Source organism: Elaeis guineensis, chromosome 11 (genome assembly GCF_000442705.2).
Source record: "Elaeis guineensis isolate ETL-2024a chromosome 11, EG11, whole genome shotgun sequence".
Classification (NCBI taxonomy): Eukaryota; Viridiplantae; Streptophyta; class Magnoliopsida; order Arecales; family Arecaceae; genus Elaeis; species Elaeis guineensis.
The window spans coordinates 117,117,905-117,189,993 of NC_026003.2; the positions used below are offsets into that span (position 1 = coordinate 117,117,905).

Genomic DNA, 72,089 nt, shown 5'->3' on the forward strand with positions numbered 1-72,089 from the left:
AAAATCTATATACAACCATATTTTAATCGATGTCAGTTTTGGACACTCCCACTGACCCTTATGAAAATTCATAATTCTTCTTTTTTGATGTGGTCCAACTCCAAGATTATTACAGATTTTGTGATCTCTTATCACAAGAAGTAAAATCCATAGGCTATATTCCATGCAGAAATCATCAAAAGATCTCTACTCAGGAAAGCTATTTCACATCCCTTTCTTGGAGTCGATGTCTCACATCGTCTTGTTGTAGGCTTTGGAATCATCTCTGTGCTCCCATCTCTCATGAGAAATGACTTTCTCTACATCCTCTGTTAAGCATATCCGAGTATCTTTCGAGAGGATTGAAGATCCTACTATGTATACGAGGTGAAGGAGGAATATATATCTACTGGCTCATCATGATAAATAGGTTCTTAAGGTCTCAAGGCTCGCTGTTCTTCAGAGACATTCTCTTTGAGCTTAACTTTCCTCCCACTGATTCAACTTAGTTAAATAATTTTTTAAAAAGATAGCATATCGGGTCACAATCACATTGTGATCCTATCAGAAAGTAATATCTCAAACTCTTTTAGGATGAGCTTTATAGATTTATCCTCTAACATATCCACCTACTGTCTTAGACATAGGCTGGACATCCTTGAATCTCAAAATAATTAAGATTCAGTTCTCACCATGTCATATCTCATATGGTGTGATAGGAACAGATTTAGAGAGAATCCAATTTCATAGAATTAAAGCATGTCCCTAAAAAAATATAATACATCAGTGATTTTCATTATGGACCAGACCATATCACATACAGTCCTATAACTCTTCTTATCTCGTAGAGCAGAGATGTACTAAGAGCGGTCCAATATGAAACTATGATATTTTATGAGACAGTCGAGAAATTTTTTTCATTGATATTGCATCCTCGTTCCGATCGAAATATTTTTAGAAATTTTTCCATTTGCTTCTCTACTTACATCTGAATTTTTTGAATCTTTCAAAAAATTTTAGATTTGTATCTCATATACTTATCCATATTATGACTGATCATCGGTAAAGATAACAAAGTAGAGACAACTCCTTAGTTAGCACATCACATGGGCTACACACATCAAATGTGTACAAGAATAAGTATCTCAGTGGTCATTTTTCTCTTATCCCACAAGAGTAGTTTGGTCATATTTTCTCAAAGAGATGATGCATAAACTAGATTTGACTTAATAGTCAATGAGCCCAAGTCCATATTTCTTCAGTTTATTAATCATTTCTTCTTCAATATGACTTAGCCATAGGTTCCACATATATTTTAAGGTTCATCTCAATTCTGGATCTCTCAGATTCAATGACATTCACTGCTTGCTCAATTAAGTTCACAGATGCATCACCAAGCAAATGATAGAGACTGTCTCTAAGAACTAAATCCAAACGATAATCACAAAGGATAGATACCCATAGCCACAGCAGCAACTGTTGTCCCATAGCCAATTTAAGGATTATTCCCTCGGCCCTCCACCTTCCCATTGACTCTATACTAGAGTCTAAAACTCAATCGGGAGAAGAAAAAATCGTAAGAATAGTATTGAGCAATCTTGACATGCCTACTCTAGGCATGTCTTCGTTTCTTTAGGCTCTCCAGATATTTATCTCTGAACTCTTTCAAGATTTCTTTGCTAGCAACACTGTGATCAATTCAGATAAAGTGCAATAATGGTCTTTTATATGGTAGTTCATAACAAACTATCCATATAAACTAATAAGAGATTACAGGATCAAACCCATAAGCAATTCTTTGTGTATGGTCATGTCGAGCCTTTCAGACTCCTTAATATCCTTGATTATTATCAAATAACGATCATAGACTGACTGTCCATCTCGCATCAGATGCGCTATGCGACTCTGATCACCTCACAATACTTATAGATGAATCAATATGTCGTTGACAATGAACATGTACTCATGCATGCATTGGAGTTCATCTAACATGGACTTCAACATATAGCACCTATCTTTATTGACATTATCCATCTACTCATCAAGTATAGCTCATTGATTATGGGTTGGACGAATTGTTGATATTAGAACAACCTGATAGAGAATTTTGCTTAATTTTTTAAAATTAAGAATAATTCTTATATTTGTGAGCCAATCTATGTAATCGATTTCGATTAATCGGTTGATATCTAGGATTCAAGCTAGAGAGTTGGAAGTTGACACAATGAACAGTAAAGAGCAAAGATTCTAATTGAATGATTGTATTTATTTTTATAATTTATTCTAGAAACTTTTAGATACAAAAAGGAGACTCTTACTATTTTATCAGATCTCTCACACTCTTCGAGTGGAGAAACAAAAATTCTAACGTGACAATTGGATTTTTAGTGGGTGCTGCGGTCCCACCGATGCTATGTATCTCATCTAATAGTTATTAATAACATGAATAAATATCGATGTATGGACAACTCTTTGTCCAGATGCTTCTCTAAGCATGTTGCAGCTACTTAGTCTCTAAGTCATGTGGGCTCACTTAACAGTTATTGCCCACACTCTTTAGTTAAGTCAGACCCATCGTTCACAAGCAGGTGCAAAGCCGTCATTGGATTTCTCACCTAACAGTTATTAGGCCCAACCCCATCTTTACCTCGGAGCAACTCTTTGCTAATAAAGTGGTTGCGTGTTCTCGATGCAATTGAACCACTATGATCAGTTGAGAATAATCAATGCCGATAGCACGCCCGCACATCTACAACGGTGGAAGACTTTGGACTTAATATTTGGTAGAAAGATTTGAGTTTAGGTCTCATCTAATCAATCATCACATGACTGATATAATTGGTATGGACTAAATCAAACCATCAAGTAACCATATTTGAGACTCAATCTACCAAATTAGTTAGATAAGTGGAGAATGGTGGGGTCCCTCCGTTGCTTTTCTTAGATACTAATAAATTAGTCAGATCAGCGAATGGAATTAATTAAATAACTATCTTTCAACTACTTATCTTAGACACCAATTGGACAATTGATCCGAATAGGTTGGCTTAGGTGAATCAGACTCGAGCTACAAAGTCAAATTAGGTCCTTAGGTTAATCAATTCTATATATGAGTGTTAATCGATTCGATCAACAATAATTATATGATCTTAAGCTCTATTGACCTCATCCTAATCAACTCTTGACTCAGTTCGATCAACTGATAAAACGATTCAAACCCAATATGATCAAATCAGAAATTCTATATATAATCCAATTACAGGACCTAATTTGATCTACCCATGACCAATCCCTCTTGCATAAATACTAATTTCATATCTTAAATCAAAATTTTTAGATCTAAATTCCTTATATGAAGAGTAAATTTTGATCTCAAAATAATTTTAGATCATGTATACAAATATGTATCATATACATAAATAAGTTCAGGTCATAGAAATAAATTTCAACCCTAAATATATTTTTATATATCATATATATGAATCAAAATAGATCTCGAAACTCTTTTTAGATCTAAATAACAAAATATATATCATATATATGAGAAAAAATTAAATTTAAAAGTCTAATTTAATTAAAAATTTTAACATCATTCTAGGATAATCATTCATTATAACAAGTTATGCCAGGACAACCTTATGTCAGAACGACATCAAAACTTTTTAGATCTGAAATTTTTCTTTACAGATTTTAAATCTAAATCTTAATCTTATACATATGACGTGGCTCTGATATCACTGTTGGAGTTTTATGGTTTCATGCATGCATAATTTTTTAAAATAAGTATGCAACGGAATATAAAAATTTTTTTAAATTAAATCTAATTTAATCTAAGCATGCATAGAACTTACGAATCGCATAGAACTTCTTCTTTTCTACCAAGATTGATAGATTCTATCTAGGTGCATCCTACTCCAAATAGCAAATCTGAACCTATAATAGCCAACATACACAGTAAAAACTCGAATGACTAGGGACCAAGATAACATGCAATTAAACTAAGTAGCCTCACTGCGAATAGTCAACACACTGCATATCAAAAGATCAGTCACATCACTGCAGCATTGAGAAAATCACTGACGAGTGAGTAGATATCCAAGTGATTTCTTATGTTGATCACGCTCAGTGCAAGTTGTTCTCTAACAACCACCTATATACTCTCACTCTAGTGTCTCTATATCACAGACTCGAGACTCATCTGCTCTAAAAGGAGGTGATCCATGCATCGATCTTGAATGGATTGATCACTGTCCTCCGTGATAATCTTTTGATCGAGAGTATTTAGAAATTAACCACTAATGATGTATATCTCAAATTCTTAACACTTTGAGAATATACAAAATCATCTTTGTTAATTTTTAGGACAAATCATGAATACAAATGACATGATTGATTACAAAGATTGCCCATCAAGTACAAAATATGCCTTAGAGAAAGGTATGTGTCAGTCAAGATTGGCTTCTACGACACACATCTAACTAACTTTTACTTGCACTAAGGCCAATCTGCCATATACCTGAGCCCCATCTTTTGAAGACAGGCTTCGATTTTCAGTTGGTTAAGTGTTGGAGTTTTATGATTTCATGCACGCATGATTTTTTAAAATAAATATGTAATAGAATTTAAAATTTTTTTAAATTAAATCTAATTTAATCTAAGCATGCATAAGATCAAAATTTCAAACCATAAACAGGATCATCATATATGAGATAAGATTCAGATACAGAAATCAAATAGAAAAAAATAAATATAAAACATACCTCGGCATGGATCAATCTTCACTGCAAACAGATGAACATGGATGTCTTCTGAAGGTCTCTTGTAGTCGCACAAGTGTCCGACCTCTACGGATATCCACATGAGATTCTGATCTGATCAGAAGCCTTTTGATCTCACCGGGGTGCTAGCTCCCTTACAGAGATCACATCTTGATGGTTGAAAATTTTTTTTTCTCTCAAGACACTCTTAGAGAAGAAGAAGATGTAGGAGGATCTTGATCTCTATGCTAGAGATCATGAGAAGAACTTTTTCTTCTCTTTTCTTCTTAAAATCCATGCACCAAATCTCTACAATATAGATGTAAAAATTTTATCCAATTTTTGAATAAGAAAAAGAGGAGACATCCATATCTAAACATGGATAATAGAGAGAGAAGGAGATGTCCAAACAACCAATAATTGATTGTGTAAGAAAGAAAGGATACATACCTCATGCCAAGGACCCTTTTCATGTCGTGCGCTCCCCTCTTTTTCTCCTTTGTATTCCATGCACAATATCTCTCCTTTTGGGCATCCAAAACTGATCCTCTCTCACCCTTTACACGTCCCAAAGGGTGGTGTTTAAATAGGCATTAGATAGAGATCTAGTTTGGATAGGAGATGAGAGTCCTAACATTTTAGGACTCTTGCAAACATTGGACGCCGACTCCAATCAAGTTTCGCCCATAAATTACATGGTAACAAAGGTGATTTTCTTTCTTTCTTACATGCTAAAAAGTGAGGAAAAGTGGCGTCAAAAATCAGTGGAGAGGTGGCATAAAATCTGATTAGGTGTGGGACATATTTGGCGCATGGAATCCAGGTAGTTTAATTCTCATGGGACTCTTAGATTAGGTGACTGTTTTAAATTAAATAAATTTGTAATCAATCCTAATCATATTAAGGCCAGATTAGATTAAATAGATGGGAAACTAAATCTGATTTGGAGCCCAATCTATTTAGATTTTATGTCACCTAATTGGAGGAGGAATCCTAGTCTTATTGGACTCTATCTTGATGCTTGAGTCAAACTCAATTTAATCCTAATCCAATTAGAATTTGGTGCACCCATGAATATGAGAATTTTTAGTCCAAATAAAAATTTTTATATTTATATTTAGATCCTAGTCTAATTAGAAATTGAGTCAAACCCAAATCTTAATTCAACTGGGACTAATCCTCTAATTTTTTTGGGTTATCTTATAATCCTATTAGGGTTTATCAAATTAAATCCATATCAAATCAAATTAAATCTTATTTAATTAGACTTAATGTAAGTCTCATTGCTCAATCAAATTGAGATAATTAGCAATCCTATTGCTAATTAATCCTCCTATAACTCACTAACTCTTTAACAAGTTACATAATGCAATATTTATATTGGATCAATTATCAATCAAATTGATAATCAAATTCTATTATGATTCATAATCGTAATTCAACCATCTGATCAGTCAAAAATCTTTTTTATGTGTGACTCCAAAGGTTTTATTCTGTCTGATAGTGAGATATATGATGATCTCTATCATAATATCATTGAAACTCTTTTCAATGGGTTGAAACAATTCTAACTCTGCCCACTAAGGATCATTGATCATCAAGATGATACTTGTGAGTCTCACAATCTACCAGTGATATCTAGCAGTATGTAGTGGCAATCCAGCAGAATAAAAGATGATGAATCTCTAAGTGCAGTTAACGTATGATACAGTCCCTCTATCATGAGTCTCGACCAGATGGCAGGTCATGGATGAATCGTCAAACCTCAACATCGGTTATATGATAAATTCAATTGGCTCGAGTCCATATGTGATTCTATAAAAAAAATTTTTCATCAATTACACTGCTATGGCCATAGACTTAAGGACTCAGCCTTTTAAATCACATAGAACTACTCCCTTCTACTAGAGTCGATAGATCCTATCTTGATGCACATCTTACTCCTACAGTGGACCAACTGTCACCAATATCTACTACAAGAACTCATTAAGATCCATGTTGATGTATCAGTCAAACTCCAGCAGCCTCACTACGAGTAGTAGTACCATCTCGGTTAAAGGATCAATCATACAACTGCAGCATCGAGAAAGTTACTAATGAGTGAGTAGATATCCATGTGACTTCTCGCATTGGTCATGCTCCGTGCTAGTTGTTCTCTAACAACCATCTGCACTCTCGCTCCAGTGTCTCTACACCGCGAATTCGAGTTCCATCTGTCCGAAGGAAGTGATCCATGCACTGATCTATCCAGATCAATCACCATCTCCATGATGATCCTTTGATCATGAGCAATTTAGGAATTAACCATTAATGACACATGTCTCAAATTCTCAATTCTTTGAGAATATGTGTTATCATTTTGTTAATCTCTTGGATGATTCATGGATACATAAATATAAATGATAATATAACTGTCCAATAAGTATAAAATCATATCTTAGAGATATGAAATGTGTCAACCAAGATTGACTTCTAGAGCATACATCCAACACTAAGTGACTCGGGCCCACCACATCCGATGTGGAGTTTACTCTCTGTACCTTCATATATTTTTATTGGAGGTAATCGCATATATCTCTGTTCTATGTGCATGAACTTCTGATGAGACCTTGGCTCCTTAGCAAGAGCTATGGATCATTATCTTTGCAGTACAATGTCAAAACATCTAATGGTATGACATTCAGTTTCGCAACTATCGTAAGAATCAGAACGCATCCTGCACATCTATGGTATATTCAGCTTCCATTGATCGATTGCCTAAAATCCTTCCAACATGCCAAACCAATATAACTCAAGAATACATGCTGATATAGATATTCTATCATTAATATCAGTATATCCTCCCATTCTTAGCTCTAACCCTTCTTCAAAGACAAGAAATAATCCCTTAGTGCTACTCAAGTACTTGAAATATTTTCACAGCAATCCAGTGCTCTCAGCCTGGATTCGACTGATATCCGCTCGTAACTTTCACAGCAAGATATACCAAGTCAAGTACATAGCATGGCATATACCCATGCCTAAGAGGATAACGGATCCCTCTTGAAGGTTTCAATACCGAACCCTTTCAGCATCTCTTTTATGTACATATCTGTGAAAATCAAACATCCTTTTAGGATCTATCTCTATAGACTTTTTATTTTCAGAATATTTGATCTAGATCTTTGATAAGAAAATTCTATATATAACCATATCATAACCGATGTCAGTATGAGACCCTCTCACTGACCTTCATGTAACTATATGATTCCTCCTTATTATTTTTGATGAAATCAAATAACAATTCCAACTTCAAGATTTTAGCTTCAATCCATAAATAGATTTTCACAGTATGATCTCTATCACTGGAAGTAAAATTCATATGCCACTGCAAATAGATACCTTTCAAAGATATCCATTTAGTAGGGCTATCTACACATCCATTTCTTAGGATCGATGCACAACATCATCTCATTGCAGGTTTCGGGATCATCCCTATATTTTCAATCTTTCTCGAGAAATATTTTCTCTAAATTTTTTGTAAGAATATCAAGTACCTTTCTAAAGGATGGAAGATCCTACTAGATCTATGAGATGGAGAAGGTACTACATATATTGGCTCATCTTAAATAGCTAGGTTGTACAGATCCTGTGACTCATTGTTCTTTAGAGACTTTCTCTTTGAGTTCATCCTCCTACTATTTTTAAGAAAATAGTATGATTGCTCACAATCAGATTGTGAACCATTGGGAAGAGAAAATGACATCCCAAATTCTTTTTGGATATCTCATAAATGAGCTCTCACAGACCTATCCTCTAACTTGTCCACCATATCATATCTCATATGGTGTGGTGAAACCAACTTTAGAGAGAACCTAATTTAAATTTTAAAAATTAAATTTTATTTCTAAAGAAATAACAGTTAAATTAGTAATATTCATGATGGACTAGACCATATCTCATATAGCACCATTGCTCCTCACAGATACACTAAAGAGAATTTTATCATAAAACTATGCCATTCTGTTTAGATAACCGATAAAATCTCTATTTGGTATTGCATTCTTAATCTGATCGAAGTACCTTTAGAATTTTTTCGATTTATTTTTCTACTTCACATCTGAATTCTTTAAACTTTTTGAAGTCTTTCAGATTATATCTCACATATATACCTATACCATGACTATTCATCGGTAAAGGTGATGAAGCAGTGATAACCTCCTAGCATGGCTCATCAAATGGGCCATGCACATCGTGTATAGGGTAAGTGTCTAGTGGTCCTATCTCTTTGATCTGCAAAGGACAGCTTAATCATTAATCCTCAAAGAGATGATTCACAGACTAGATATGACTTTACAGTCAATAAGCCCAAAGGTCCATTATCTCCAGTCGGCAAATCATTTCTTCTTATACATGACCTAGTCAAAAAAATCATCTGTATACTTCAGATTATTTGATTCTGAATCTCTCAGACCCAATGACATTCACTATTTACTCAAATAAGTTCGCAAATGCATCACCATGCAAATGATAAAAATGGTAATCATCGAGGTTAGGTGTCCACGATCATAGTGCAACTTTTACGCCATTACCGACTCAAAAGAGTCTCTTCACTTTCCTTCAGTCCTCTTCCTTCCTTAGACTCTATATTAAAGTGCATAATATGCACTAGAGTCTAATAAAAAAGAGAAAATCATAAGATCAAATTTGAGCAATTTGACATACCTTCCAAAAGTGTGTCAATATTCTTTAGATTTTTCAGATATGTACCTCTGAACTTTTTAAGGTCCCTTAGTTACCAGCATATTGATCAATTCAGTTAAGGTGCTATAATATTTATTTATATAATAGTTTCATAAACAATCCGTATGAATCAGAGATTGCAGGATCAAATCTATTAGCAATTTCTTATGCATGGTCATGTCGAGCTTTTCAAGTTCTTCAATGTCCTTGATCATCGATCATGGACAAACTATCCATCACGTATCTCATGCACTGCGCAACTCTGATCATTTCATAACTATTGCAGATGAATTAGCATGTCATTGACAGTCTACATGTCCTTATGCATACATTAGATTTCATCAACTATGGAGTCTAATTTATAGTACCTAATCTAATTGTCAATGTCCAACCATTTATCAAGTATAGCTTGTTGACCATGAATTGGACAAACTGATGACATTGGGTTAATCTGATTAAGAACATGATTTAATTTTTAAAAACTAAGAACTATTCTTAGATTTCTAAGTCAGAATATGTAGTTGATTTTGGTTAAGTAGTTAATATCTATGATTCGAGCTAGAGGATTAGAAGCTGACAGAATTGATCATAGAGAGTTAAGATTTAATTAGATGATTGTACTTATAATAATTTGTTCTAGAAACTTTAAAAACAAACAAAGACTCTCACTAATTTTTCGAGTCTCTCACACATCTCAGGTAGAGAAACAAAAATCCTAATGCGATAAGTGATTCTAGTGGGTGCTGCCATCCCATCGATTTACGGCACCTCACCTAATAGTTATTGATGATACGTATACTAATGCGTGGATAACTCTTAATCCAAATGCTTCTCCAAACATATTGCAGCAACTTGATCTCTAAGTCAGATGCTTCTCCAAGCACATTGCAGCAACTTGATCTCTAAGTCCTGTGGCCTCACTTAACAGTTATTGACATATTTCTTAGTTAAATCCGACCCATCATTCACCAACAAGTGTAAAACCGTCATTGGGTCCCTTACTTAATAGTTATTGGGCCCAATCCCATCTTTATTCCGGGGCATCTAATGCCAATAGAGTGATTGTGCCTTTTCGATGCAGCCAAACCACTATAACTAGTCGAGAATGATCAATGTCAGAAAAGGCATCCGCATCTCTACAATGGTGGAAGATCAATAGACTTAATATTTAGTGAGAAGATTTAGATTCAGATCTCTTCTATTTAGTCACATACATCTGATGTAATAACTAATATGATTTGGGTCAGTATATTTAATGTCTGACCAACCTAATCGACATCGGTGAACTCGGATCAATAAGTAACCTAATACAAAACATAATCTCTCAAAATGGCCAGATAAGTAAAGATGAGTGAGGGTCCCCCCTTACTTTTTTTAGACATCAATAAATTGATCAAGTCAGACAATAGAATCAATTAAAGAACCACCATCTAAGACTTGCTTTAGACACCAAATTGGTTGATTAAAATCAATTAGGTTAACCCATAGACCCGAGCTCGAACTACTGAGCCAAATTCGATTTTGACTTAATTAATTCACATCAAATGCGAATCAATTTGACCAACTACAACTAAATTTAATTTTGAACCCCTTTAACCTAATCCCAACCAACTCTTAACTAGGTTTGATCAACTGCTCAAAATCGAAAAAGATTCTAACCTGATCTAATCAATGACCCTAGTTGTAGTTTAGTCTTAAAACCAAATTTGTTCAACCCATACCCAAAGCCCATATTTTATATATTGAAATTTAGATCTTAAATTTATAATTTTAGATCTTATAATTTTAAAATTTAATTCTCAATTAAGTACATTATGTACATGGGTTTAAATTTAGATCTCAAAATAATTTTTAATCTAAATAATTTGTATTGTATCTCATACAATTTTACTGTCTGCAGAATCAAGTCGACTCGTTCTGATACACGAATCAACTTATCACAGTGAGTCGACATAATATTGAGATAAATAAAAATCTATAGACCTAGCCTGCAAAATTGAGTCAGCTCATCAACAAATCAGCTCATCAGCACAATCCAATTAAGAATCAAGTCGACTCCATAGATATATCAGTCATAGTTTTATATTTTCATGCAAACAGATCCTAGGATTTTAGATTTAGGATTTTGCAGAAATTAAATTTTAGATCGTGTGTCAAAATAATATATCACATATAATATTTTAGTGATCTAAAACATATAAAAATATATGCATAATCTGATTAAATTTTAAAATATATAACACATATAATTTTTCGTTCGCTATTCATCTTCATGGGAAATATCACAGCCAGCACCCATACACATCGTAAGAGAGAACCCATCGAATGGATAAGAGAGGAACTTTAATCCCTTCATCTTCTTATGATTGGATGGCTATGGTGATTATCCCAATTCGATTACTAAGCTACTAAGAGATTAATCTAACATATCACATATGTAATCAATTAAAAATCAGATCTAATTATCTTTCACATGTCAAATATATGAATAATAATTTTGAATCTATGCATGTAAGAAAAATTTTAGCAATCATACTAGATCCAAATTAAATTTTAATTAATATATTCAGATCTAAACTAATTTCAAATTTGAATAACTCATGATTTATTTTAGATCTAAAATAATTTTAGATACAAAATAATTCTGTAATCACATTACAATATGTAAAAAATTCAGATCTAATATTGATTGATGTTCTACATCATTCTAGGACAACCGTTCAGCATAACAGGATTATGTCAGGGTAACCTTATTTTAGAATGATGTGGATCATCTAACTAATTTTCAGATCTGATTTCTATAAATTAGATTTTAGATCTGAGAGATTTTCATATTCATATTAGAATCTATGCTCTGATACTACTGTTAGAAAATATTATGATTCCGTACGTGTAGTTTAATTTTTTTTAAAAAAATTATACAGTAAAAATAAATAAATTAAAATATTTTTAATTTAAACACGTATCAGATCTTATCTGAAAATCATAGCTAAGATCTTGATATGAATATGCTACCATGATTTGAAATCTGAAAAGAAAAATAAATGTTAGCAAAATAAAATCAGAGATCAGATCTTTATACCTTTGGATCTGCAGATGTTCAGGATTCTAATCGTAGCCGCGCATGCGTCCGGCCTCTATTGGTATCCACATGGAGATGTTTGATCAGAGCACCAAGATCACCAATGTGCTAGCACCTTACAGATCTCGCTTCTTAACCTTGGATCTATATCTTTTCTTTTAGATCTCGAAGAAAATCGCTGCGTGAACTCTTTCGCGCAGATTCGACGGGATCTGAATCAGATCACCAAGAAGAGAAGAAAAACTTTTCTTCTTCTTTTGTTTTCTCTTTTAGATCTGATCTCTATTAGATCTGGGTGTTGGGATGTAAGGAAGAAAGGAGGAAGGGAGGAGGAGGCATTGAGATGATTTTGTCCTAAAGAAGTTGCCCACTTCTTAATGCCAAAGACTCACGCCCTACATTTAATTTTTATCGCACCAAACCTTCTTATCCCATGCACAACCTCTTCTTAACGGCCTAAAAGATCAAATCTTATTTGATCTTAGGCGTTCAAATCAAAAATAATGGACAAGATTCATTGAGATAAAAGAAGGAAGAAGAAACTTATCTCATGCACTAACCTTGCACACGCCCCATCTTTTCCTATTTTTTGCAGCACAAAAAAATATTCAACACCCCATTCTAATCAGATTAGAATATTTTCTTGATAATATATCTATTCAAATTAAATTTGGATAGTTATCTTAAAGAGAGAGAGTTCCAGAAGGATGGGGCGCCAACTATTGGCGCCCCTCCACTCTTCACACACGCAAGAAACAAAGGGGGTGCATCTTCATGCGCTCCCTCTCTTTCTTTTCATAATATCTAGAGAGAGCATCTCATAAAATCTACACTTTCTGAGTCATGGTTCATCTGATTCAAATTGGATCTCAATCGGATTCAAATCGAGTTCGAATCAAGCTGAAGTCGAAAGACTGTCAAGTCTGATCCAATGAAGCTTGAAATCTAAATCTGATTTGAATAATTGAATCTAATTAATATTAAATTAAATTAAATTAAATTAAATTAAATTAAATTTAAATTAATTAAAATTTAATCTATAATTTAATCAGTCTGAATAAAATTATAATATTTATAATTAAGTCCCTGCGCTAACAATTAACAACTGTCAAAACTGTAACAAGTACAAATTAGCAATTTCTAAAATTCAAACTATCAATCTGATTGATAATTCGAATATGATCTAAGCTATTGATTAGGTCATGCTTCTTTTGTGCGTGACCCCTCAGGTTTTATTCTATCTGGTAGTGAGACATACCGTGATCTCCATCACAGTATCACCAAAACTCTTTTCAATGGGCTAGAACAATTCCAACTCACCTTAACAAGGATCGTTGATCTGAAAATGATCCTAGTGAGTTCTCACGACCCACCAGTGACATCTAGCAGTATGTAGTGGCAATCCAGCAGAACAAAAAAGATGAATCCTTAGATACAGTTATCGTGTGATACAATCTCTTTATCGTAAGTCCCAATTAGACAGAGGTCATGAAGAATTACTCAAATCTCATCATTAGTTATATGCTAGATTGGCTTGACTCAAATTCATCTGTGAATTCCGTGAAAACTCTTTTCTAGTATTTACACTTACTCTGGCCAAAAATTTTCTGAACTCAGTTTTATAAATCGCATAGGACTTCTCTTTTTCTACCAAGATCGATAGATTCTATCTAAGTGCATCCTACTCCAAACAGCAAATCTGAACCTACAATAGCCAACATACACAGTAAGAATCTGAATGGCTAGGGACCAAAATAACGTGCAGTCAAATTAAGTAGCCTCGCTGCGAATAGCCAACATACAGCAGATCAAAGGACTAGTCACACTATTGCAGCATCGAGAAAACTACTAACGAGTGAGTAAGCATCCAGTGGTTTCTCATGTTGGTCATGCTCAATGCAAGTTGTTCTCTAACAACCATCTGTACTCTCATCCTAGTGTCTCTACACCACAGACTCGAAACTTATCTATCCTAAAAGGAGGTGATCCATGCATCAATCTTGAATGGATTGATTACTATCCTCCGTGATGATGCTTCGATCGGGAGTATTTAGAAATTAATCACTAATGATATATGTCTCAAATTCTCAATACCTTGAGAGTACATAAAATCATCTTTATTAATTTTTAGGATAAATCATGGACACAAATGATATGATTGGTTATAAAGACTGTCCATCAAGTACAAAACATATCTTAGAGAAAGATATGTGTCAGTCAAGATTGATTTCTAGGACACACATCTAACACTCTTTGACCAATTTTCTTATATGTGTGACCTATTGGGCTCCACATTTAGCCAGTAATAGATCTAAGTGATCTTGACCTAATTCGATTAGATCCATTCTTAACCAATTAAGGTCCAATTCATACCAATCTGAATTCATCAATTAGAAAACTTTTTAATTAAAGAATGAATTAAAATCATTAATTTATTTAAATCTACAAGTTAAGATTGATGTATAGCAATGTATCATGACTACCAAGAAGATGTAAAATTTGATAAAAATATCAAATATACCCTTCAGTGGTAAGTTATTATGTAATTCAATTATTCGATCATCCTGCATCCTGATATAAGTATAGATTTATGTCAAACTCAAATATATATTATTGTTGATGCCCCATCAATCAGTGATAACTCTAATGAAGTATTAGAAATCTTATCTAATTTTTATATTATGTTGGCCAAAGACTTTTCAAGTTATCTAGAGATGAGAATATATAAGATATCATCTCCTCTTACTATGAGTGATTAATTCTTTGTTAATCTACTTACAATCTTCATGCACACTCCACTATATCCAGAACATCTCGTTCATGACTTAATGCCATGATTGAATATGAACCAAAATATGGATTCATGTGCATAAGATTTCATGATAATCTCAGGTTTAAGGATCACTTGCACAACTCTCACTTAGAGAATCATCTTTTGACATGTATATAAGGTTCCATAAGATGTTCTTTGTCAGCAAGTCAATTTAGTGAATTTATTCCTTAATGAGCATCCATATTTTTGTATAAATGTCCTCATACAAGTGGCTTGTGAGAATAGCCATCCTTTCTATCGAGCATACATAGGATGTACCAGTCTATCCAGAACATTAATCTCCGACTCAATGCTCCCATGATAAAAAATGTTTAAGATTCAGATTTTAGATCTCATAGACATGACCCATTATTCATATCTCCTAAAATTATTATCCTAATCTTTGGGGTTCATCATAATCTTTAATATAGAAAGATGTAACTGAAATGATGAATCATAATACCTCATTTTATTAATATCAGAATAAATATCATTACATGAGTTAGAAGATGACACAGAAAAATTTCATCACATCACCCTCGTGATTGGCTTATAGAGCACTTATTTTTTCAGAATTTAATACTCATGAATCCACCTATGATCATCTGCGTAGGAGTTGCATGATTTGTTATCCAATCCCATTTGGACAAATTTTAGGATATTGAAATACAAAGCAAGTTGGGTAATTGTCCTGGTCCAAATATGTCTCTTGTATATTATAAAAGTTAATAACATTTCAAGTTTAATGTTATGTGTTGAAAATTATAATATATGTTAATTTCAAAACTTTGTAGTGCTTTACAAAGCTAGGCATTAAGTGGGAGGTCTTTTTTTTTTATAGGAGTTAGATAGAAAGCTAACAATATTGTTAATACATGGTTATTACAAAATTATCCTTCTGCAATTGATGCATCATAGTGGTCATTTTTTGGATTGGGTTGAACCAAATGTACGCCCTAACTCTTTAATTAGGTAGGTTGAGAAATTCTTTGTGCACCATGAGTGGTGTAGAAAATCTGATATGGAGCGCATCATTTTATGTAATTAGTCCATGTAGCTTCCGCTTTTCAATATGCATTTAATATCCGCAGTTTTATTTTTTTATTTAAAAATTTTGAATGACAAAAATACTCCTATTCTTTAAAAAAATTATTACATCTTATGTCCATATTATAACATCCTGCATGCAGAAAATCATAATTTTGATGCAAGATATTATATATGCCACAAGATGTCATAATTTTTTTTTAAAGAATAGAAGTATTTTCGTCATTCAAAATTTTTAAACGAAAAAATAAAATTATAGGCATTAAATGTATATTGAAAAATAATTAGACAAAAATATCCCTTCTGTATTATGATATCTTGGGACATATTATGACATCCTACATGCAGAAAATCATAATTTGACGCAGGATGTCATAATATGCACAGGATATCATAATTTTTTAGGTCATATTATGATATCCTGTGTGTAGAAAATCATAATTTGATGCACAATATCATAGTATACCACAGGATATCATTATTTTTTTCAAAGAGCAGGAGTATTTTCGTCATTCAAAATTTACAAATGAAAAAGCAGAACTGTAGATATTAAATGCACGTTGGAAAGCGGTGGCTACGTGGATAAATCACATAAAGTGATGCGCTCTATGTCAGATTTTCTACGCTGCACGCGGTGCACAAAAAATTTTTTCTAGGTAGGTCTACACTTGAGGTTTTATAAAGCTAAGTTGGGCTTGGGCTGGAGGTTGCATAAATTTAGATTAGGCCTATGCTTACAAACCCCAACTTCATCTGAAATAGCATTGTGTTAGGGTGGAGCCAACATGAATTGACTGATATATACATTGGGGTGTTGATAGAGATAGATAACCCACAAACTTAATCAGCATCCACCCCAAATTATGAGGTTTGGGTTTAAAAGATAAACCTGATAAGCTATAAGTTGAGGTTTGAGTCTCAAAATTAGATTCAAAGTGCACTACTACTCTTGTGCATATTTCACAAAATCATGCATCATCAACCATGGACTTCCCACTCAAACCTTGCCTTAAAAGAGAATGGGCAAGCATATCTCCTACCATATTTCTTCTTCTTCTTCTTCTACTTTTGTTTTTCGCTTTCCTACCTTATTTCATGGAAGCTACTGAGTTGTTGGTTCAATGATCTCACGTTACTGCATGTGAGGAAGGATAAGATTAAGGGTTGAGTAGTTAAATTTTCAAAACAAAGAAGAATTCCAAGAAAAGATCTAGAGTTATTAGAGTTCCGAAGAAAAAAAAAAATAGTAGCAGAAATTTAACTTGAATTAGTTTTTCACTTGCATTTTATGTGTTAAATGCTAGCTTATAACAAGTGCTGGTACCAGAGTCCAATAGAAATTTTGCACTATAGATCATAACCTTAAATCGAAAAAAAAAAGAGAAAAAACTATGGATCATAACTTGTAGATTTAGCAAACATGCTTGTTCATCACTATGCAACAAAGTTTCAGTCCATCCGGAGTGTCTGGCATCATGTCAATGGAAGATAAAACAAGTAGTCATTTACAGCAACCTCAACCCAAATCCCACATATCAATAACGCAACATCAGCATTGCAATCTTGGATCCTCAAGTACTGCTAATGCTACATCCAACTCACAGCCACATAGGAAATTACGGAAGAAATTTGGCAATTTTAATCACTACGAAGTCAACTAAGAAGTGTTTCCATGTCTTTTTTCTGACTTATGTAGTAAGTGCACGACATTTAATAGAGGTTGGCCAACCAATCTCCACTGCCTTTGGACCACCTGAAAGAGGAAAAGAAACTTCAGCCTTCTTGGATAAGAGCTTGGGACCAAAAAAAAGAAAGGATCTTCCTTCGACGACATCACGCAATCTACTCCGTTGTTCAAAAGATTCTCCATCCCTACCAACCATAGAAATATGTTGGTTCTGAAAGAGTCACGGAAGGTCACCATGAAATTGGGAGATCTTATCCTCACGATTTGTAATGAGAAAATTTCTTTGCATCCCTTCTTGTACCTCTCCTATACGTAACTCAACTTAAAATTGTTAGTGTTAGACAATAATGTGTATCCTCTAAATCAATTTGGCACATTCTTGGATTTGAACATTCATGGACGCTTCTCAATGGTATGTAATTCCAATCTTTTTAGGTTTAAGGATCAAAAAAATTCCAAAAGAATTCGTTCTAAAGGATTAGGCTGTTCTATGGTTCGAGTTAAAACAAGATAAAATTGTTTTCAAGAGCTATTGATCTAAGATTACTAAATTTTTGGCATTGATGCAAAATTGACATACTACTTGCAATCTTAATCGGTTGTTTGATTAGTCATGACACCCCTCGTTCAGGGGCATTAGCACGTTGTTATTTACTAGTAAAATAAAATATCCCTTTAATACATTGTGACTTGTCCAGTGACCCGTAGCTATCTATAAATCAGAAATTTCCTATTGATTTTATTACATACAGAAGCAAAAGCCTAGAGCTTGTCCTTAACCGAAGATTCCCGATAGAAGCACAGCCGTGATAGGGTGGAGAGCAACGGAAGAGGTTTTGAAGGAGAAAATATATTTTCTATCAAAAAAAAAAATTATATTTTATCCATCACGACTACCACATCATCATGTGATGATTGACCCATAAAAATGAGATGGTATGATTGATGTGATGTACCACCAAATTGATGCAGGGTTGTATGTGCCGAAACCGAAAAGAGATTTTGAAGGTGTTACTGCACTAATATTTTTTTCTTTAAAAATTAACTCATCGCCAATACTTTACCATGGTTTTTTTTGGTAAATAATACTTTGCAATGGTTAGAGCAAGCTATAGCAATAAAGAAAGCCTCCACTGTCTTATTTATCTCTTAATGCAAGCTTTCATCTCTCTATGTTACCGAAAAAGAAAAAGAAAGCCTCAACTATGGATTGGATAAAACATGCCACAATCATGGACCATGATAGAGGATAGAGTGTTGGTTGTCACATTGAATAAGAAAGAGAATCATGCATGAGTCTTGTTTGCTTTTTTGATAGTGATACTTGCGAAAAATAGAAGTAAATAGATCGTCTTGATATTTGTATTGGATATAGATAGAAAGGAAAATGCTATCTAAACCTAGAATAGAGATATAGGACATATTGTATTGGAAGTATTTGGTTGAGGAAAATTGGGGTCTGAAATGGGAATGACAATGAGTAACTCTCATTTCAATCATTTGATTTTGAGGAGTTCTATTCCGATTTTGATTTCGAACCCGGAGTAGAATGGAAATGATCGATCTCCTTAAAATCTAATTCCGGCTCTCTCCTAAGTATTTAAATTTTCATTCTGATTTCAATTTCGATTCTAATTCCCGTCACTGACCTAATGCTTCGGGGTATATAGCCATTCCGATTCTCATTCTAATTTATTTCGATTTCAATTTTGATTCCGATCATAAACTAAACACTTGCTGAATATATCAAAAGAAAAATACTCCTTAAACCCATTTCTGAAACAGAAATAGGGAACACATCACTTGGTATGTGAGATACGTGCAAGTGGACCATTTCTTAGAGCATGATGGATTAGAAAAAAAATCCTTTCATCTTCTCCTCTACCCCCATCATCAACTCTTTTGTGGACTCCACCATCACCTTAGAAAGGCTTCTCTTCAATGCAACCGACAAAGTTCCTCCTCCGAAAAAATGGGCTTGCCTTTATTCTACCAACACTACCTCTTTTGTCTTGTTTAACTTGTCCAACAAACATTTAATCAAAACAAAAAACTTGTCTAGCAAACATCCAACTTATATAAACATCCAAGCTTGCCCCATATTTCATCCCATACATTTGTCCCCTAGTTGAATCCCGCTAGCACCACTAAAAAAGAAAGTAATGATATTTATTTAGATTATTACTTATGGAGGTGTTTGATTGAGGAGAGTTGGGGTCTGAAATTGAAATGAGAATAGATGACTCCTATTCTAACCGTTTGGTTGGAAGGAGTTTCTAGTTGGAAGAAATCTTATTCCAATTCTGATTCTGGAGTGGAATAGCAATTGTCTAATCTTTCTGAAACTCAATTTTTACTCTCTTTTAAAGATTTAAATTTTTATTCCGATTTTGATTTTGATTTTGATCACGAACCAGATACTTTATAGGATTTGGCCATTCTGATTCTTATTCCAATCCATTCTGATTTTCATTTCGATTTCGATTCTGATTGTAAACCAAATACCCCATAAATCTTCTTTGCGAGTTAATGAAGACAGATTTGACATTGCAAGTTTGCCTCACCACTAGGTGATTCAAAATCACTTTTAAGGGGTGTTTGGTGACCCAAATTGGATCACCACGGTGATCAAAGATCACTGGTGATCCAAATCCTGAGGTGATCTAATATGTAGCGATATGTTTGGTTTGCTATAGTGCAGTGATTAAAGATCTTTGGATATATACAAGTTATTTATTTGATATGCTACGAAAATTCAAGATCACGGACCATATAATATCAAAAATATCCCTAACAACTTATTTGAGAGTTGGGATTAAGGATTGGAGTAAAGAATCTTATAACACAATCAAATAGATTTTTTCTCTTCGTACTCATGTGCGTATGCGTGTTCCTTCTCTTCTGTGAAGAAGATGTCTCAACTGTCCACCCGGCCCATACATGTAGAAAAAATATCGCGGCAAAAAACAATGATTTTCTCTTCCCATCTTCAAGAGTGGATTTTCTATCATCATATTGGATGGTGATTTAAGAAGTGAGAGTGATTTGAAATCACCACCACGTAGAATCATTATGGTGCAATCAAACATAATGATTTCATCACCTCCACTTACATCACACTTGATTCTGGGAGAATTACCCCATACCCAATGCCTTCTTAACATCATGCCACTTATCACATGAGCTCATAAAATAGTGTAATCAAAATCAATGCATTTTGCGTAAATATCTTGGTTGTTGATTTTGCAAGAGACTTTTTTTAGCAAAATAATACATATATTCAGAGATTTTTGGACTGTTATATTTCCTGTTCTAAATATAAGTAAAATTATGAGAGATATCATTATCCAATGATAAGCATTGTCTGGAGCCCTATTAATAGAACCAAGCTGCAATTCAAGTCATGATGCAATTTAAATTATAAGCAGTTGAGTTATAATAGGAGTTTAATCTCCACTATTTGGATAGAAAAATGAGAGGGAGCGGTGAAGAGAGTGGGGAGAGGAGAATACGGAAGACGAACGAAGGAGGGAAGAAGGCAAGGATAAGAGGGGCTAAAGAGAGATTAGAGCCAAAGGTCGAGGTCTTGGATCCATCGGTATCGATGTTGGTGGCTCTTCTGATAGCCATCAGTAGTGAACGAGAGGAGGATATTGCTTGATTAAGTTGGAAGATCAAGAAAGAGATGAAAAAAAGATAGGTTTTGGACTAGATCTTGGGTACCGGTCAGCAACAGCTCTTAACAGTCACTGGCATTGAGGAAGGAGGGATATAGAGAAAAACATAATGGGAGTGCTTTATCATGCAACCAAGATAGAAGATCGAGAAGGAGCCGAAGAGATTTGAGCTTGGGGCTAGATCTTGGAGTAGCCAATCCCAGGAGATCTTCTAGTAGTCACAGGAAATGAGAGAGGAGGGCACAACAAAAAGGTCGTGGTCTCCACCATTGTTCAAGGCCCACCATTGCATTGAGAACTCCTCATGCTGGTCATCCATTGCATCACAAGGGAGAGAGAATGTAGCACCAAGGGTGGGGCCAAGAGATGCAAGGTTTGGTGGGGTACCAGATAGGAGAGAGCATATATATATATATATATATATATATATTGCAACACTCATCTTGTAGTCTTCTGAGCCAAGGATCACCGACAATAACTAAAGTTCGAACTACAAACCTCATGCAACTCATGTCACAGGGCACAATTCTGTTGCACCTATCTGTAGATAAAGTGATCATATCTACAGCTTGAGCTACATGTGACTCTATTTATAGAATTCCAAACAACTTCATGGAATATAAAGGCCTATCTTAATTACAGACACCAAAGGCTCAAAATGCAATTAAGTACTCGATGATGGTAAACAAGCATGAGATTATCCAGAATAACAGGGAACTTAACCCAACGTAACATAACGGTATCTATAGAAATTGGCTGCAATCCGATGATCAAATTAGAAACAGGTTTCTTCGAGATCCGGAAGGACACCCAGGCCAACGGTCCTTCTAATCCTTACATATACAGGCCCCATAACTATCCCAAACGCATCATAATACGATGCCAACTGTACACCACGACTGGTAGTGTTCACCATCCAACCGTCCATTAAATATCCTTCTGTGATTTCCTTGCATTCATTTATCACAACCACCTATCGTCCTGATTCATTTATAAGCCCGGGCCAACCACGGATTCTAACAGTGCTTTTCTAAACTTATAAATACCAAAGTACCAAAGCTAGCTTGTTGCACTCCAATTTAACAGTTTCACTCTACCTTTGCATCAACCTTTAGCTTATGGCTTCTTCCAACTCCACCGTGACTCCATCCAAACTACTGCATATAGATTCCATCCAGACGGTGGCGCCTGGGAGGATGACGAAGCCCGGACAATCGCGTCGGATCTCCGTCGTTGCTCCTGTTGGGCTCGAGATTCTACGGAGCCACCTACGTATCGTTCTTTACTATAAGAAAGCCAGGGAGTCGGTGTTGGACGTGGCGACGAGGACAAGAGAGTCGCTCCATGCGATGATGCCGGATGTGCCGGTGCTCGCCGGAAGGCTTCGAAGGGACTCCGAGGGCGATGGCTTCTGGGAGGTCAAGTTCAATGATGCTGGTGTTAGGTGGGTGCAGGCCTCGGCGGAGATGACCATGTCGGAGTTCTTGGAGTCAGAGGAGAGGGATGGGAGAGAGGCTCAGCTGGCCTATTGGGTGGACGTGGACCAGGAGAATCCTTACTACTCGGCATTGTTTTACGTTCAGGTGGACTTTAACTTTTTTTTTTTTTTTTTTTTTTTTTTTTTAACCTTCTCTTATATGCACACTTAAAGAAAGAAAAAAACTTTCTCTTATATGGTAATTTCTTTCTTATCTCTGCACTTTTTATTACCACCTTAACACATAAAAATGGGGACAATATTATGTATATAAAACACTACAGCATGTTTGAAAATGAAACCTATGTAGGAAAAAGGGATGCAATCAGCAGGCTACAACTAATTTTTGGATTTTTTTTTTTTTTTTTGATGAAAGAACTATTTTTGGGTTTCAATCTACTATATTTGAACTAGACTTAATCTTGTTTATTTGTACCCCCCACCACCGCTCCAAAAAAAAAAAAAAGGAGGACTTAATGTGACTAGGAGACATGGTCTGGACTTTGCGACATGACCAGCCAACTTGTAGTTTGGTTTTGGAACGTTGGTATAATTCCGGCGAGGATTCAAGAGTGCCATTATCTGCTATGATAGCTCAAACGATGGTCTATTTTGCTTAGCCAGTCCTTTTATTAGATATTTATGTAGCATAACAGTGCTGAAAACGAATTATTATAACGACAAAACAACAACTTCGTTCAACTACGTTATTATTCACAATATAAACTACTCTTTGAAATGAAAATTTTGCTTTTTTCAAGAAATATTTGTTGAAAAGAAAATTGTACATTATTTTAACCAGCTATACATGGAAAAGGTCCAACAGTGACCATCAATCAGTATAACAGGATTACAACTAACAGGCTATTATTTTTCCTTTCTTTTTTTTTTTTTGGTTGCAGGTGACCCAATTCCAAGGCGATGGATACTCCATTGGAATCAGCTGCAGCGTCCTCCTGGCGGATCCTTTGTTCTTAACCCGGTTCCTCAAGTTATGGGCCCAAACCCACACCCAAATGCTGGCCCATGACCAACAAACCAAGAACCCAATATTCCACTTGAGCTACTTCCAAAGACCTGGCCGGCTAAGCCGTATCAAGTCCACTCCACTTGATTCCACCCCAACCAAACCCATCACCACCACCACCATTCTCTTCAAGGTGGCTCGAGCTCGAGTCCAGGGCTCGCCATCTTACACCAAGCTTGCCACCCACTGCCTCAAAGAGGTGATGCAAAAGATGGAGGGGAAGACCGTGGCTAACTTTTCTCTCATCATTAACGACCATGCAGGCGAGTTGAAGGTTGAGTCTTGCAGTACAGAGGGGCTGGCTCAGTCCAATGAGACCTTCAATGATGCATTCAGCAAGGTGTGGTGGGACGAGCTTGGCATTAAAGACATGGCTTTTAGTGAAGCGAATAAGCCCGTTCATGTGTCATACCATGTTGTGTCACCTCCTGATGAAGGGCTGGTGATGGTGATGCTACCATCGGACAGGGAAGATTCTTTGGATTTGATCATCAGCACAACAATCCCAAAGAAGATTTAGTGTCGTGACATATATATTTCTTGATTGTGCCAATATCTTGTCCATGTTGCGTGGTTTGTGTTACAAATGTTTGTGGTGATACTAGTTGATTGGATTTGGAGGTTGGTTATGTGTTGCTACATATGTGTCTGAATCAACAGTTAATTTGTAAAAAGAAATAATTTTTCCTTGATAATAAAAGGCATTAGCTTTCAAAGGTTGGCTTTTCTGCATTTTGAGACCAAGTCTTATGTTTAATCCAAATGAGTGAGTGCTGTGACATCATGATCAATATTGGGCCGAACAAGTCAATGCAGCATATTGCAAAAGAGTAGGCTTCAGCAAAGCTAGAGGCAAACGGCTAAGTAATGCTTCTTCAGTTTGGAGGAACATGAGTGGATTCCTTGCTCCTTTTGAAGTCTGAACAAATCTGAGCCTCATACTTGGACATGGTTCTGGATAATTTTTCCGAAATTATACCAGGCTAGGTGATATGCCTCTCTCTTCTTCATTTCCCCATCTTTATCTAGCAGCAGCAGAAATGGTTGCTGATTATTGGAACTGGAACATTGAATATTGGTGAAATGGGCTACTGCCAAAGCTATCCAGAAGACTCCAACATTGATGAAAATTGAGAGCATGTTTGGATGATCGGCCCAAAGCCTAATAGGATTCATGGGTTGGACAGTACAACCAATAAAATTATTAGATTGCATACTGAACTAGATCTATATTCATAAATATTTAGAAATACCTTGGAGTGGGCCAGCTCAAATCTTAGAGGGAGAAAAAAAATCTATTAAGATATTTTTTTTCCTATGAGATTTGGACCAGCCCACTTTAAAAGTACTTCTAGATATTTATGAATATAGACCTAATCCAACATGTAATCAAATAATTTATTGGTTATATAGGCCTAACTCATGAATCCTATAGGATTTTAGGTCTATTCATTCAAACGAGCTTTAAGGTTTTTGTGTGCCTAGTGGATAAAGTAAGTCCAAGACGATAGTGACTAATATAAAGAGTGCGAAGATCTATAAAAACATGTATTTAATCCTACATCGATTATTTATTGAAAAAAATTTTAGATACTTATATAAGTTAAAAAATTTAAATAATATCTTTTTGCTAAATTTTTTGGATCAGATATCCAAATAATATTTTGGATACTTATACAGGGACAAGATATGCTTTTTGCTGCTTTTCTTTTTTTTTTTTGTAATAGCAGGAAAAAGCATGAGGATTATGGATTGGGTTGTCTTTGGAAAGCAGTTAGGTTTCCAATCTAAGCATAGGTATTCAAAGCATAACCATGGATGAAGTGCTCCAAGGGATGGACTTCCAAATGTTGGAGATGAACTGGCAGGTTAAGAAGAAATGGGTGCCCGCATAAAGGTTTTCGGAAGTTCAAGAAAACCCCCAACATGCTCCCCAAACGAATCCCACCAAAAGATTGGGATTTCATAGTTGGAACTCTATGCTGGACACTGTGGAAGGAAAGAAATCGATGAATATTTCGTTTTGAAGCATACCTCCCCAACACCTTATACAGAAAATTCATCTCCACCACCCGAGAATGGTTGTTTTATGGTTCTGATCAACAAGGTCTTGAGATTCTTAGGAACTAAAGTACTAATTGAAACAGTTGAGGATGGCCTCGACTTTGAAAATCTATTCCAGGCCCTGAAACAAGATGTCATTCCGATAACAGCAATAGGCTTTCTGACATTTCAGCTCATCGTTCTGCTGGAGATGTTTTCTGGCAGCACAAATATCAGAGTATCGTTCACTTTGAGATAAAGATCATCTCTTTAGTGGGACAGTGAGGTATGCATTACTTTTAGAGCTGGATTATACTGGACTTCACTGCTAGGCTGCCTTACCTGCAAAGCCTGCTGCATAAGCTGGATAGTTTGAGATTTCTAGTACAACTAAGTGTCTAGCGGTGGAAGACTGACTTGGTGATGTTTTGGAACATAATATATCAAGTTTGACCCAGCAGGGATTAAACAGAAAAACTTCTCTCCTATCTATTGCATCAGTTGTAATATATCTTTTAGGATAGTCGCTTTCCTAGTGGTAGAAGTGTTTTGACATTGCCTCTCTGTTGGGGACTTCATTATGTCTCTGTTAAGATACATTTCCAGACTAGTTGAACTCTGCGTTGGTAGTCCCAATTACTTGGGTTCCAGAGATTCTTTATCTCCTTCGAAAGCCCTTGCTTTTTTGTAAAACTGATGGCTCATCAGTTATATGTAAATATCTATTTTGATTAATTGACAGATGGCCGGCTCCTCAGCCTCTTATTTCATTAAAAAAAAAAAAAAAAAGGTACTTCAGTTTTGGTTCCCCGCTTTCTACACAAAATGCTCCATTCTTTGTGCACGTGCATGGGGTTAAGTTGTTGAGAAACCAACGCAAATCTGGCACTGATACCATAATTAAAAATCAATTTATCCTAAAAACATCAGCTCAACTATGTATATGAAATTTATTATCTCTTTATTTTACACTTATCCACTCTATAATTCCACCTTCATATAATTTTACATAATTTAAGCTTTTCTTTTGACAAAATTGAAAAAGATCTTTTAATAAATTTCTTAACATAACATTTCAATTAAAAAATATATTTTATTTAATCATCCTTATTTTATCTTGCATAGGTTCAAAGGCTACTCCATCATGTATAGCTCTTTCACCTAAGATAACCTGGAAGGACTGGTGAAATGAAACCAACCTTGCATTTTCTCCCTTCAGTTTACCCAAATAATGGATATATCATATAATAATCATATTAAATAAATTTCTTCCATTTTCTTACGGTGTATATATTCGTCAAGCAACGGTTTGTTCTATTTCCACAAAAGACGGCCTGCATCCATTGCATCCCTTTGGTGTCCTTTAATTTTTAATCCTGATGTCAAGTATATATCCTCATAAGAAGTATCATGTTAGGAACCAACTCTCACAAAGCAAATTATAAAGATGAGTTCTTACATTTGGAATATATACATCGACTTATTCTGTTTACATCCTGAGAAATAGAAGAGAAAAAGGGCGAAGCCTGCTACCCAAGAAGAATAGACAGGTGATTTTTGCTTCGTTGCCATCCAATAACAAGGAAAAGAATATCTTCGATGTCCATACATTCTCTCACGTTACAATTTCCTAAGAAACTTGAATGATATCTCACAAAAATAAAAAACGATCTAGCTTGGTGATCAATCTTGGTTTGGATGGTACCACCTCTTCCCATTTATGTCAAGGGGCAGGAATGTGATTCCAAGAGGCATCGGCCCCCCCTTCAGCTTTCAATCGTACCGAGCCCAGTTCCATGGGTAGTGGTTCAGCGGAGTGAGGATAAGAAGGCAATGAGTGGGGGTGCCGTGTACATATGCAATTCTTCTGTACTGTACAGAAGGATCGCATCCCGGACTAGGTGTTGAACAAATGCTACACTCTGCGTGTTATGTTGGGTTTGTATCTTCTGGCCAAGCATGAAGATTAGATGATGAGTGTCACACCTCAAATCCAACATTCAGATCAGATACGTGATGGCCACACACTCTTTAGAGTAAATCCAAGGTCAAAAATAATTCATTACAACCTAAACATCCATAATATTTAATTCTAATAATAATTAGTAAAACTTGTATAATTACAATTGAAATTCTTTCTATCCTTTGATTGAATATCATGACACTCTATCTATGCATCTGCTCACCTGCAAATCTATACCACAGCCAATCATGAGCATCCTGTAACTCTGAGAAGAAAAAGAGAAATGGAATGGTGCGAGTTTTACAGCCCAGTAAAAATTTCACATATCACACCAATATAATAATATAATCTAAAAATAAAGATAAGTAATAAAATATAAAATTTCATGTTCAATATCCAGAATAATGCAAACATCTATAAATTATCTGTCTTGTCAAAAGAGACGCATCATCATATGTTAATGGGTGAAATACTTTTGTTCAACGATTGTTTCATGTCTTATCTTTCATTTCTCTTTTCATTGTCACATAATCTTTAACATTTTTCTTTCTGGCTCTGGACTAACCAAGTCTATACCTCAGTTATCCTCCGAATCAATTTCTACTTAAAAGCCTTTCAAGACTGTCTCAAGATGAGCTTCTGATCGGCTGTCCCACATACGAAAATCCGTGAGAGACTGTCCCGGGCATAAGCTCCTGACGGGCTGTTCCAAGCATGAGCTTCTGATCGATTGATCCACATATAAGCCAATGGGGGCTGTCCCAGGCATAAGCTCCTGACGGCCTATCCCAGGCATAAGCTCCTGACGGGCTGTTCCACATGACAAAACCAGTCCAAACCATCTCTCTTTCTTTTTATTTTTATGGATTTATAATACTTTGACTTCTTTTATCAATTTCAATTTACAGTGTGATCAAGACAAATATATCATATCCATATAATTATGCCATCAATTACTGATACATATATAATGACATAACATATTCATGCTCAAAAATCATATAAGCAAATGATGGTATTTTGAATAGCAATTTATCGATCTCAAATCCAATGATGCAAAACCAATAATGCAAGACCAACGGTAAAATAACATATATAATGATGATCATGTACAAGGATTTTTATCTTTACCGGTGACTGATCCAAGCATAGAAATTAATATTCTTCTTTGATTTATGAATTTTGAAAACAAGATATTCCACTCGACATCTTATACAAACATTCGTATCTCTTCATGATACTGATCAAATATAAAAATCATATATGAAGAAATTATCGATAATCGATCCTAATAACATAAATCCAGGACTTCTTCTAGGATTATCCAAAATCAGAATTTATCTACGTATCTGGGCCCTCCATTGGTCCACAAGTCTTCTAGAAAGAGAAAATCCATGAAGAGAGAGAAAGTTTTAGATAGAGAAAGTAGAGAGAGAAAGTGAAAAGAGAATCTTCATATCCTTCAGATGAGACAATTCATGATTGAGATTATCAGAGGTCATATCAGGGTGACTTAATATGGATTAACCATGATCGATGTTATAAATTTCAAATAAAGATCAGACTGGGATCCAATCTACTGCACAAATTTCATAGCACTCTCAGGTCATCATATTTTCATCTCAAGTTTGCCCTAGGATCCATAATGTAGTTAGAGAGAGAAAGATAGAGAGTAAAAAGACCCTAGAGAGAAAAATTCTAGAGAGAAAATAGAGAGAGAAATCAGAGAGAGAAAGTAGAGAGAAGAGAGAGGAAAAGAGGAAGAGAGAGGAGAGAGAGAAAAAAAATTTTCTATTTTTTTTTCTCTTTTTCTTTTTTTTTCTTTTTTCTTTTTCTTTTTTTCTTTTCTTCTTCTTCTTTCTTCTTCTTTTCTTTTCCTTCTTTCTCTTCCCGACCGAACAGAGGACGGACCGAGGAAAGGCTAAGTGGTTCGGCTCCGACGAAGGGCGGCAGCATAGCCGGATGTCCGGCAGCAGGTGGAGGCAGCGGTGGAGCCAAAGATGGCCCCGACGGCAAGATTCGACCGGCGAGAAATCAAGAAGAGATAGAAAAAACAGTGACCGTTGCTTTTTTTTTGTTTTCTGATCATTGGCCGGTCACCGATGGCCAAGACCCTCGAGGATGATAGGTAGAGGGGTGGGGATCCAAACCTAAGGGTGAGATGCCACAGACGATGGCATCGGTGGTCGGAAAGAGAGGAAGATGGCCCGATCGATCAGAGCAAAATAGGAGTTCTTACTTTTGCGGATTTTTTGGCAAATCCGATGGCTGACGACGGCATCCAAGGCCACGAGAAGATGAGAAAGAAGGAGAGAAAGAAGGGTTGGTGTTTACCTTGGGCTTCAGCAGCAGTGTTGTCGGTTCTAATTTTCGACGAGCACGATTACGGGAGGCCACAGCTTTAACGGCAGAAATCGAGGAGAAAGAGAGGGAGGAAGGCCGATGGAGGATCTTAGGGAGGGAGAGGACTTATTTATAGAGAGCCCTAAGACCTCCGGCGGTCTTAGGACTCCCGTTCCAAACAGGACTCGTCGGAGAAGAAGACTCCTATCGAGAGTTTTCTTCCTGATTTTTTCCTCTTTTTTTTTTATGGGCTTCTCAGATTTTTAGGCCTGGTCCAAGGCCCAAATAGGCTGGGTGTCACATTCTCCCCTCCTTCAAATAATTTCGTCCTCGAAATTAAGTTATGTTGTTTGAGATGTATTCTAAAAATATATATATACATGCATCATGTCATTCTCACACTTTCAATAATGTCTTACATATTATTTATTTCTCATAATCTTGTTATAAAAAAAATTATTTGAAATCTCAAACCCATCTTTTCTTATTGATTTCTCAATTTTTTTGAAGAACCATAACATTTTGATCTTTTATTAAAATACCCTAGTTATTTATCTAATACATTCCACTCAGTTCATAATTGTCTCAGACTATCTATGATGTAAAAATAAAGAAAGATCGAACATCAGACACTCTTCACAATCATCGATTTCTTTCTTCTCTTGACCTTCCAATTAATTTAATAGATAGACTTTTATCTTAAGAAAATCTCAATCTTCTATGTCAGTTCGAGTAACAATATTAAATTTGAAAAAATATGAGATCTGTATCAAGATATTCTAGGTTTGAACTAATAACAGAACTATCAAGCTATAAACTTGAGATGTCTAGAGTTCTTCTTGATATTATCTACAATAAAATAACCTACAGACAAAGATTATCCGGCTATGATCTGATTAAATCAAAATCTGTAGCATCCTATCATTATCAATAAAATCTTTCCTTATTTATAACTAATATATTCCATAATATCTTTTGAATCAAAAAATTAATATTTTTAATCAATTTAATTCACCACGCTTTTGCTGCGCACTCTGATCTTAACTTACCAAATTATATAAGCCTATCAAAGATAAAAATATCCTTGTATGTTAGATCAATCAAAGGTAGATCCAACTTTCAAATTTCATATAAAATTTAGAGCAAAACTTTAAGTTTCTTTATCTTTACTACTCCTTGGACATAGCACATCAAAATTAAATCTTGATCCACTTTCCATATTTGAATTCATTGCATGAGCTTCATCACTCCTCAAGAATCTAACATGTCAGAAATTAATTGGAGTTAACTTTAGATTTACCTTGCAATCATTTAGACAATTCTCAAATCAATCTTTTTTTTTAAAAAAATTAACTACAACTCGAACAAACTAGAAGAACTCAAGTCAACATCTTTGTAAGTAGAATCAATTTGGTTATTTCTTGTAAAGCTTCCTTCATCACAACCCTTAGCATCAATAGATAAATCTATACAAATTCTTGTCCCTTATGTGTTAAGATTTATATAAATATTTTAAAATTTAATAATAAGATACCTTAGATCAGCTCAAAAATTTGAACTTTGATTTGAATTACAATTCACTATCTTCAATAATCACAAGAAAAATAAGAAATCTAATCCAAAGATGAAAATATAAATTATTAAAGATTTCATCATAACCTGTATATCATACTCTGATAAAATAAATTTTTTTCTTCAATTTAACAATAATATCAAAATACCTTTGATACACTTAGAAAAGTAAATTTTTAACTTGAAATTCAATGTAACTTAAAAGATCAAGAAATTAGATTCAAAACATAATATTTTGAATAACCAAAGATCTCACCAAGATATGTATCTCCTATTCTTATAATAAATTTTAAATATATTTTTCATCTAAAATTGAGTTTTCATATATGATCTCTTATAGGTTCAATGCTCAAAAATATTTCTCTCTTATATGATGTAATTTTTTCTTAAACCATACCGTAAGTAACTTCCTTCTGATAAGTCCAAAAATTTTATAATGCTTAGAAAATTAACATCGAAATCAAAAAATTATTATGACCTTCACTCATATAAGTTTCGCATTCCAAAGTCATCGAGTATACCCAACATAATATATCCAGACCTTCCACTTTATTCTAGGTCAATACTTCTCATACTCAGGTCAATCCTACTAATTAAAATCCAAGATATAACTCATCAATTCTATTATAGACATCATATGTCACTTATGCATAAATTTCATCATAGTATCTATTGATTCAAAATCTAAATATTGAATCTTTTTTTTTATGTCTATCATGTTCTTTGTAATCATAACTTAAACTCTAACATCATTCTATCACGTTCTTAATAATCATAACCTTAAACTCTGATATTATATATTATACTCTATCGATTATAATCCCAGAAATATCACAGTCCCTAGTGATCTTAAAGTTTTAATACTACTTCAATCATAGTCTCTGATATCACTCTGTCACATCTTATTGATCATACATAAAGTTTTAATATCACTTCATAATCACTAGTGATCTTAAACCTAAGCTCTGATATTATTCTATCACATCTTAATCACTTATATCATAATTTTCAATGATCATGACTTAAGTTCTGATACCATTCTGTCACGCTCCGAATCCAACATCCGGATCGGATACGTGATGACTGCACACTTCTTAGAATAAGTCCTAAAAAATATTCATATTCTAATTATTATTGAAATTAGATATTTTAAAAAATATGTATATTTTAAAAAATATCTAATTATTATTGAAATTAGATATTATGGATGTTAAGGTTGTAATGGATTATTTTTGATCTTACATATTTTTTAAGGCTTGCTCTAAGGAGTGTGCGGCCATCACGTATCCGACTCAGGTGTTGGATTCGGAGCGTGACAATGAGAAATAGTTGCACCGATATATCAAACTCTTTGAGAAAGAAGAGAAGAAAATTAAGATCACATGATGAAACAACATCTCATTGGGGACGGCTAAAAAATTCGTCCTCATGCTTATACAATATGCACTCTGTTTGAGCAATATTAACACATCAACGGATGGGACCGAATGGATCAAAGCAGCAGCTCCAGCCTCCAGGGTAATATACATGAGATGGTTGATGTGTCATCAGATCAGAGGCCAGTCAGGCAGCCCTCGGCGACAGATTTTGTTTACTAGAGTCAACTTGTGGAGAGAAGGGAAGCGCGATTGTTCTTCACCAGCACCTGCTAACCACTTTGGGAGAGACTCTGCTTCTCGATCATCGAGTTGTATGTGCTCCACGGCATCCACACCCTCCACATACATCAACTCCTCACAAGCATAAACATCTAGGTGTTCAAGTGCAGGAAGGTTGGAAACTCTCACCAAACTCGAGTTGCCAATCAAGATCAATTCTGTAAGAGAGGGGAGGTTTTGTACTTCTCTCAGGCTATGAGCATCTCGAATGTCTAAAAGCTTCAGGGCGGTAGCATGATAGAGGAGGCTTTCCGGAAGAGACCTCAACTTCGGACATTCTTGTATGATCAACTTCTTAAGAGAAGGTAGTAACGATGTTGTCTGGTTGTCCTCCCCCTCCCACCCCCACCACCATTCTTCCCAATTAAGCATGTTTCGAAAAAAAAGCTGCTCTAGTTTGGGGAAGTAGGGGGAGATGCTAGAGTCTGTTTTTCTTTCATTCCATCCTCTGGCACCAGCACCGCCACCCACCAGCGACAAGAATTCAGACCCGATGCTCGTGACTGCTGAAGCACCCTTAATTTTGAGGACATCTAGCTGTGGTAGCATTCCCAAGGGTGGAAGTTGCTGGCATAGAGCACAATTCTTCAGAACCAGCCATCGTAGGTTATGAAGCAATGTCGTCGAGGAGGGTGTCATCATCCAACTGGGAAACTCATGGCCGAAGTAGCCATGAATTTCAAGCTCTTCAAGGCATGGCGGTGGGCGGAGCTCCTCGAAGACCTCTCCTATTCTGTTGATATCTTCTTCCTCATAAGCATTTGCACGAGGCTGCTGCACGTCAGAAGAGCTACTCAGTAGCGTGCAATACATTCGTAGAAAGAAGAGAAGGGGCTTGGCTTCAAGTGCAGCAGCTCTTGCTTCAGCTCTGTTTGATATCCTCTCCAACTTGTATATGGTAAGATACCGGAGTTTGGGGAGGGATTTCAACTCTTCCAAGGTGCAGAACTTCCCGTGTTGACGTCCCTTGTGCTCCAGCTCCCTGTCATCTCCTCCTACTCCGGATCTGTGGCCCTTGCTACCACCCACCACAAATCCCAAAAGTTTATTTAGTTGTTGCAGTCTCCCTATTCCCACAGGCAGACCATCAAGTGGTGTACCATGGACAGTCAGATTTCTTAGACTGATTAACCTGAGGACACCGCTAGGGAGTCTGTGTAAATATTTACAATTCTGGAGTATCAGGAATTGGAGATTTCTAAGATTCCCTGTACTCTCCGGTATCTCTCTTATTGGAGTATTAGAGAAATCAAGACTTCTAAGGTGTACGAGATGTCACGCCCCGAACCCAACACCTGGGTCGGATACGTGATGGCCGCACACTCCTTAGAGCAAGCCCTAAAGAATATGCAAGGCCAAATTAAATCATTACAATCTTATCAACCATAATATTTAATTTCAACAATAATTCATAAAACTTGCATAATTACAATTAACATTCCTTCAATCCTCTGATCAAGTATCAACGGTACTCTATCTATGCATCCGCTCACTCACAAATCCATACCATAGCCAACCATGGACATCTTGTAACTCTGAGAAGAAAAGAAAGATAAAGGGGTGTGAGCTTTACAGCCCAGTAAGAATTCCCATATCACACTGATATAGTAATATAGTCTGAAAATAAGGATAAGCAATAAAATATAAAATCTCATGTTCAATGTCCAGAATAATGCAAACATTCATAAATTTTCTGTCTTGTCAAAATAGATGCATCATCATATGTTAACAAGTAAAACATTTTTGTTCAACAATTATTTCATGTCTTATCTTTCATTTCTCCTTTCATAATCACATGATTTTTAACCTTTTCTTTCTGGTTCTGGACTATCCAATTCTATACCTCAGTCATCATCCGGATCGAATCCACTTAAAAAGTCTTTCAAGACTGTCCCAGGATGAGCTCCTGGCCGGCTGTCCCACGTACCAAAGCCCGTGAGAGACTGTCCCAGGCATAAGCTCCTGACGGGCTGTCCCAGGCATGAGCTCCTGGCCGGCTGATCCACCTGTAAGCCAGTGGGGGCTGTCCCAGGCATAAGCTCCTGGCGGGCTATCCCAGGCATAAGCTCCTGGCCGGCTGTTCCACATGACAAGGCTAGTCCATACCATATATCTCTTTCTTTTCATTAAATCATTATGTGTTGATTTCATCAAATCAATTCTGACTTGCATTATGATCAATTCAGATATATCATATCCATATAATCATGCCATCAATCTCTGATACATATATATATTGACATACATACTCATGCTCAAAATCAAATAACAGTATCTCAGGTATAATAAATTCATCGATCTCAAATCCGACGATGCAAAACCAACGATGCAAGACCAACAGTAAAATAGCATATATATAATAGTGATCATGTATAGGGATTCTTACCTTTACCGGTGACTGATCCAAACACAGAAATCGATGTTCTTCTTTGATTTATGAATTTCTTTAACAAAATATTCCACTCGATATCATATGCAGACAATCATCTCTTCATAACCCTGATCAAATATAAAAATCATATATAGAGAAAATTATCGATAATCGATCCTAATAACACAGATCGAGGACCTCTCTTAGGATTAATCAAAATTAGGATTTATCTAAGTATCTGGATCCTCCACTGATCCATAAGACTTTTAGAGAGAGAAAATTCATGAAGAGAGAGAAAATTCTAGAGAGAGAAAGTAGAGAGAGAAAGTGGAGAGAGAAATCTTCGTATCCTTTCGATGAGGCACTCATGATCGAGATCATCAGAGGTCCTATCAGGGTGACTCAATATGAATCAAGTGTTACAATTTCGAATAAAATCAGACTGGGATCAGATCTACCGCACGAATTTCGGAGCAATCTCAGATCATCTTATTTTCATCTCAATTTTATCCTAGGGTTCATGATGCAATCAGAGAGGAAGAAAAGATCCTAGAAAGACAAAATCCGTAAAGAGAGAGAAAAGTTTAGAGAGAGAATCTAGAGAGAGAAAATGTAGAGAGAGAAAGTAGAGAGAGGAGAGAGAAAAGATTTTTCTCTCTTCTTCTTTTTATTTTATTTTTATTTTTATTTTTCTCTTTCTCTTTTTCTTTTTCTTTTTTTTTCTTTTCTTTTTCTTTTTTCTTTTCTTTTTATTTTTCTTTTTCCTTTTTCTTTTCTTTTCTTTTCTTTTCTCTTCTCTTCTTCTTCTTCTTCTTCTTCTTCTTCTTCTTCTTCTTCTTCCTTCTTCTTTTCTTCCCGCGGCCTCCCTTGGCTGAAACAGGGGAGGACCGTGAGGTCCCCCCCCGATGGCTCGGCTCCGACGGGATGGCGGCCTGGCCGGAAATCCAACAACGACCGGCGATGGGGTTCGGCCGGCGGCTCTTTTTTTTTTTTTTCGAAAAACAGAGGATCCGTCCCCTTTCTTCATGAACTCCGACCATTGGCCGGTCGCCGGCGGCCAAGGCTTTCAAGGAAGGAAGAGAGATATATGAGAGTCCGGTCTCGGAGATGGGACGCCGCAACCGGCAGCGCCGGTGGCCGGAAAAGAGAGGAAAAGGTCCGGCCGAAACAGAGCAAAACAGGATTCACTATTTTCAAGGATTTTCCGACGATCCTGACGGCCGGCGAGGAGTTTAAAAATATGGGAAGAAAGAGAAGAGAGAGATGAAGAAAGATTGAATCCTTACCTGAACTCCGGGGGCTTTTTTGACCTTCAATTTCCGGCGAACACGAGAAGAGGCTGCCGCGACTTCTTCGGAGAAAAGGAGAGAAATCGGGCTCGAAGATCACCGGTGGAGGGTCTTGAGAGAGGGAGAGGCTTATTTATAGGGGATCCTAGAGTTCTAAAAGGCCTAGAGTTCTTCTCCGATCGGGATTCATCGAAGAAGAAGACTCCTTTCGGGAGTCCTCCTTCCGCCCCTTTTTTTTTTTTTTTTTTTTATTTATCTGGGTTATTACACGAGATCTCCCAAGGAAGTCGGTAGATTGTTAATGGTTGTTTCACTTAAGTCTAGAACCCTCAAACTCCTCAGCTTTCCGAAGAGATCCTCTGGAAGATCATCAATAAGTGGGGTGCGGAAGAATAACAAGGTCCTCAAGGATGTCTGTTCCATTATCGAGTCAGGTATGGTTTCTAATTCTTCATCGACGATTGATAAACGGCGTAGTTTTATCGATGATGATGATGACGCCTCGATCTTTCTTTCAAGGGCTTGTGCATCTCCGACGAAGCACTCATCCTGTGCTATATGCTGTGCTAGAGATCGCAACAGGTCATGCATCCTACAAGCTGATTCATCATACGCTGTAGGATCTGGCTGTACAAGGTTCCTTTGCACCAACTGCTTCCAATACCCTTCCACCACGTCTTCCATGGGCGTATTGCCTTCGGAAGTTACAAAGCCCTCGGCAATACAACCATCGACAAAATAATGTATAGGAACTAGGGAGTCCTCAGGAAATAATGAAAAGTAAGTGAAGCACTGCTTGAGAGGAGGCGGTAAATCCAGATAGCTTAGGTACAACGGGGCCATCTCCTCATTTGGATGCTTCGTAAGAGACCATGCTGAGCTACAAAGGACCTTTACCCATTCCGATTGCCTCTTCGCCTTGGTTTGAAGAACCCCTCCGACGGTCCTAAGAGCAAGTGGAAGACCATCACATTTCTCCACAATTTTCATCCCTGTATCACTTAAGAAATGCATATCTTGTTCATCCCCTTCCTCGAACACCATCTTGCAAATTAATGACCAACCATCTTCTCGAGACAATTTCTCCACCCTATGACTGTATACTGCACCCATTTGTTTAGCAGTGTCTATATTTCTAGTCGTTATCAGAACTCTACTGTCTGCCAAACCACTGTGCAAGGGTTTTCTCAGTACCGTATGCCATACTCGTGCATCCCAAACATCATCCAATACTAAGAAGAACTTTTTGTTCGCGATGAGTTGGATAAGCATTTGTTCAAGCACTTCCTTCTCCTTAGCCTCTCTAGGATTACCTCCAGCTTGCTCTATGATGGATCTCAGTAATCCGGACTCGGAAAAATCTTGGGACACGCACAACCAAATCCGTGGCATCTGGTTGAAGTTGTCCCGAAGGTTTTCATCATGGTAAATCTTCTGAGCAAGAGTGGTTTTGCCTATCCCACCCATGCCAACAATAGCAAAGACTGGGATTTTTTTCTTATATTCCTTTATCAACAAGTGCACCAACTCCTCGTATCAGCCTCAATTTTCTCTCCCACCAGATCAGGTTCCACGGCAGGAGATGTCTTGCGGCTTATTCTAGTACTTCCATAGCGGTCGTGACGAGGAGCGGGTGTAAGATTGAGATCAGCTTTGTCCTTGGCAAGTTCATCAAGCCTACGATTGAGATCTCTAATACTATTGCCAATCTCATGATGGAATCTAACTTTGCGCAAGCAAGAGATGCGAGGGAAGCGATAACATACCGACTTAACAAAATGAGATCAGGATGAGGTTGAGCTAAGCAGCTTCTCGCCCTCCATCCCGCATTCGTCGATGATATCTTCTGCATCGTACATGAGATCTCGCAGCTCCTTCAGCCAAAGGTTGATGGCATCATTGTCGAAGCGTCTATTTTCAGCATCAATCAGACCAACCTGTATCCTCTTCAGCCTCCTATGGAGCTTCTTGATTTCGCCGGGCACACCCAAGATCTTGGTAGCCTCTTCTATTGCAGAGGTTAATAGAATCTCACACAATTTGGAGACGAAGGCATCCGCAATCATGGCCATCTTTTGCAGAGGTCAGGGAACTCCTTAAGCTCTCTACAGATAAAAGGATGAAATGGAAAGAAAACGAGGGGACAAGGAAAGAAAAAGATCTTACCTTTCGATTTCGTCTTTCCTTCGTTCTCGTTGATTTTTCCTATGGATTCCCCAAATTTTTCCTCGGTTTCTTCCGTCCTCAGGGTCTCAATATGGCTTGACCAGCCCAATTGGGAAAGGTTACACGATGGTTAGGGTTTGTGAGGGAGAGTTTAAATAGATATATTAGTATTTGACTTAAAGTACAGAAAATTATGTCTTATTGTATCGTTAAGATATTAATTAGGCCTTCCAACAATATTGAGTTCAAGTTCTCGTATCATTTTATTATTTATATTTTTTTATAAAAATTAAATATTTATAATTTTTTTATAAAAATTAATTATTTATAATTTTTTTATAAAAATTTATTATAAATTAAAAAAAATTATTTTATATATTTAGATATATATTTTTAATAATTTATATATATAAATATATAAAATTAAGTTTCGGGAGAAAGTATCCGATGGATAAATCTCAAACCCAAATAAATTTTAATTTTAAATTTTAAATTTTTTTCAACTCTTATATCGACATGCTATAGTAATTACACTTATCAGGAAAACTAAAAGAATTATGGAAATGAGTTCAAATAAAAGATAAAAATCTCTTAATAAATAAATATCAATTTGTTGAATGCTATTTATTATGTCCTGTTCCATAATTTGGCTTGATCTGGTAGCTCAAAAAATTTCGAATCATGATGTATCAGGGATAATAATAGCTAAACTAGGGATAGCATTGAGTATTGATCAAGTTAGCCAATATCTATATCTATCATATAATTAATTAAAATTTTCATATCCAAACTCGTCCAATACCCGTCTCCAATCGGATCGGGTTGGATCAAATCAGATCGAGTCGATAAGAGAGGTTGGATTGAGTCGGATCGGATTGAATCGACTCAAGTTGAATCCATAATCAAAATTTTTATAAAAATTAATACTATATATATATATATATATAATCGGATTCGAGTAGCGATTATCTGAGGAGCAAATTCTAAATTCATAGGGATAAATTTCAATCCGTCCCGAATCAGAACGGATTTTAATTTTAAATTTCAAAAAATACACAAAGTTATATTAGCTTTTCTTGATTATAATTATTTTATAATTTTAACATGACTTAAATATTGATAATTGTGTCTTATTGGTTAAAGTAGTAATTAGGCCATCCAACAATTTGGGGTCCAAATCCTCACACCATCCTGTTATTTATATATCTTTATAAAAACTGATTTTATATATTTATTTATTTATTATAAAAATTTATTATGTATTTTTAGATATATATGTTTTTAATAAATTTATTATATATAAATATATGTAAAATTAAGTTTCAATAGAAGATATCCGATGGGTAAATCCTAAATCCAAATAAATTTTAATATTAAATTATAAATTCTTCTCAAATCTTATAGGATATTACTAAATAAGCTGAAGATAGCATTAGATATAGGTCAGATTAGCTAATATCCATATCTATCCCATAATTAATTAAAAATTTTCTATCTATTCTTGTCCAATACCTGTCTTAGATCGGATCAAGTTGGATCAAATTTGATCAACTCGATAAAAGGGGTTGGATCGGATCGGATCCATGATACATCAATTTTTTTATAAAAATTAATTATATATATATATATAATCGGATTCGGATAGGGAGTACCTAAGGGGCAAATTTTAAATTCACGGAGGCAAATTTCAAATCCATCCCAAATTGGAATAAATTTTAATTTTAAATTTTAAAAGTGCACAAAGATATATTAGATTTTTTTGATATAAATTATTTTATAATTTTAATGATTAATATGATATTTTGATAATGATAAGTTTATTATTTTGGTATAATAAAAGATAAAGAGGTAAGAAGAAAGAGAGAAGGGAAGGAAAGAAAATCCTAATTTATCATCCAAACATAGGATAGGAGCACTTACATGAAGCTTTTCTTTTTTATAATTAAAAATATTTGACATATAATCCTATCGGATCAAATCTTACATCCTATCATGATTTTTATCTTAAATTTAAAAAATCTTAGAAATCCAAATAGGCCTTTAGTCTTGAAGGAAATGATAGAATTGTGATTTACTTTTCCATCATAAATCTGTCACTAAAAATTTTTAAAAATTTGTATCTTTTTCCATCACTAATCCGTCACAAATTTGTGATGAATTTATGATAGATTTTTTGTATCGGATACATCCATTATAAATCTATTACTGAAAGCAATAAAAAATTTATATCTTTTTTCTATCACAAATCCTTCATAAATTTATGATGGATTTGTGATAAATTTTTTGTTTCGGATATATCTATCATTGAAAATAATTAAAAATCTATATTTTTTTCATTACAAATCCGTCATAAATTTATGACGATTTGTGACAGACTTTTTGTATCGGATATATCCATCATAGATCCGTCACTAAAAACGATAAAAAATTTATATCTTTTTTCTGTCATAAATTTATGATGGATTTGCGATGGATACATCTATTACAAGTCTATCACCAAAAATAATCAAAAATTTATATCTTTTTTTTATCATAAATTGATGATAGATTTATGATAGATTTTTTATGTCAAATATATCCATCACTGAAAGTAATACAAAATTTATATTTTTTTCATCATAAATCTATCATAAATTTGTGATGAATTTGTGACAGATTTTGTTGTACGAAAGTGTTCGTCACAAATCCATCACTAAAGATTTAAAAAAAATATATTTTAATTTTTCATTACAGATCTGCTGCAAATCCATTATAATTTATAATAAAAAAATTTTTATCATAAATTTTCTATCGTTGGTGCCACGTTTTCTTGCAGTGATCCCCTCATCCGTCCAAAACACGATATGTGATATGGAAGAGCTATTTTTATCGCTTTGCTCCAAAGCAAAAGTACCATTCCTTGCCTAAACTCAAAAAAAAAAAAAAGGCCAAAGATGCCATTTTGTTTCTTCAATAAGCCTCTTCGGCAGTTGCCTCGAATGAGTTTGTATAATGATTTCTAGGCTCAAGATCATAGATATAGATCAGAAAACCAACACCTCCGCAAGAAATAAAATTCCTTTCCAAATTTTCTCCGTGCTTCCTTTCTCTCTCTCTGCTTTTCTTCTTTGCAACTGAAAGAATCTTTCGGATCTCATCTCCGTGCAATTATGCTTGTGATTGGAGGCTTAAGCCAGATCCATTGTACCTTCTACTTTCTTTTTGAGCAATTAAGGGAAGCTTTTGGATCACACCTCCATGTAATTGTGCTCGTCATAGAAGGTTTTTGGTTGAGCCAAATTCATCATACCTTAAGGACAAAATTGTTAGATATCTGTTCAAAGAGAAAACTTTGTTCTCAGGATAGTATTCTTGCACGCATATATTCCAAGAACATCTTTCTTATTTCCCTTCTAATCTTATTATCTGAATTTTAATTATTTCAAATAGTTTATAAATATCAGCACCTAATTTTTTTCTAACAGTTTAAGGACGAATTTGAATTTGCTAGTATTTGTATGTCTTATATGTCGTATAATTTAAATTTTAGTATTTTGAAGCAGCATCTCACGAGTAGTTCTATATATTTTCCATGCTCTGAAATCAATGTAAAAATGTTGCATGAATTTCTATTATTTTTTGACCAAGTTTTGCATTGCAAAATCTTGAAAAATAGAAAAGGAGAAAAATTGGAAAATTTGTTAATATATGGATAAAATATTCATGCTTATATGATAAGCATGGGAGAATAATTACTATCTTGATCGGATAAATCTAGAACAAGAGAATAAATTATGTTAGTCATGTTTTTAGTCAAATAGTCCAATGACTACAAGGATGGAACTAGGGCTAGCAAAACTAACCTCTCCTGATTTGACCCAACATGCCCGGCTTAAAACTTGAAAGTTTGACTCAGATCCAATTACCAAGAGCACTTAGATAAGATTGGTGTTTAGAATTTTGGCTAAAAAAACAACTCAGGTCATATCCTAGGTCAGGCTCTGACATGGGCATGGCTAGTCATTCAGTCTCTTATGCCAACATTTGAGACTTATTCATCAGTTCATGCATGTTCTCATTTGCTTGATCATATGTACATGCACATAGGAAGGATGAACCATCCCCTTATTACTCCTTTAAGGCAATTTTTGCAATTCTATGCCATGAAACCTTATTTTTTGTTATAGTTATAATTAGAAGTAATGAATTGTTACCAAGCAAAATGTGTCATACGTTATTGTGATACCACACATACTATTTAAAGAGGACGATTTACTTGGCATTCTCCATGTGTCATCTGTATCTATATCTTCTCAAGAATAGGATAACAGCACTATGTATAGGGCCAGCATATGTGAATGATCCCATATTACTTGTGATAGGAAATGTGGACATTTCTGGAAGTGCCACGTAATCTAGGTTCATTTTGTGGACAGTCACTCTCCAGCATCCATCGAATAATGAGTGCTAATGCCCCTCTACTCAAATGAAACACAAGATGTGACATGGAATCGGAATCTGAATGGGTGACTCCCATTCCAACCGTTTGATTGGGAGAAGTCCCATTCCGATTCCGGAGTAGAATGAGAATGGCTTAATTTATATAGCACTCAATCCCTACCCTCCTTTATAGATTCAAATTTTCATTCCGATTCCAATTCCGATTCTAATTCCGGTCACAAACTAAACGCTTCGGGGGATTTGGCCATTTCGATTCCAATTCCAAGCTATTCCGATTCTCATTTCCATTCTGATTCCGGTTGCGAACCAAACATCCCCTACCTGTGCTCGACTCTACCATAGCTAATAGCCATTCCTTAGTTTCATGCCTTACAACTACAAATGATATTTAAGTCTCTCCCTTAGGCGTATCAGGAGAAAGAAAATGTAGTGCCAGGGAAGGATGACACTAATTCAATCCCTGCTTCTAAGTGTATTCAAATGAGAGAGCTGTTCATATGCCCAAAGAGGTTAGCCATCCTATACAGCACTTGGGGACTGCCATCTGAAGAGGGATCTAACCATATTTTGGTGTATGTCAAAGTCTTCTTCTAGCATCCAATACTTCCACTTGGTGGCCTGTGATGGCGATACACCATTGTTTTATTTTTTTTTTGAATGAAAGGGAAGCAAATGCCACCCACTTTATTAGGAACTAACAGAAAGTATTATGTACAGGGTGAGAACAGAATGCTGAATTCACATTAAACTCTTAGAGGCTAATAGAACAAAGTTACAGACAGAGATGAGAACATAAAATCTTGCAGGTGGATACAGAATCAGTTGCTCACAGGACATGATCAAGAAGATTTGTGTCAATTCTAGTTGATTGGATTTGGAGGTTGATTATGTGTTGCTATATATGGTGCCTGAATCAACAGTTAATTTGTAAAAAGGAAATAATTTTTCCTTGAGAATAAAAGGCATTAGCTTTCAAAGGCTGGCTTTTATGCATTTTGAGACCAAGTCTTAACATTTAATCCGAATGAGTGAGTGCTATGATATCATGATAATGCTGCATATTGCAAAAGAGCAGGCTTTAGCAAAGCTAGAGGCACACGGCTAAGTAATGCTTCTTCAATTTGGAGGAACATAAGTGGATCCCTTGCCTCTTCTGAACAAATCTTAGCCACATATTTGGACGTGGTTCTGGAAAATTTTTCTGAAATTATACTTAGCTAGCTGATATGCCTCTCTCTTCTTTGTTCCCTCATTTTTATCTAGCAGTAACAAAAATAGATGCCATGGTTGCTAAATATTGGAACCGGAACATTGAATAGTGGTGAATCGATGTAAATATTCCAGTGTCCAAGTAATGCCTTAAATGAACTCAGAGAATTAGCTGATCATTTGGAGCATGTAAGGACTGCTAACAGAAGAGACAGCTATCTGGAAATGGACTACTGCCAAAGCCGGAAGACTCCAACATTGATGAAAATTGAGAGTATGTTTGGATGATTGGGCCCAAAATCTAATCGAATTCATGGGTTGGACAGTAAATTACTAGATTGCATGCTGAACTAGGTCTACATTCGTAAATATTTAGAAATATCTTGGAATGGGCCGGCCCGAATGCAAGAGGAAGAAAAAAATATATTGTAATACTTTTTCTTCCTATAGAACTTGGACCGACCCACTCTAAAGATACTTCTGGATATTTATGAATATAGACCTAGTCCGGCATATAATCAAGTAATTTATTGATCATATAGGCCAAACCCATGAATCCTATAGAATTTTAGGTCCAATCATCCAAACGGGCTCTAAGATTTTTGTATGGCTAGCAGTCAAAGTAAGTCCAAAAAGATGGTGACTGATATAAAAAGTGTGAGGATCCATAGAAGTATATATTTAATCCCATATCAATTATTTACTAAAAAATTTTTGGATAGTTATATAGGATCAAGAAATCCAAATAATATCTTTCTGCAAATTTTCTTCGATGAGATATCCTAAATCACTACAAATGAAATTAGAGTTGATCTAGCCCATAATCCATGTGGGCCAATGGATACTACAACATGGGTTTCAAGAGGAGTATGTGAGAATCATGCAAACGTGTATTTAATCCCACATCAATTATTTGCTGTAAAGATTTTGGGTATGTCCAGCTAGTCTTTTTTAGTTATTCTGCAGTCACAAATATTGTTAAGTATTAAAATTGCTAGAATATTTTCTCTGAATTTTCTGTTAATGTTGTCCCTACCTTCTGAAAAATTGAGGGCCATTGTTATTTATTCCAGATAAATTGACTACAGCTTACATCACACGTAAGCATTAAGTTTTTTTTTTTTTTTTTTTTTTTTAAGACAAGAAGTGATGTTACACATTACATTGCGTTAATAGATGTTTCACTGCATATTTTGCTTAAAGATTCTCCTCTTGTTTCCTGTAATTTCTAACTGCTGAAACGTTTCTACCATTTCATGATAACTTCGCATTTGGTACTCTGTGTAGATTGGGTTTCTGCAAGGATTTCTGAATATATCTTATTCTTGCTGTCAAATCTGCCACTTTGGCTTATAACTTGTGCCTATTTTCACATATCCTGCATATATTACTGCCAAGAGGAATTATCTTAGTATTCAAATATTAGATTCAAAATAAGAAGAGGATCAGTTCGGTTATAAACTTGCAAAACAAGGATTGGATTGTGCCATATTTATTAAAGAGTATACAATAATGATGTATTTGGTGAATCAAATGCATAGTCCAATAATAAACAATTTTAGCATAACATTTTAATGAGTTGATAATACCAGTTAAATGTTTCTTGAAAGATTTCTTTTGTCAAATGTTTCATTCATTCTTATTGCATATCAGGTAGAATTCTTAATTCATGAGTTTTAGGAGGGACTTGTGTCTCCAAAATGAATTTAAATTCCTATATCAAACTGATATTCCTCCTCATCTTCTAGATTCTTTCCAGCTTCAGGAAAATCTTAGTGCTTAGCTGCTTGGTTTCTTAAGCGCAAATTTACCAAAGTCAGATTTCATCTCCAGCTATGTAACTTTCCAGATTTTAATGTCTCCTATCTCTTCTTGCTTGTCCCTTTAAATTAGACACCAATTCTTAGAGGGCTGACATCAGGTCAAGAGTCTGTCGTAAGAATCTGCTCAAGCCTTCCGTAGAACCTTCTTGACTTTTACCTTTTGCTCCATAGTCATTTTATCTTGCCAGGAAACAGTTTAGGTATATGTTTTTCCAATTATTTAATATTCCGATTTATTTACATTAATCGTATCTCCAATTGAAGTAATTTCCTCTAAATTTTTAATCCAAAAAGAATTTCTTGCTCTTTGAATTAACCTTTTTTTTCTGTGCAGTAAGTTCTAATCATTTATCAAATACTCTATGTTTTCTAAACATAAAGCAGGTATAATTTAGATATCTTATTTGATGAGAAATCACATGTGACCTTCAAAAACATATTGCTGCATTTATACTTCAATATTTTGCTTTTATCATTTGGTGCTATGGAACCCTTGGTTCGCAACTTTAGCATCGAAATCATGTGCTTCTTTCTATCAGGGTGGTAATTGGGTTGGGTCGGGTTGAGCAGGGGATGGGACAAAAATATGTCAACCCGGACATAATATTTTTACTAGGCGGTCAAATATCCAAATCCGAACCTACTCATTTTATCAAGCAGATGATATAATCCAATTTACAAATGGTTGAATCAAGTTAAACGAGCTAAATTAGTTGAGCATCACCACCCTAGTTTCTACCCACCCTAATTGCATACCTTGTTAGCTCAACTCCAATGACTTAAGATATGGCTTCAACTCATATCAATTGTGGTGTTAGAGCTGCTTAACCGCCTACCTACAACTACCCCCACCCACCTTTTCAAAGCCTCCCCAATTTTCCATCAGTCAAACCTTTCATAGATCGCCCAGAAAAACAAAAGAGCAAACAGAGCAACATATCCTCCCCATCCAAAACCTTTCTTTGACAAGCCATGATGCCCCAGTCAGGATAAAATATGAAAGAAGGAAGCTTTTTTTGGATGAGTTTGGTTAACTAACACTTAAGAAAACTTGATAATATAAATTATAGACTCCCCATCTTCTTGTCTGAGAGTATCCATCCCCTATTCATGGCTAAGCTTCTCATAATCTATGCAGTTGCCATTCTCGGCGTCGCGCTAACAAGCCAGGCCACCGTGTACACCGTAGGCGACACCGCCGGTTGGGATATCAGTGCAGACTTTCCAACATGGCTGACCGGCAAAACATTCTTCATTGGTGATGTTCTAAGTACGTCTGAAGTTACTCTCGCTTCTTGATTTAGTATACTTTGTTTAGCTAGCCCTGCATAAGTTCTCTTGCACTTCTTGAGTTCATTAACTGGCTAGATAAATTTTGCAAACATGTTTGCATGCAACGTACTATGGATCACCAACAAAATTTTTCTCTGATGATCACATGCATACAAACAATGGTCTCTGAATTATTAGAAAATGCTTGACTATTCACTGTTTTTTTTCTTTCATCAAAGAGTTTTCCAAATTATTCTTGAAAGTCAAATTAATCAAGAATCACTCAGTCATTCACATAATTTTGATGCATTTACCAATCATTCACCACTGTTTAAAGGAATACTTACTAACTGCAATTTCATGTAAATTGTTGGTATTGATGTAACATGTTGTTGATGGTGTTGGCATCTCGATCCTTTTTTTTGTTATTATTTTCTTTCAAGCAAAGATAACCACCTTCGATTAAATGAAACAACAAAGGCGAGAAAACAGAGGAAGCATCAAAGGAAAACAGAGGGGATGCTTCTTCAATGCTTGTTTTATATAAATTAACATATTAATATGTCGATATATAGTTTCATCTTATTGTTCGTTAAAACTCTCCTCTTAAATTAGCTATATAAATTATAAACTCTAAGCTATTTTTTCATGATTTTTTTTGGAATTTCAAATCTTTGCCTCCCTACCCACACTGAACTCATGACTATGATCACCAGCTTTTGAAATGGAAGGCTGAAAAACCTCATTAAGTATACTCACCATGCGTTTCCCCTAGCTTTTCTTGAAAAGATCTGAATGGCTAAGAGTCTACATGGGCAAAGAGAACGAAACTAAAATTCTGAGACTTTGAGCAAAATGGTGGCCAAGCAACCACTTATTTCATTGATCCATGAGATGGGAAGCAAAAGATGGGTACAGTAGGATAGTCCCACCTCAGATGGCAAATAGCATCTCTCATTCTTTACAACAAAAAAAAAAAAAATCTCTCATCGTTACGCATATTTATAAAGCATAGCATGACCCCAATGTGAAGCCACCATATGAAAAAATTATCCACCAGCTCACTGTTGGACCAATCAATTTCTCTCTTTCTTTTTTTTCTGTGTCTATATGTTTTACTTTGTGGTTGGACTAGTCTACCAATGTGCTGGTGGACCTAGTCCAACCAATAATTTCTCCACCATATGAGACTTTTTTAATAAAATAAGTCACGCTACATACATCCTTACATGCTTTTCTTCCATCCATTTTGTTAATAAATTACGGCATTCATGAAAACTAAATTACATGGACACTAATACTTTGGCCTTGTGATAGCATTCCAATTCTCCCAGTACCACACCGTCAACGAGGTTGATAAGGCCGGCTATGACAGCTGCAATGCCTCTAACGCTCTGCTCTCGAACGGCAATGGAAATATCTCCATCCCTCTTACCACTGGTGGCGATAAGTACTTCATTTGTGGTGTTCGGTTGCATTGTATGGGTGGCATGAAGCTTCAAGTAAGCGTTACAACGAATCAATCAATAGCTCCAGTCAGTGCACCACAATCCCCAGTATTCCATCCTCAACCTCCTCCTAGTCCAATTCAGAAGCCTTCGATAGATGGTAACAGCTTGTTACCTCCCTTTACAAGTGATTCTTATCATGTTACAAAGAGTTCCATGTTTGTAGCTTGGTTGTGCACCTTTGGAGCTTTTTGGCTGCTATTTTTAAGAGTGTGAAAATATGATGCCTAGTTGTTTTAACTTTTACTTTTATTATTGTCTCTCTCTCTCTCTCTCAGAAAAAAAAATGGAACTTTGGGACTTTTTTCTCTTTATATAAAACTTTGGACAAATAATGCATTCATGTCATTGGATTTTTTTTAAAAAAACTCATATAAAAAGGCTCAGGTAGAATGGGTTGCACCATGGGGATAGATAGCCATCTCCCCGGCCCATACTCCAAATTTTGAGCCGATATCTCTATACAAAGATTAAACTTACCCTGTTAACAGCGGCTGGATTTTGGTTTAGGCTAGTTTTTCTAAGCTAGATTTAACTTAATGAAGTTCATTATTTTGGACCCATGAGGTTTAATATGAATTTAGTTTTACCTATACGAGCGCATCCTTGTTTTCCAATCTTGCATGGCCATCTATGTATTTCATATGGTGTTGTTTAGCTTAAAATTTATTAAGCCATGTAGGATACAGTGGCCTTAACTTACCAATGAGACTAATTAACTCTTGGGCTTTATCAAAAGGAGTACATGCTAGTCAACCTGACTGTACAAACATTTTTCAAGTATTGATATAGGCCAGGTATATGATCACACCAAATCCATTATAAGCACTAGGATGAAGCAGGAGGCACATTTGGTAAACAAGCGAGGCACATAAAATCACATACTAATTAGCCATTTCAGAAACCTTATTTAGCTACCGGAAACATCGGCAGGCAACGGTGGTTCCAAATTAATAGTTCTTTGGAGGTAGTTTCCAACCATTCTATCTAATTATTTGGATTAAAAAGAAGATTAAGGCCACGATCAGAATATTTCCAACATTTCTTGCAACCAACTACTATCTACAACTGCAACATCATGGATACAAATAGCTAGTCATTTTTATCTATGCAAAAACAATTCATTAATGGAGGGCACCATCTAGGGAGAGATAGAAGGGGGGGGGGGAAAACTCTAACACCTAATTAATATGTCAATTAGTATATCTTATATGTAATTCAACATTGATATAGGGGCAGCCAGTACAACGGTTCCCATTTTCTCATTTCTCAGCTCCCCGCACGTTGGCCCATGCACGTGCCAGTCGCTTTCCCGTTGATCTCCTCCTGTGCTCCCATTCGTGACATGCTCAAATCTTTTTGAGGGTGCTCTCCCACCAAAAGTTAAAGGCTTTTCGCGTCCCCCCCTCCCACGAGAGAAAGAAGGCTTGCCTTTTATCATTTCTGCGAGCCATAACCCCACCTTCCACCAAACTGGTGCTAGCCAGCTAGACTAATTAAAGTATTTATATTGCTTTTGTGGTCGCGCGTTGAGTGGCAATCATAAGCGGACCATTGTAATTAAGGCAGCGTAGCCAATCCCCAGAGCCCACGCATAGGCCAGAGTAGTTATTGTAGGGCAAGTTAGACCAGGCACACTTGAGGATGGAATCATATTAGAGTAATTTGAGTTACTGTAACTTGATGTTTTTGCCTACTCAAATTCATGCAACTTTTTGGTTGCTCAACATGTTCGACCATGGCATGTAACACCTAAACTGGTAAAAAAAAAAAAAAAAGAGAGAAAAGAAAAAAAAATATACTACTATGAAGATCTTGGGTAAGAAAAAAAATTATGGCTATGAAATATAATGTTACCTAATCCTGCTTTGAAGTGAGAGGATCAGTATTGTACAAGACTACTTTGGAGGATTTTGGAGTTATAATTTCACATTTATGTAGTCTTTTTTTAAACCATATTATAATTCCATATATTTATTTATCTTTCAAGTATGGGATTGATGATGTTGGTTGCATCAACGATGAAGTACATTGTTGATATGATATCAAAGTTCAAATGGTTAGAGGTCATGAATTTTTTTGACATATATAGATAATTTTTTCATTAAAAGATTTTAGTTTTGAAGGAAAGAAGATACAACAGTTGGAATTTTTCCCTTCAAAGATTGTTCCATAGAAAGAGAAATGAGTGGTTGCAACCATTCTGCTAGGTATATCTTGGACCATCCAATAAGAAGCCATCACATTATTTATTACTGAAAAAAAGTATACTGTTATCCAAACTTAATTGATAATTTTAAATGAAAAAAAGATTCTCTGCTAACTATTTTTGCTGTGTTGGATGGAAAAAAGGAGAAATTGTTAGTTAGAACTATTCTACCATGTGTATCTTAGATCATTCAATAAAAAATTGATATATATTTATTATTGGATAAAAAAGGCACTGCTATCAAGTTTGATTGAAAGTTTTGAAAGAAAAAGGTTCATTTTAACTATTAGCTAACAACTTTTGCTGGTTTAAATGAAAAGGGTTCATTTTTTCTATTGGTGATATGCCAAATTTTATTGAATGGCCTAAGATATACTTGATAGAATAATTTTAACTAATAATTTCTCAAAAAATTCACTTTCTTGTATAACGTGATCATGGCTTCTTATTAGATGGTTCAAGGCATCCGTGGCAGTTCTAACTGATAATTTCTCCAATGACCAACAAACTAAACTGCCCAACCTTCGAAGGCACGCTTTCTGCAAACAATAATCACATGTTTTTATTCATCTAAGTGAAAAAGATGATACAAAAATATATGCGGTAGTCCTCGATCCTCCCCTCAAAGGTGCCCCTCAAATCACAACAAAAAGTAAAGAAAGACAAATAAAATAAAGAACAAAATAAATCAGAGCTATTACACCAATAGTAACAACCCCAATCTACGTAGGATTCGGAGCAAGAAATCCAAATCAACGGTACCACCATCCAACGCTGTTACGTTCCTCTAGAGGAGCATCACAACAGCCGCAACCGATGCTAGCAGCACTCCCATGTTGACGCCATGCACAATGGAACCCGATTCAGCTGTAGTGGACGCCGCGGGCTCCGCCGCCGGAGTCAGCGATGCCGGACCAGGGGAAGTCAAGGGGGCCGGATTCTTCGATGGAGCCGGTGCAGGGGCCGCCTTCAGAGACGGCGAGGGAGCGGGCGTGGCAGCGGGTGGGGATGCAGGGGGGACCGGAGCCGGTGGAGGTACCATCGGTGGTGGTGGCACTGCCGGTGGAGGGGTGGCAGGTGGCGGAGTGGCGACCGGAGGAGGGGTGGCGGGTGGTGGAGTGGCGACTGGAGGAGGGGTGGCGGGCGGCGGAGTGGCGACTGGTGGAGGGGTGGCGGGCGGCGGAGTGGCGACTGGAGGAGGGGTGGCCGGCGGTGGAGTGGCGACAGGTGGGGGGTTGGCCGGCGGTGGAGAGGCAACGGGTGGTGGCGTGGCAGCGGGTGGTGGATTGGCGGCTGGAGGAGGAGAAGTGGTGGTTGGAGGCGGTGCAGAGGGGGTGGCGGGGGGGGAAGGCGGTGATTGGGCAATGGACGTGGAGAGGAGGAGGGCAAGGGAGATGGATAAAGCTAGAGTTGGTGCATGGAAGGCCATGGCTCTTAGCTTCTTTGTTTCGCTTACTCTTTGGGGAAGAGAGATAAGTGTTTGTTGTGTTGGAATGGAAGACTGAGAGAGTTTGGTAATATATAGTAGGAAGTGTAGAGATCTAGAGGGGGCGAAAGCCAATGAGGCAAAAGGTGACGAGGACGGGGGAAAGGCAGTGATAGCTGTAAGGTTTTGTGGTGGCGCCCGCAACTTCTTTCTTAAAACCTGTTTGGTTGGAAAAAAAAAAAAAAAAAAAGAAAGGAAAACTTAGCTCAAAAATTGTTAGAACTTCTAAAGAAATCTGTGTTTTTCTATAATATATAATTTTATTTATTTTTAACAAAAATTTTAGAAAAATTTTAAAAAATAAATAATATTTCTATGTTTATTTTCTTTCTATATAGATTTTTTTGGGATTGGACAGATCATTAATCTCACCAACGGTAGGAAGAGAGGGAAAGGTCTACCGCATAGCCTTCAAAGTTCATGCCCTTTCCCGCATCATAATGCTTTTCTTTTCATGAAATGAGGATTGGCTGTTAGGTATATAGCTTCATACGTAAAGTTTAGGACATCATGATATGACTAATGACAAGAGATGGCTTGGAAGTATCCCTAAGTGTAACATAACAACCATTACATATAACCTATATATATAACTATTATGTCTGTTTTCTATATGATTCAAATAGGCTCTATTTAAAATATAACCCTTATTCTGATGATATTTAAATTGTATAACAATGTCACCGCAGAGATGAAAACTGTGCTCTATACACAGTTTTTCTTTTTCTCCGCGTTCCTTAGGTTAAAATATGCTTTAACGTGTCTAAATGTAGTAGCACCAACAATTCCGGTCAAAAGCTGGGATTTTATTTAGATTGTGTTGTAATAGCTCATAAAATGAGAGGAGTAAGATTAGTAACATGTGACCAAGATAGTAATACTAACTATTGCAATACTTATAATATCATTGCTAACTTTACATATATTGGACTTGATCGTCAATATGTATGGACTATTTATCAAAAAAAAAATTGTATGGACTGAAATTTTAAACTTAAAAAAAAAATAAAACCTGGCACTCTGTAATCCATATCAAGATCAATTAAGGGTTCAACCATGCCAAAATGAAGAATACTTCAGTCAATTTCAAGTATGTCCAGTAAATTGTGATCATGTTGCATACGTGAGAAAGTATGGCAGATTCAACACTACGCTACGCCATTCTTTTTCGACAAGGAGGCGACTCGTCTCTGCGAAACCCATTTCTTTAGTGCCAAACATATGCTTGAAGGACTTGTTGGGAAAGGATCTGAAAACAAAGGCTGGCCTAACGGTCGAGAAGATTCTGGCCGGGATCTAAATGTGATGGCTTCTTCTCTAGGTTTTTTTAGCTGTCACCTTTTTAGCGGTGTTCCAATTATTTATAACATATCCGTTGGAAGAATATGGACGTATACTTGAAGAAAGGAACATGGCAATCGATGATGAGGATAGGAGGGTGGGACCTTTCATTGGAAGGAAAGCAAGGTGCAGACCTGCCACCTTCCCTTTTCCCACCCACCAACATCATTCAAGCCCCTAAAGGATTGTTCATATGATGTAACAAGAGGCTACATTTTTTATGAATGCCTTGGCCCTTGCAGGGCTTAAAGATGGTCGCTACCAATTGACACTACACTGGTTGAAGCCCCGTTGTTGCCTTGAAGATAAATAGATCATTGGTTGGCACCAAAGGCAGTCCAAGTGGTACAATTACTAATAGAATTTCCAGCAGGTGGGCTGAGCTTTTCACATTGCTTATGGCTCAAAAGAAGGGCACGTAGCTGTAAATCAGAGGAAAGCGATGCCACCTTTGCTTTGTTTTGTTTTGTTTTTTGGGAAGTGAAGTGATGCCATCTAATTGAGTTTCAATAGAGATGACAAACGGAATTTTGGGCACGGGACTGTTGCAAGACTGATATTTCAAGAGTATGTCCAAATATCACGGGGCTGTAATTTTGTGTGAAAGAATGATTGATTTAATTTCATGATGTCCACCACTGGATTGCATCTCACATAGATCTCTAAGCATTCCAAAATTTTCTTTCATTCACTTGCATTGATCTTAAAATGGCTATTTTTTCATTCGCTTGCACTGTTCTTAAAATGGCTATTGCACGGTTCAAAGGTTGATCCCACGAAGTGGAAAGGCCAACACCTCATGATGCAAGGGTTTCACAAAGAATTGCATTTCACAAATTGATCTTGTTTTATCTTAGCGCCATCCGAGGTGTTTTGTAGCCAGCTTGTTATAGCCCAAAAAAAAAAAAAAACAGAGCAACCGGGAAGAAGACTCCCGGTAGGAGTCTTCTTCTCCGGCGAATCCCGAGCAAATTAGGACTCCTAGGACCCCTCGGAGTCCTAGGGTGCTCTATAAGAAGACCCCCTCCCTCTTGAGACCGATCATTGGCCTCCTCCCTCTCTCTTTCTCTCCGTTCTTCTCGATCGAAGGCCGCGGACACCCTTTGATTTCTCGCCGTGATTGCCGCCGACGAGGTCTCCGGAGGCTGAGGTAAGTTTTCCTCTTCCTCCCCTCTTTCTTCTCCTTCCTCCCCGTGCATTTGTGCGCGGCTGCCGGCGACAAAAATCGCCGATTTCCGGTCGGGAAAGGGACCTCTGTTTTTGGGTCTCTTTTCCTTGAAGTTTCCGGCGCCGGCGATCGGAATTGATCGCCGGCCACCCTCCTCCGTGACCGGGGGAGTGATTCCCGTCGGCCGCCGGCCTCCGCCGCAGCGGCCGTGGCCCGAATGGCCGGTCAAGGCCGAGGGGACGCCGGTCCCCTGTTCCGGCGCGGGAAGAACCGAGAAGAAGAAGAAAAAGAAAAAGAAAAGAAAAGAAAAAGAAAAGAAAAAAAAAGAAAAAGAAAAGAAAAGAAAAAGAAAAGAAAAGAAGAAAAAGAAGAAAAAGGAAAGAAAAAGAAGAAAAAGAAAAAGAAGAAAAAGAAAAAAAAAAAGAAAAAGAAAAGAAAATAATAATAATAATAATAATAAAATATATATATATATATATTTATATATATATATATATATATGAACAAATAAGTAATTAAGTAAGTAAATAAATAAATAAATAAAAAAAAAAAAGAGAAAAATTGAAATTGATGAGAGAGAGAGTTTCTCTCTCTTCTCTCTCTTCTTTTCAGTCTGAACTCTGACTTTCTCTCTCTGAAATTGGATTTTCTCTCTCTACTTTCTCTCTCTAGAATTTTCTCTCTCTAGGATATTTCTCTCTATTGATGGATTCTTCTCTCTCTAAAGTTATTCCTCTAGGATTAGCATAGTAGGAGGTCTCATCTAATGATTTTGATCGAGTTTAGGAAAGAGTCGATTCTAAGTGAGGTTTTGAGTTGGGATTTGTTTAGATTTAATTTTGAATTAAAATTAATGTAAAAATATAATTTTGGATAATAGGCACGGAAGAATCTCCTAGAAGTTAGTCGATCCGTTCATTCAGTGCTCCGTGAAAGGTAAGTAATGAATCATCTTTCCAAGATATTCCATATTTATTCTGAAAATAAATAATTATTCTCTGAAATTATGCATGATTTACGAAATTATGTTTTGAAAGAAAAGTGCTTTTGAAATGTTATGGTATATCGATTTATGCACATGTTTAGTGAAAGATTATGATATATGTTGTGGTACTAAGTGTTTTGATACAGATCGAATTTATGCTCTCAGCCTAACTATGTTTCAGTGGGCCCCGCCAATGGGGATTATACGTTGGTACTTTGTGGACCCTGCCAGTGGGGGTTGTGCGCTGGTATTTCTGGACCCTGCCAGTGGGGGTTGTGCGCTGGTACTTGTGGACCCTGCCAGTGGGGGTTGTGCGCTGGTATTATGTGGACCCCGCCAATGGGGGTTAAACGTTGGTCATAGTCGAGGCTGTTGAGTTTCGAGTGTTTTAAATCGAATCGGATTTATTATATGTGAATATTTGAAATTATTGGGTTTGCATTAAATCAATATGAAATATATTTTTATGTTTAATTGCAGCTTTATTCTTAAAAATTTTATAATATCTGAAATATCTGGTTGAGATATTTGTTACTTACTGGGCTGTCTAGCTCATTACCTTTCTTTCTATTTTTCAGATTCAGATAATTAATTTCGAACGTGGGAAGAAATATTGGGACAGAGCTTTTAGAGGCGAGATTTAGCATTGTCAACTTTATTGAACTTAGATCTATTGTTTTATTGTTAGCAAAAATTTTATTGGATGTAAGACATTTGATTTAATTACTTGAATTACAGTTGAATAATAATTATTTGAATTTATTCCGCTGCGATGCATTGATATCGTGATGAGATGCCTTGCATGCTTATGGAGAGAGTTCTTCATAAGTATGCGGCGGTTGTCATGACCCTCGATTCACAATCTCGGGTCGGGGGCGTGACACAGCTAGCAATAGTGAGTGTTTTGAAAAGTATTTGAGTTGTGCCTTCAATATAATCGATGAGATCGGTGATGATAATGATGGATTCTATTTAGTTATTATATATGAAATAATTCATGCTTTTTTTATCAAATAATAATAATAATAATAATTCATACCATCAAGTGTAATTAACAAAGTTGGTGAAGTTGAAAATTGGGAAGGGGGGATGTGTAACTTGAAAAGAGCAGAAGAAGAGAATTAGAAAGAGACATTATGTTTGAATGATTTTGGCTTAGTCTTGATGAGAAACATTACCATATAATTAAATGGATTCTGCAACAACTACAATTGATTTTAAAGCTATATCTTTGTACACAAGGAAAGAATCGATGAGGAAAATATTATTATAATCTATTTCATAAAGATCGATCCTATCTTGGAAAATAGTGGAAACTGTTCATATAGCAGATTTTATATAATTGTCTTGTCTGGAATATGTAAAGAATTTTTCTGTGAAACTTTCCCATAATAGCTCCAGAGGTCAAGTACACCGTGAGTAAAATAAACAAGCCCAACAAATATATATATATATATATAAGAAACTGTTCAGCCATTCCATATTAGAGGTTAACAATTCTTCTAATAAGAGTGGAAGGATGCATAATCATAAGTTTAATTTCACATGCAAATAGTGAATTTTTAAGTTAATGCATCTCCCGTGACTACGAGAAAGGAAAAAAAATATACAACAAAGTAAAAAAGAACAAGAGAGAAAAAATAGACCAAACGTCCAAGTAGCTCTCAAATCTCAATAATTAGCTTGTCAATCGACTCTCTTCTTGCTTTAATCAAAGGAGGGTTCAGAACCATACATGCTTCCACTCTGATGCATTGCCTGCATCAAAGACCTCGCTAAGTAATTATTATCTTTATGGAAACCAACTTTAAATTAACCACTGTTCCTCGCTGTTGGTCCTTTAGAAAACACAGCAGAGGCTAAAAAAGCAACCTGGGTAAAGGCCATGTGATCACAGTGGTCTTTGCTTAATTGTCTGTGAATCATTTCCTTTACCAGAATAAGGATCATGGGCATATGTCCTATCATCCAGTTGTAAACTATTTGAGTAAAGCTTTATATAGTGATATGGCTTGGATTTGCCATCTCAGAAATTCCATCCGAGAACTCAACCCACTAAATCAAAGGACGACATATGTCCAATAAAATTAATGGCCAATCAAATCTCCAAACAATTAGTAATTAAGTATTGCTTGATGTAATCTTAATCTATCTAAAAAGAACGGTTAACAGATAAAAAGAGCACTTAAATCACAATGCACTTGAAAAAGAATCTCCCCAATTAGTGGATATAGAAAGAATTTAACTGCCAGTCCATGAATCTCACGACCCCAATCATGCAAAATCGTATCATTGCATCTATAAAGACCAAACACAGACGATCCCAAGTATGATGAAGGAAACTGCTACACTATGCTACAAGTTTCTCTCTTTGATCTCTCTTGTTTTCTTTCGAAACTCTATTTAATTTAAATATCGAAGGATTCCTGCCTAATATGTTCCGGCAACCCCTGATCGTTTTCTATGGTTATAGATCCACTCTAATAACTCCTATAATTCCATCAAGTAAAGCAACTCATACCTCCGCATATTAAATCGGATTTTGAGCAACAACACAAAGCACGCACAATATTCGATGTTGGAACAACGAAGCAATTTCAAAACACCAGTCCGCGAGCCAAGTGAACTCGATGAAATCTCATCACTAAAAGGCTGCCCCTTTACCTACCCTGACCATCAGATACCCACTGTAAGGCCTGCAGACCAGCTGGAAAGTTGTAATTCACGTAATCATTTCTAAGAACGCTTGTCTCACAACCAACCAATAATTCGTTGCAACGCCCAATCATACGAGAATTGCCGTGCGAATGCAAGCAACTTTCCCTTGGCAACTGATTTAACGGCTAATGAATCCCATGGTTGCATAGATAGTGATTGAGAGAGAAATCTGTTGTTCGGTGCCAAGCAACTTTTACCAGGTCGTGCCTTTAAATTGGCGCCGGTCAGTCATGTCCAAGTCCAGCTTGATTGATCCCCCCCACCATGTTGGCGTTGGGTATGAGGTTTGGACTTCAGTTGAGCTATCACTGGGTGGATTTGGATCAAATCTAAGCTGACAAGGAAGGAGTTCTGATTGGAAATTGTATCTTATTTACATCAATCCATGAATCTTAACTTATGATATGCGTTGGATCTAAGTCAGGGTGGTGGAAATTTGAAGCTAGCGTACCTATGTCACCTGCAAGCCTACTTTTGGGTCATCCTTTCTCCAATCCTCTGTTCCTAGTGGTGGTTCTTCCATCCCACTCCAGGGGCAACAAATCTAGATACAAACAAAGTTAAAAGCTAGATTTTTGAAGAAAAATAAGTTTTCAGGCTTTTTTTCTTGGAACAGACACTTCCATTAAAAAAAAATATTCCAAAATTACAAGCTCCAATTCGTTGATATAATATAAATGCACTAGAATGATGATAGATTTATATTGGATTAAGATTTTTTTTTTTTTTTATATACATGACAAATGCATTTCCACTTCTGGTTGTTATATCTCACTTATTTCTCTCATGGTTTTATGCCTCCCTTATTTCTAGATAAAACTTCTATAATCGGATTGATCATGGAAAGAATTATGGTTCGATCATCATCACCTGCCATGTCTCCGAAGCACGTGTAATACATGCGGCGTATTTTGAAGACGTGGCAAACGATGATAGTCCAATCATAATTTTTTCCATGATCGATCCGAGTATAAAATTTTTTTTCCTTATTTCTCGCTTAAATTATGAGGGAAAGTCCTAAGCTGCGTGCATGCATTTATTAAATATGCATGCACCACAAAAGAATCCTTAAAAATATGGAGATCGGTGAACGTACAAGCATATATCCCCTGGCCATTTGTTTTAGATAAAAGAAGAGATTTTAGGAACCAGTCCAATTAAACCTTAAAAGACTTCGGTGTTTGATATGCAACATCTGTAATTGTGCACCACATCTCTTGATCAGCACAAAGTAAGCAACCACAGTAGCATGGTTTTGAGACCAAGGGAAAAGTTTCAAGGCATTAGACTACAGGTATGTTACGTATTGGCTATATATTTACAGCATTGGGACCACCATTCCCTATATGAAAAATAGAAGTTTATTTTATCATACGATGCAAAGGAAGTGACTGGCTACCAGAATTTTAACCTAGAGTATAAGTATCCATCTCCAACCAAAAGATAAGTATGTTCCACTGATTTGAATGAGCAACCACCATAAGACTAGTGCCAACTAGTTCAAGCAACCAGAGTTTTAACCAATATCGTACTGCTGAATTTGATCCAAAAAGCACCAAAGTCACCCAACCCAAGACTATCGCGACCAGATCAATCATTAGCCCAGTATTCAAGTGATAAGCTTAGGAAGGGAGACCTCCAGAGACATCAGTAATTATCTGATCACATTCATAAACTGAACTCTGGAATGCTCGGATACCATGAGAAGCCAATACACAGTTTAGACTCCAAATTGGTTACCACTCCAATCCAAGCATTAAGAAGCAGAAAAGCATGAAGAGAATAAAATGATAACAATTTATAATAAATAGTGATATGATGCTGATTAATTCTGTTATTGGTTTAAAAAGCCAGCATTCTGCTGCTTGGCAGATGCATATTTTTAGGAAAAAATAAGGCCTTACAAAAACTGTTTCAACTTTTTTTTGCTCAGAGAAACAACAGTCTTCATGAAAAAATGCTTCACATCTCAGTGAAAATACTATCATTATACCTACAATACATTTGGTGAATATCTGAACAGAGCTAGTTCGAACCAGACATGAGATCATCTTATTTTGCACCCCTCTGTTTCAATAGTTGTGGGGACTGGCCTTATAGGGGATGGGAGCAACATAAGGATCAGATAGAACAATATCCAATGATAAGCTTCCCACAGCAAGATACAAACATATCTTTAAGAAGGGAAGTTTTTAGCACCAGAGCTCATGTCCTCCCCTCTAGGATAGAAGTCAAATTCAAACCTGTAACTAGCTCTTTGAATGAGTAGCTCAACACTCGACAAATGCAGCACTAATATTTGATATGGTCAACAGTTGGGGTCATCAATGCACGTTGCTTTTTTCCTGTTCGTTTTCTTTAGTTTAGAGTACAATTAAGTCCTACTTTCATGGAGAAAATAGAGAATGCAACTTTCAAGATATGCAGCTGCAAATTGCTATTAAGAGAAAAAGAAAGGCACCAACTTATACATTACAAAATATTTCAATTTGTTTAGAAAAAAAAAAGGATACAACAAAGTAAAGCAGGAAATCTGTCAAAATAACAACAAATTTTATCATGTCATATATATATTTTTATATGATACAGCATGACTGTGGCATACAAAAGCTTGGTTTTTCCCTAAGGGAATAATAAAACAAAAAAGGCTTTTTTTTCCTAGCCAAAAAAAGATCAGCAATGCAGTGATATAAATAGATTTATATTCCCTGGAACTGAAGACATTCATACTCCTTCGATTCCCATACCTTTTTCTTTGGTTTGCTTTCTGTAACATCTTGTTTTATCTCTGTTTGAACTAATATCTAGACATTTGCAACTCTATATCTGATTGCTTAGTGTGGAAGAATATCAATGTTGTTGATCGCCCCCTGCTAGAAGTGGTGTGACAACGGAACCTAAAGAGACATCACAAATTAAAGAAACTTCAGAGGAAAAGATTCGAAAGCCAATGTATGAGCTGTGGTGGGAAAATATCAAGGTAATTAGGAGAACTAGGTTTGGCTCTGTTACCTTCAGTTCCATACTGTCTTGAATGATCAGATCTGATATTTTTCCAATGCTGGACCAGTTGCGCAATTTCTGCTTTAACCAGAATGGATAAAAGGGCACCAGCGATGAAAGCCCCGATCATGAGCATCCTGAAAACAGAACCCCATCCAGTAGTTGATAGAAACCCAGTTAGAAGTGGGCCTAGAGCTGCACCAACTGATCCTGTCCCATCTATGATGGCAGTAACAGTCGCCAATGCTCGAGAATCTCCCTTGAGTGAACTGTGAGTTCCAAGGTCCGCAGAAACTGCGGTTGTTATGAGAGCATAAGGCCCATTAACAAGTAACCCAGTAATCATCATCAGTGTAATGTTCACAAACTTTGAAATGCTCCCATATCTGTGGTATACATAAAGGGAAGGAATGGCCAGATACATGAAGCTGGCTGCTGTAGTGGCCCTAGCTTTGAGTTGGTCAGATATGAAGCCGGCAAGGATCCCACCAATGATTCCCCCAACATCAAAAAGAGTTGAAAGATTTCCTGCAGACTTAACTGACATGTACTCTCCCCCTATAGCTGCAATACAAGATCAGGAAAAAAAAAAAGAGAGAGAGATCAACAATGTGTTGAGCAGCAAAAATAAGTCAATCACTTGACATAGTCATTCCTTCAGTTAGTCAAACAATATTTTGATATAAACCAAGTCCACGTCACTCAAGAATTCCTCATAACCTATGTCCACTTTCAATATTGCAAGTAGGATTGTTAGACATGGATACAATTGATATTATTGATAACACCTCAACATGAAATATATTAACAAAAGGCATTCAATTTTGCAGCTTCATATCTGTCCCCCTTGCCCTTTGCAGCAGAACGTGAAGAAAATAAAATACACTCAATCAGCAGAGAAATAGTTTTGACACTGCACAGAATGGTTTCACATCTTCAAAACCAGTCTGGTTGCAAAAGATGAGCAACACTATTTTGATTGTTTCTAAAAACCAGTAAATACAACATGTCAAACAGCAGTAATACTTGACTTGGAGATAGAATAAGTATGCTTTCTAACAATGTTCTTTCAGCCTGTTAGCCCTCGGAGGAGGACGAATTTTGAAATTTTGATGTGATTGCAGGTCAACGTGCCTTGTTCTGAAGTAATATATTTAGATTTTCTTTTTCCTTTTTCTGGGGGACCAGAGGTCTAGATGTTAGGATTAACGTTTTAAGTCTCAGTGCTGGCTAGGCTACCAGGATTGGGGTCAGAACCATAATACTGAACGAAACACATGAGATATACTACAGATCCATGGGAGCAGGTTTTTCAACAAATTATATTATGGATAACATAATTTAAGAAATCAATACAGAGTGTGCTACAGATATCGACTTTTAAAACTTTCTGACTTGGATAACAGAATTGGGGGAAAAATTGTAGCTGAAAGAAATGACCTTTACATTACATGATAAGTTGATTGTCAGGTAAAACTCTGAAGTTTTAAAAACCTTTCCATATTATTATCAGGACTTGATAATTTGAACAGTAGAAACGACTTCAGACTTAGAAACAATACTAGATAATTAGGTTTTCACTCCAATCCTTGTATAAACATTAATGTCAACACGTTGTCAACCAACCCTTCAGTATGAGTGTCAGAGTAGCCACATCTAGATCAACTTGACACGCCTTGTGGAATCTAGAAGCCTCAAGCACCCATCTCAGCAGTAACATCCCATCATGGTGCCACTGCTCTTCCTCTATCTAATCCAATTCCATGCAACCTGAAGCACTTGTAGCAAGTTTTTTCATCCTCCAACCACCATAAGTATTGGAAACAGAAGCTGGAAGCATACTCTTCCTCCAGATCACGGAGTCAATTAAAATCAAATTCAAGAATATGTGTGACATTTATTACAACACCCTTATATTGAAAAAAATAGCTGCCCACAGTTTCCTCTTAGCCTACTTAATTTCACTCACTGAATAGGTCATTGCATAAGGAATCTTCATCAAGATTGCAGCCTTGATAAAAAGATCGCAACTTTCTAGCATTATCAAAAGCAAACAGGAGGATAAATAGGAACAATTACCAGTCTGGCTAAGGTAAAATGGCAGCCAGTATAAGAACGTATAGGCCACGAGCTTAGCGAAGAAGAGGCAGAGTGCGAATGGTATCACCCCAGGAATCAAGCAAGCCTTCACAAATCCCACAGCGCTCCCTCTCTCGCCGCTTCCTTCCTCGCCCGCCCGACCCTCCTCCTCATCCTTCCCCTCTTCGGCCTTCTTGCGAGGACTGGAAAACCCGAGATCTTCAGGATAAGCAGCCAAGAAGAGGAACACCAGAAGGCCAGCGAGAGCAATCAAAGCCCCCGGAAGAATGAACGACCACCCCCACCCGTACTGCAGCACACTGGCAGCGAGAAGCGAACCGCCTATGTTCCCGATCGAGGTGTGGGCGTTCCAAATGCCCATTATAAGTCCTCTCTTCCGCTCGCCGAACCAGTTCCCGACGACGGCGACGACGGAGGGCCAGCCGGTGGCCTGAAACAGGCCGGCGAGCATCTGCATGGCGAGGTAGAAGCCGAAGACGTGGAGGTGCCAGAAATAGCCCATGCCGAACAGGCCGACGAAGGCGCCGCTCCCGATCATGCCGGCGGCGAGGAAGAGGCGGAGGTCGAGGCGGTCGCCGAGGTGGCCGGCGGCGTACATCCCGAGGGAGTAGCAGGCGAGGAAGGCGACGTCGATCTCGCCGAGCTTGGCCGTGCCGTCGGTGCCGTTGAAGGGGGCCCACCCGTGGGAGTGGGGCCTGCCGAGAGGGTTGGGAGGGAGGAAGAGGGGGCCGAGAGGCCAAGGGAGAGGTGGGGAGGAGAGAGAGGGTTGGGGGTAATCGGGGGGAGGGTGGGAGTCGGGGTCGAGGACGGATTTGACGATGCTGGTGGGCTTGCGGGAGGCGTGGTAGCAGGCGTAGGCGACGAAGGTGAGGACGAGGACCAGGCAGCGGTGGGAGTTGCGGCTCCACTCCTTGGCCCCCAGGCTTCGGGCCAGTCTCATCCCCGGCGGGGCCCTTCTCATCCTCTTTTTGGTTCTTTTTTCCCCTCCTTGCAATCAAAAACGAAGACCAAAAGAAACTGAGACCAAATTTTGGATAAGTTTTGTTGGGCTAAGCTGGTGGAAGTTGGACTTGGGGGAGAGGGAAGACAAGGGAGGGGAGGGAGGCAATGGGCGAGATTTGTGGCGGAGAAGAGAGGAGGTACGGAGAGTCTGAGGGGAGAGAGAGAAGGGGGAGGGTGTTCCGGGGATCACTCAGTGTGGTTGGTAGGGGAAGGACGAGCGAGACTGGAGGAAGAGAGAGAGAGAGAGAGTGGGGTGGGGGGTGTTTATGGTTTGAAAGGGGGACAGGGTTGGAGGAGAGATGGGCGCGGCCAGAAGTTTTGGCAGATGAAAAGACGTGGCGAGTTCGGGGGAGGGATGCATGAAGCTGGATGAAAGGATGGCAGGTGTCCTCTGAGACGCAGCAGGGAAGTGGGGAAGGGTTACAAAAATTGAGTCGGTTCCTCGAGTGGGGAAGGTAACAGAAGATGGGACGGTGTTTGCCAACCTCGTAATAGATTTGCCTTGTGTGGTGGATTTAGATATTGTCGTAAACACATGCGGACCTGATCAACGCTATAATCATATAATGTACAACGGATTTCGTGGGTTCGACATGATAGGATGGACTTGCTGCTTAAAATGGATTGCCTACTTACTCTATAACGACTTAATACGTGAAGTAGATCGTATTCGAAATAAATATTAAATAAAAAAATATTTATATATTATTATATAAAAATAATAATTATTAAAAAAATTATTAAAAATAAAATAAAATAGAGTATAAATCTCTGTCTCATAAAAAAATATATATATGTATAAAAATATTTTTTTTTCTTATTTCTTTCACTTTATTCAATAAGCAAAAGAGATACCAAAGATTCGTTTAAATAGAGCACCATATGGATAGTAGTTTGACTCATATATTAACTCAAAAATTAAAATTTATTAAAATATAAATTTTAAAATTTTAAAAAAAATAATTAAATAGATCCTAAAATTATTAAACTTAATAGCTAACTAAAAATAGAATCCTAATTAGATTAGGCCTTGGAAATAAATCTCAATATTTATCATATTAATTTAGGAAGTAAGGTCTTCTAATAATCATTCTTCATGAAGCAAGGGATTTTCAACCAATGCTGGAGAAGATCTATTCGAAAATTACATCATGAAAATGGCATCTACTCTCCCTAGCTGGCCGTCATACTCTAATTCAATCGATTTTGTTATCCATTCCCCTACATACTTAATCTTCGATGCGAGTTTCAATATATGTTCTCCGCCAAATGGAAAGAAAGTTTAGGACATTTTTTGTGAGGGCATGATGCAAACTGACATGCCTTTCATCCAATTACGTGGGAAAAAGTTTATACAACTAAAGCTGAAGGAGGTTTGGGCTTTTCTTCCCTTTTAAATACTCGGTTATATTGTCTTGAAAAACTTGTTACTCAATTATTAATTAGAAATGATTCCTTATGGGTGCAAGTGGTCAAAGCTAAATATAAATTTAATAATTGTTGGATGACATATAAAAAATCTAGAAATTATTCTGTCATTTGGAAAAATATTTGCACCATGGGTGTTCAAGTCCAATTTTAGGTTAAGTGGATGACCGAAAATGATATAAAAATTAAAGTTTATGACAATCTTTGGATTACATCAATTCTATTGCGACTATCGCCTACTTATATTAATATCGATCAACTGCCTTTGGACAAGCATGTTAGGTACTTTATAACACCTATGAGTATATGGGATATCATCAAGTTGAGTTTTTACTTTGCTCCCCATGTTGTGGCTAATATCTATTTGATTCCTTTGGCGTAGGAAAACTAGGAGGACCAACTAGTATGGAAAAAAATAAATAAAAAAAAGTCTCTGACTGATATTAAGCTATTTTTGTTAGATGTATGCCCTAAAAGTCAATCTTGACTGACGCATATCATATTACTAGGACATGATTTTGTACTTAATGGGCATTTATATTACCATTCATGTTTTATGTGTCCATGAATCATTCAAGCGATTAACAAGATGATGACACATATTCTCAAAGAGTTGAGAATTTGAGACATATATTATTGATGGTTAATTCCTAAATTGCTCCTGGTCCTAGGATCATCATAGGGATGGTGATTGATTCAGATAGACCAATGTACGGATCGCTTCCTTTGGATAGATGAGTCTCGAGTCTATGGTGTAGTGACACTGGAGCGAGAGTGCAGGTGGTTGTTAGAGAATAACTAGCACTAAGCGTGATCAATACGAGAAGTCATATGGATGTCTGCTCACTCGTTAGTGACTTTCTCGATGCTGCAGTAGTGTGACTGATCTTTTGACCTGTGGTGCTATAGCTGCTTGCAGTGAAGCTGCTGGAGTTTGACTATACATAAACATTGACTCAATGAATCTTTGTAGTGGATGTTGACGACAGTTAGTCCATTATAAGAGTAGGATGTGTACCTAGATGAAATCTGTCGATCTTAGTAGAAAGGAATAGTCCTATGAGATTTAAGAAACTGAGTCTTTAAGTCTATGGCTATAGCAATATGATTGATGGAAAAGAGTTTTCATGAGAATCATACATAGACTCGAGCTAATTGAATCTATCATATGATCGATGATGAGATTTGATGATTCATCCATGACCTACTATTTGGTCGGAACTCATGATAGAGAGACTGTATCACATATTAACTACACTTAGAGATTCATCACCTTTTTATTCTGCTGGATTGTCACTACATACTGCTAGGTGTCACGATGGATTGTGAAACCCACGAGCATCATCTCAATGATCGATGATTTTTGATGGACAGAGTTGGAATGGTTCCAACCCATTGAAAAGAGTTTTGATGATATTGTGATAGAGATCACAATATATCTCACTACCAGACAAAATAGAACCTATGGGATCACACACAAAGAGACTTTTGACTGATCAGATGGTTGAATTACGATTATAAATCATGATAGAATTTAATTATCAATTTGATTGATGATTAATCTAATGTAAAAATTATAATTAAGTAACTCACTAAAGAGTTAGTGAGTTATAGGAGGATTATTTAGTAACTAGATTGCTAATTGGCTCAATTTGATTAAGCAATTGAGCTTGCACCAAGTTTAATTAAATTAAATTTAATTTGACTTGATATGGATTGGATTTGATCAAGCTTAATTGAGTTATGAGATAACCAAATTGCATGGGAGAATAATTTCTTGTTTGATTAGGATTTAGATTTGACTTAATTTCTAATCAGATTAGGATCTAATTAAAGATTGTTTGGGTTCCTATTTGAATTAGAAATTTTTTTCTTCATGGGTGCACTAAATCCTAATTGAATTAGAATTAAATTGAGTTTGACTCAAGCACCAAGAGAGAATCCAAAAAAGACTAGAAATCTTCCTCTAATTATATGACTTCTAATTTTTAATTAGATTATATTTTAATCTAAATAGTTTGAGCTCCTAATCAGATTAGAATTTCAATCTATTTGAGTCTAATCAATTTCTAATATGATTAGAATTGGTTAGAGTTTTATTGAATTTAAATCAGCCACATAAAGAAGAGTCATAAAGTGTTAGAACTCTTCCTCTCCATGCGCCATAAGGAGTCCCATGCTCAACCAGATTTTTGGATGCCAAATACACCCCACGCCCTCTTCTCCTTTTGCATATAAGAATCAATGGAAATCCTCTTTTCTCCATGTGATATCTGGGCGCAAATAGGAACGTATGTGGGTGGCACAATTCTAGAGTCCAAAGGATTTTGGACTCTCACCTAAACCCTATCTTTTCTCCTATTTAAACATGGGATCATAAAGGGCATGTAAGAACCTGATGTGATCAAGTTTTGATGCAAAAAAGGAAGAGAGGCGTGCATAAAAAAATCAAGGGAGAGAGGCACGGCATGATGGGTCACGGCGTGAGGTAAGTTGGTTCCTATCCTTTCTTTCTTACCAACAACCAAAGGTTGGTTGTTAGGGCCTCTTTTCTTCCATCTTTTGTCCTAGTTTGGATATAATTTTTTCTCTCCTCTTTGTCCAAATATTGGATAAAATTCTTACATCTCTAGCATAGAGATTTAGTGTATAAGTTTTAAGAAGAAAAGAGAAGAAGGTATTCTTCTCATGATCTCTAGCATAGAGATCATCATCCTCCTATTCTCTTCTTCTTCTCTAAGAGTATCTTGAGAGAAAAGAAAAGTTTTCAACCATCAAGATACGATCTCTGCAAAAGAACTAGCATCCTGATGGATCAAGAAGCTTATGATCAAATCGAAGTCTCATATGGATATCCGTAGAGATCGAATACTTGTGCAGTTTCAAAAGATCTTTGGAAGACATCTATAATCATCAGTTTATGGTGTAGATCGATCCGTACCAAGATATGAAGATTAGATCTTCTCTATTTATTTTTTTCTATTTGATTTCTATATCTGAATTCTATCTCACATATGTAGATTCTATTTTATGATGTTAAGATTTGATCTCATACATGCTTAGATTAAATTAGATTTAATCTGAATTTTTAAAATTTTTGCTGCGTACTCATTTTTGAAAAATTTTTGCATATATAAAACTATGTGTTGGGTGTAAAATACCCTCAACCGAAGTTCTCGGTAAGAGTGACTCCGCCCGGACTCCTACGGGAGCCAGGCTCCGTTGTCAACTTCAACTACAGAGCAACTCCGCCCGGACTCCTACGGGAGCCGAGCTCCGTCGTCAACTTCGACTACAGAGCAACTCCGCCCGGACTCCTACGGGAGCTGGGCTCCGTCGTCAACTTCGACTACAAAGCGACTCCTCCCGGACTCTTACGGGAGCCAGGCTCCGTCGTCAACCTCGACTACAGAGCAACTCCACCCGGACTCCTACGGGAGCCGGGCTCCGTCGTCAACTTCGACTACAGAGCGACTCCGCCCGGACTCCTACGGGAGCCGGACTCCGTCGTCAACCTCGACTACAGAGCAACTCCACCCGGACTCCTACGGGAGTCGGGCTCCATCGTCAACCTCGATTATAGAGCGATTCCGCCCGGACTCCTACGGGAGCTGGGCTCCGTCCACGACTTCTGCCGCTGGTAGGCCTTGTCCAGACTCCTACGGGAGCCGGACTTCATTTTTTATTTCAATTGCAGGAAGTCTTCGCCCGGACTCCTACGGGAGCCAAACTCTGCCTACTACCCCCAACGACAAGAAGACCTCATCCCAACCCCTACGGGTGCCAGGCCTCGCCACCGACTCCAGCCGAACTTCAGCCAACAGGTCTGGATCCCCTGACAAGCCACGGTAACGGACACCACTGCTCCACTCTCTGCGGCGGACCCTGCGTAGCCCCATTACTCCCTGACAGGCTGTATTAACGGCCATGATCCTGCTCCACTCCCTGCGGCGGATTCTGTGTGAGTCTCCCGCCCCCTGACGAGTCACCATAGCGGACATCGCTCCAGTCCCCGTAACTGACTCCATGTGGCGAGCCACGGCGATAGCCACGACCCCACTCCACTACCTTCCGCAATCAATTCCTCTTAACTCTGGGTGGCCCACTATCCGACGGTTACAGGCGTCGCTATCAATCTGTTGCCCCCTCCGTCTATAAAAAGGGAGACCCCAGATACGTTATTCTATAAGCTCTCATTCTTTTACCTAAAAACTCTGCTAAATTCTCCGTTCGAGCACTCCATTCTTGTTGAGGTAGAGAACTGACTTGAGCGTCGGAGGGTCTTGTCGGAGCAACCCCACCTCCGATTTAGACTTCCTTTGCAGGTCCCGACGGCGATCGCGACTCCCTCGACTCCAGCTTCTCCGGCGCAAGCGAATTTTTGCACCAACACTATGAAATCTCAATAGTGATATCAGAGCCATGTTATATGTATGAGATTAAAATTTAGATCTGAAATCTGTAGAAAAAAATTTCGGATCTAAAAGTTTTTTTATGTCATTCTGATATAGTATTTCTCAGACATAACTTGTTATGCTGTATGATTATCCTAGAATGATATTAAAATTTTTGATTAAAATAAAATTTTAGATCTAATTTTTTATCATATATGTGATATATATTTTATTGTTTAGATCTGAAAAGAGTTTCAAATTCTATTTTGATTAGTATATATGATATATGAAAGCATGTTTAGGGCTGAAATTAGTTTGTATGACCTGAACT

General features: G+C 36.7%; 5 protein-coding genes across 5 annotated transcripts; 2 read left to right on the plus strand and 3 right to left on the minus strand.

Annotated features, from left to right (window-relative positions):
- Positions 1-22,829: 22,829 nt before the first annotated feature.
- On the plus strand, positions 22,830-24,986 carry LOC105053944 (hydroxycinnamoyltransferase 1). Its single transcript, XM_010935289.2, has 2 exons — positions 22,830-23,346; positions 24,143-24,986. The coding sequence occupies exons 1-2, from the start codon at positions 22,882-22,884 to the stop codon at positions 24,785-24,787; spliced, it is 1,110 nt and encodes a 369-aa protein (XP_010933591.1). The 5' UTR covers positions 22,830-22,881; the 3' UTR covers positions 24,788-24,986.
- An 8,566-nt stretch (positions 24,987-33,552) lies between these two features.
- Positions 33,553-39,781, minus strand: LOC105053943 (putative disease resistance protein RGA3). Its single transcript, XM_073246032.1, is given in 4 exon segments — positions 33,553-35,120; positions 37,782-39,035; positions 39,038-39,611; positions 39,673-39,781. Coding segments are annotated over 3 exon segments (3,180 nt in total). The 5' UTR covers positions 39,579-39,611; positions 39,673-39,781; the 3' UTR covers positions 33,553-33,735.
- Positions 39,782-48,161: 8,380 nt separating this feature from the next.
- LOC105053941 (stellacyanin) lies at positions 48,162-50,240 on the plus strand. Its single transcript, XM_010935287.4, has 2 exons — positions 48,162-48,414; positions 49,734-50,240. Exons 1-2 carry the CDS (start codon positions 48,255-48,257, stop codon positions 50,138-50,140), a joined length of 567 nt encoding a protein of 188 aa, XP_010933589.1. The 5' UTR covers positions 48,162-48,254; the 3' UTR covers positions 50,141-50,240.
- A 2,412-nt stretch (positions 50,241-52,652) lies between these two features.
- On the minus strand, positions 52,653-53,662 carry LOC140852511 (uncharacterized). Its single transcript, XM_073245796.1, has one exon. It carries the CDS (start codon positions 53,560-53,562, stop codon positions 52,921-52,923), a length of 642 nt encoding a protein of 213 aa, XP_073101897.1. The 5' UTR covers positions 53,563-53,662; the 3' UTR covers positions 52,653-52,920.
- An 8,703-nt stretch (positions 53,663-62,365) lies between these two features.
- Positions 62,366-66,351, minus strand: LOC105053940 (putative glycerol-3-phosphate transporter 4). Its single transcript, XM_010935286.2, has 3 exons — positions 64,914-66,351; positions 62,844-63,398; positions 62,366-62,728 (listed from the first exon to the last, which is right to left on the minus strand). The coding sequence occupies exons 1-3, from the start codon at positions 65,893-65,895 to the stop codon at positions 62,682-62,684; spliced, it is 1,584 nt and encodes a 527-aa protein (XP_010933588.1). The 5' UTR covers positions 65,896-66,351; the 3' UTR covers positions 62,366-62,681.
- Between the last annotated feature and the right edge of the window lie 5,738 nt (positions 66,352-72,089).

Excerpts from the sequence above, each read along its gene's own strand:
- LOC105053944 (XM_010935289.2), top strand. The coding sequence starts at position 22,882 with ATGGCTTCTTCCAACTCCACCGTGACTCCATCCAAACTACTGCATATA. Across the intron at positions 23,347-24,142 it reads CGGCATTGTTTTACGTTCAG|GTGACCCAATTCCAAGGCGA; the intron begins GTGGACTTTAAC and ends TTTTGGTTGCAG.
- LOC105053941 (XM_010935287.4), top strand. The coding sequence starts at position 48,255 with ATGGCTAAGCTTCTCATAATCTATGCAGTTGCCATTCTCGGCGTCGCG. Across the intron at positions 48,415-49,733 it reads CTTCATTGGTGATGTTCTAA|CATTCCAATTCTCCCAGTAC; the intron begins GTACGTCTGAAG and ends GCCTTGTGATAG.
- LOC140852511 (XM_073245796.1), bottom strand. The coding sequence starts at position 53,562 with ATGGCCTTCCATGCACCAACTCTAGCTTTATCCATCTCCCTTGCCCTC.
- LOC105053940 (XM_010935286.2), bottom strand. The coding sequence starts at position 65,895 with ATGAGAAGGGCCCCGCCGGGGATGAGACTGGCCCGAAGCCTGGGGGCC. Across the intron at positions 63,399-64,913 it reads ATTTTACCTTAGCCAGACTG|CTATAGGGGGAGAGTACATG; the intron begins GTAATTGTTCCT and ends CTTGTATTGCAG. Across the intron at positions 62,729-62,843 it reads AAGACAGTATGGAACTGAAG|GTTCCGTTGTCACACCACTT; the intron begins GTAACAGAGCCA and ends ATGTCTCTTTAG.